Below are 72,089 nucleotides of genomic sequence, written 5' to 3' on the forward strand. Positions count from 1 at the left end.
CAAAATTCAAGTTTTAAAATAGTGAATGATTAGGCATCACTAACGTTGATTTGAAAAAGGCCTAGGGACAGACAGTGGGTGACGTAATACTAGACATGGGTGATTACTTCTCAAAACAGCAGTTTCTTTGGCTACCTGTATGTGATACAGGAAAGCAATGACGGAGGAGAAAGAATAATATCTGCAAGAGGTGGGGCATTGTGCAGGGGTATCTGGATAGTAGGTGCATGAAATACATTTCCACTTGGTCCTGCTAGAGAAAAACAAGTATGCCTTAATTTAGACACGGATGTATGACGTTACAACGCATACTTTTACTCCGCGTACCATTACAACGCGGTATTTACAACGAATACCGTTACAACGCATAGCGCTTTGGGGTGCTGGATAGTGGTAAGTATAATTTACTATTCTAACTCCAGTCCCCGTGGACCCTAGGGAAGGTGTTGGATAGTAAATTAAACTTACCTCTTATCCTAGAGCGCCCCCCAGCGCAATGCGTTGTAATGCCATGCGTTGTAATGCCCGCGTTGTAATGGTAGTGCGGAGTAAAAGTTGCGTCGTAACGGGTGTATACCTTTAGACACTCACATGCCATTCATCTGTGAAGCATTTGGAATATGAGAATGTGCCCTAGCCTTACAACTGTTGCAACAGGGACTTAGCCAAATCTAAAGGTCTCATTGGTTGTTCATGTAGGTGGAAAAATGTGGTAGAAAGCCTGATAGCACATCTGGTGGAGCAAAGCACTCTGGCCACTTCAATTAAAATGGGCAACATCAAAAATAATTTGTGGGATGCGGATTTTTGGTCCATTGCAACATGTAGCCTGGACAACTATAGGAAGCCAGTGCAATTTAATTATTACAATAAAAATACTTTGATGAGGTTTTCCGTGGCACAAGTGCAGTTGCAAGGGATTAACAAGTTTGGTGGGCAATCCTAGTTATCATTTTTCTGTGACCTTGTTGTATAATTCATTGCACTTATTCTAAGGCTATAATTAAGACCATTAGTTATGAAGTGAGGGATACAATGTATTAGAAACGCAAAGAAAGTGTCCAATTGTGCAAATGTAGCAATCTGTGGTTCCATGATTAGGCATTATTAAATGATAATCCATGGGAGTATGCCATTGTTTCAGGTTATGGCAGGATGAGTAGCAGCTAGATTGGCATTATAATAAACCATGTATCCAAGGTTCAACAGAAATGTTTTAGTTCCATTTAATTTAAATGAGCTGTAAATTGTCCATACTTCAACTTCCAAGGTCAAACTGGTCTTTTTTACATTTTGGGGGAAGTTATAATTTGAGAAGCGATATTTTAAGGCATGCGCAAAGTGGGCAATTGCCTGGGGCACCAACTTACCCATGGACCCCCTGGTAAAGAGAGTTGGAAAGTCAACAGTCTTTCCATATACTGTGCACTCCTGTTTGCTGTGTTATCCAGTGTACAGCTGTGAGCTCAAAGGCTTTGCAATTGTTTCAAGCATTTTAAATGCACATTCAGTCTTCCGTACAACCTATTGATCATGATTTTTTTATTTGCAAATGTTTACCAAAACTGCCAACTTTCACGGCCTGTGAAAATTCAAATCTAAATCTGTTAACTTTAAAATAAAAAAATGCAGCAATTCTATATATGACTTCTGAGAGAGCGGAAATCAAGAAAAAATAGAAGTGCACCATATTTACAAGCACGTTGTATTAGTTTAGTAAACATTATATAAGAGTGTCGAATTTATAGAGTAAAAATACATAAGAGTGTTTAATTGAAAATAGAATACTTATATCAAGTGTGAAGAACTAATGTAGATGTTTGTAGAGATGTTAGAATGATGTTGAAATCCCATGTTATGTGGCTGTTGTAGGGGGAAATGTAATTCTGCTAAACGTAGAAATGTGTAGGACACATGGCAGTTCACATAGAGTACAAGATGCTGTTACACTCTTACACAATGGTGGATTTTGATGTTATTGTAATTCAAAGTATTACTGATCATAGAACTGAAAAATATGTTTTATAGAAGTGTTTCATATAATCATTGTGTGTAATAAGTTAGAATACTGTTTAAACTAAGAAATTAAATGTTTTGCAGAGTGCACAGGCCCGTTGATGTATTTTTAATAGGCCTGAATAGACAAAGTCGTTTCTTTTGATCTGTATGTGCTCGTTAGAGAAAGGTCGTGCTAGGCACAATTTGTGGAGCTTGCTCGATAGTTTACGACTCAGAAGATACGGTGGAGGCCGGAATTTGAGCCCCACAGTACAAGTGTCTGTTTGCAGGTGCGAGTAGGTTCCAATCAAGAAAGTGATGAATAGACTTTTGTTCAAGAGAACCAGGCACAGGCCTGGAGGAGGCTTCAGGAATTTCCTGGGGGGTACCGTCTTGCCGGAGAGGAGCCTGGGAAGCAAGGTCAACGCTAACGATGGGCCCAGAGGAGTATCAGCATGGAAAATGCCAGAACCAACACCACGTGAGGGGCGTCTCTAAAGGGCGTTTCTATTGTAAATGTGATTTTGTATTAGGGACAGCACCCCTGGGTGGAGTTAAGGCAGATGGTCTGAGGAACCTAAGAGAGCGGATGGGTTGGCAGATAGGGAACTGCAAGACATCGTTTTTGCAACAAAGACTAAGGGAAGTGGGTGATCTTCTTTGGAAGACACCACTGCTGACACCTTTTTAGGTTAAAATCTTGCTAAGTAGGGATGTCACTTAGTCTAGTGTAGGGACAGTCTAACCTGATTTTCTTCCTTTCTGTAAATGACTCACAGGCTACAGCTTGTATCTATTCTTGCAACTTTGATGATTTTTGAATTGGTTTTGGTAATATTCTTCTGCCGACTAAGAGCATTTAGAAAATGTATGTTTGTATTGATACCCGTATATCTTTTGAACCTCATATTGAGATGTTTGTATCTTCAGTTAAGTTTGGCTTTGTAATAAACTTTTAAACTTTTAAGCTTAAGTGGTTCTTTAGTGTGGACTAAGTCATTAATTGATTGACCTAGTGGTGGATTGCCTTTTACTCTATGACAGGTACCAACGGTTCAGTCGACCGGAGTTGGGATCTAGATCTATAACAATAGACCAGAAATCCCGCGTTAACACTTCCATATTCCTTTTAGTTGATTGATACAGTTTGTTTGTTTTATGTTGGCAATCCAGTTATCTCCACAGATGTCTGTATGAGTTCAGTGCAACTCATTGAGAGATCCTCCCTGATGAAGAGTGATCATCCATCAAAATGCATTTAGACAAGCACTCTAAGGCTCTCATTATGATGTTGGGTAGAAAGCCATCCAATAACAGCTGGTCAGAGGCTTTCCGCCCGATATTATAGGTTTCCGTCCGACCATCGGATTATAATACTGGCAGTTGAAGGGAAGCCTGCGGGGGAATTCCGCTCCGCTTCCGATGGTCTCACAGAGCACGTCGGGGCGGCGGGAGGAATTGTAAGACCAAAATGGCAGCAGGATCTACCTCGGCTACGCCATCAGGATTATGATGTTGTTTTCCGCCTGCCTTTTAATGGTGGTCCCCCTGCCTTGAAAAGGCAGGCAGAAAGAGACTTTGGGGTCCCTAGCACGGCCCCTTGCCCCCTGGCCCTTGTCTATGGGGCCTGCCTCCCTAAACATCCTTGCACCATGTGACAGGCACCAAATGGTGCCTGCCACATGGTGCTTGGATTTTTGAAAATATCAATTATACTATTGCAGCTTTTGCTGCGGCCCTTTTCCAGCCACCGCACAAGCTGCAATAGAAAAATGTATGTTTACAACCACCCACAGATAATAGTCGGGCAGATTCCATCCCGCTACAGGGTCGGTCGGACGCTCGTCTGACCGACATCGTAATAGAGCCCTTAGTGGAATGTGGTAGCCATAATTAGCATTTCCCAGTTTTCTAAGAAACTAACTCTTACAATAACATTTTTAAAGATGGTGAAATTTGGCACTTTGGTAATCATTTACACATTGAAACAAACCATAAATATTCGTCAGTGAATGTTCATTCAAAATGTGTAGAAATAAAATACACAAAGCATTTGATATCACAGCTGAATGTGGGGAATGTAGTTTACACTTTCCCATACCACCAGGGTTTTTCTGGTGGTGACAGGCAGTAGAAATTGTCCTTTAATTACACCCATCTAAATTAGGTGGGTAGAATTAGAAGTCAGCCACCAACAGCCATTAACTCCTTTGGTGTGCATGACGGCACCCAGCCGTCATGCGTCACAGTGGGCGTATGTGGAGGACGGCCGGGAGCCGTCCGAATCCCGCCCACTATTTAAATCACCTGCACAGGGCGAAAATGTGCACAGCACCAAAGGGGATAATCCATCGAGCCGTCAGGAAGGTTTAATCACGGCAGGCACAGAGTAGTCTCCCCTATGAATAAACTAAAGGTCCCCCGCATTTAAATCAGGTCACTGGCGACCACAGTCTTGGCAGTTTGGTAACTCTGCTGCCATCCATAACACCAAGATATACATCAGGCTCTAGGTCTGCAAAACAGAGTTACCTGAGATCCCATGAGACCCTGCTCCCTCATATTATTTGTTTTGAGTTTTATGACATGAGACTAAGGGCCAGCTTTAGGTATTCAAATACCGTACAGTGCCACAGGGCTTTAAGGATTCGTTATTTACCACCAACTATTAGTTGGTGGTAAATAACGAATACCTGTGTATATGCAAATCTGTGCATGTACACCTGTGCCATGTGACAGACATACATGCCCTTAGGGCATGTATGTGTGCCACATGGCACACAAGCACTAATCAGGGGTGCAACAGGGTGTCAAAGTGACACCCTGCCACCCTTGACCATTTCACAATTTTACCGAATCGGTTTCTACCGATTCGGTAATTGTCATTCATTCATATGGGCCTGGAGGCCCGTAGGAATGAATGGCAATTACCGAAGCGGTAAATACCGATTCGGTAATTACCGAATTTTACAGATTTGGTAAAAAATACAGAATTTTTATCTACATCTAATTTACCGATTCTAAAATACCGAATCGGTAAAATTCGGTATTTTAGAATCGGTAAAAAAGATTCACCTACATCTAGCCCCAAGTACCTGAGTCCTGTTATGGCCGCCAGCAACATTTTTCACATGTTGCTGGCACCAATCAGAGCACTCGTTCTTGAGGGAGCCTGAGTCCCGAGGGAGTGAGATCGTCCAAGGGAATAAAAGGTCGCTGGGCCAATCAGAAAACTCAGTTTTTTAAATTTGAGCTCCCACATTACTCTTGGAGACCCAACCGTCCAGATATGCTCATGCCCTAAGGTAACTATAACCTGCGCCCCCACCATGCACAATTTTATCATCAATACGTTTGCTGCAAATGTTATCAATGGTGTCATTGAAGATGTCATGAATAATATAATGTGTGGGATAGTTAGCAGTGTATGGTGATGGCACGAGTTATAGTTACTTGCAATAACTATAACTGATGAATTTCTGTGGTTTGTATAGTTTAAAATGTTATGTTACATTGTTCCTGAACATTTCACCTAACTATAAAGTTACTTTAGTGAATTTCTAGTTTTGGTAATGTAGTCATATTTAATTTCCATAATTAAATCCAACCCCTGACGCACACAGCCTGCTTCCAACCACCCGCATGTAGCTAACCCCATGTGGCATACAGCCACAAGCCTTGGCCTCTGGCCAGGCCATGTGGCCAACCTTGCACTGCGCAGGGCCGCCGGTCATGCATCCCCAGGGCCTTTTATTGAAAAGGGGAGGGGACCATGTGGTATCCCTCCCTAAACCTATTACGGCCCTGGGGACTTCAACATACATGTATTTTAAATGGGAAGGGGCCGTGTGGTCCCCCTCTCTGAGCTTCATTAGGCCCTGGGGACTCCATCCCCCAGGGTCTTTTTTTATTAAAGGGAAGTGGGCCCTGTTGCCCCCTTCCCAAACCTTGTTATGCCCTGGAGATACCATCCCCAGTGCCATTATTTTAATTAGACTGGAGGGGGGGGTGCAAGGCTGAGACTTAAAGATAGATACTAAGCTTCTGCATACATTAAATTTCTATTCTTTCTGTACTACTAAAGAGTGATACTACTTCTATCATATGTGATCTGGGTGCCTGTGTGAGTAACTGTCTTCTTAATCAGTGTGTGAGTGGGTGTATGAGTGGCTGTATGGGTGTGGGAGTGGCTCTATAGTGGCACTATAGGTTTATCAGAGGCTATGTGAGTGGCTGTATGGGTCTGTGAATGGGACTGTGAGTTGTTTTCTGGGTGTGTGAGTGGCTGTGTGAGTGGTTGCATGGGTGTCTGAGTGGTTGTATGGGTATGTGAGTGGGTGTGTGAATGATTGTATAGGTGTGTGAGTATGTACCTGAGTAGCTGTGTGGGTGTGTGAGTGGGAGTGTGAATGGTTCTATGGGTGCGTGAGTGGGTGTGTGAGTGTGTGTGACTAGTTGTATAGGTGTGTAAGTGGGTGTGTGAGTAGCTTTATGGGTGTGTAAATGGGTGTGTGAGTGGGAGTGTGGGTAGGTGGTTGTATGGGTCTGTAAGTGGGTGTGTGAGTGATTATATCGGTGTGTGTGAGAGGTTGTGTGTGTATGTGAGTTGGTGCCTGAGTGGCTGTATGGGTGTGTGTGTGAATGGATGGGTGAATGGTTCTATGGGTATTGAGTGGTTGTGTGGGTGTGTGAGTTTGTGTGACTGGTTGTATAGGTGTGGGAGTGGGAGTGGTTGTATGGGTACTTTTGTGGGTGTGTGAGTGGTTGCATGGATCTGAGTGGGTATGTGAGTGGTTAAGTGGGTGTGTGAGGCTGTATGGGTCTGTGTTTTGTGGGCATGTGAGTGACTATATGGGTGTGCGTGGTTGTATGGGTATGTGAGTGGTTTTGTCAGTATGTCAGTGACTGAATGGGTCTGTGAGTGGGTGTGTGATTGGTTGTGTGGGTGTGTGAGTGTTTGACTGGTTGTATAGGTGTATAAGTGGGAGTGGTTGTATGTGTATGTGAGTGGGTGTGTGTGGCTGTATGGGTCTATGAGCGGGTGTAAGTAGTTTTTATGGGATGTGTGATTGACTATAGGGTGTGTGAGTGAGTGTTTGTGTGGCTGTGTGGGTCTGTCAGTAGATGTGAGCATGGCAGACTGGGTGTGGAATGTCTGTGTGGGTTTGTCAGTAGCTGTGTGAGTGGCTGGGCCAGAACAGAAGTTCACCTGACCCGTTATCCAACAAGAGTCTAAAGTTTTGCACAAACGGTCTACTCAACTGGAGTGTGTTCTGCTGGTAAATTAGTAAGTGCAACCTTGTTGGGTAAATGTCTAGTGCATATTCTACTCTATAGCTGCATAATGGACCATGAGGAAATGTCTCCGGTGACCTTGTGTGCTTTTTGGCAATGTGATTGTTCCTCGTGCATCTTCATCCAGAAATCCGTTATAACATGAATCCTCGTACAGAGAAGACGGCAATAGGGGCGTGGCTTCGGCGCGACGTGGAATGGCTTCCTGGTGAAGGAGCTCTGCTAGCCGATAACTTCATCCTGTACTAACATCCTGTAGCAGAGCCCCCACCCGCAGATAAATCGCGGCGTGACTGCGGCTTCTAAGTTGGGAACCGCGTCGGAGGTATTACAGCGGTCCCAGTGGCGCAACAGCGGAGTTATCGTGATCGGAGACCGGAGTGGGCTCGAGAGAAAAATGGCGGCGAAAGGACAGTGACGGCCGAACTCCGGAGCTGGGATCCCCTGGGGGTGTGCAGCCTGCAGACATACCCAGATGCTGGGCGACGGTGGACTGAGAGGGGCAGAAGCGTCACGCTGTGTGTGCCCAGGCAAGGACGATGTATGCGGGGTCGGGGCCTCCTCCATCCTGTACGCCGGAGCAGAGCCTGTGCTGTGACCGGCAGTGAGGGCTCGCGACTTGGAGCACTGTCGAGGGTGGAGTGCGGCTCCCCTGAAGTGGATGCCCAACGTGGCATCGAGGCACAGTAGGGCGGAGCGGAGACGGGGCTCTTCTGAGGGGTGCGGCTGGAGGAGTCCGGCAGGGGTAAGTGAGGCAACTGTTTGGACTGAGCCTGGGCTGCTGAGTGGCGAGGCTGGTGCCGGGCGCCATTTTACTGGGGCACAGTGCGGCGCGGGCCGCTGAGCGGTGGGGGGTACAGGCTCATAGTTGCGCTCACAGGGACCCAGGGGGGCCGGGGGTTGACCTCCCGAAGTTGGGGGGTTCTGACTGTGGGCACCGGGACCAGCCCTGATTCGTTTTTGGGTCAGGGGGGTCTGGGTGGCCGCAGGGGGCTGCCTGGCAGACGGGGGAAGACACTGGCTTAGCCTGGTGTACCACAGAGCTGAGGGGAACATAGCTTTATGTCTGGGCTCCGAGGCCGGCCTATCGGAGGGTCCTACGTAGCTTAAGCCCTTACGCTGCTGCACAGGAGAGACCGGGGCTGGCAACTGCGAGCCTGTGTAGGATCTGGCATTAAAAAACTTACACTGCAAAGTGGAGACTTGGTCTGCGCTGCCTTGGATAGGGTGCTGCGGAGGGGACATCTTCCCCTGTGACTGGTGGCATTTAGGCTGAGACCTATTTATAGAGGCAATTTGAGGCACGAATCTGCAGAGGTGCCTATCATGGGGAAATCAGAACCTCGGCAGGCCAAGTTACAGTTTTAAAACAAGCGCAACACGCAAACAGCGGATGGCATGGGCGACGGTGGAGCGCTAGGAGGGCATCAGGGCTCGGAAAAAGATGCAGCTGATGACACACGTTCTATATTATTGGAACCCAGAGCTAGTATGAAAACTATTGATGGGAAGATAGACGCTCTAGCTGCTGGGTTGGATGTGGTTAAAAAAAGGTTGAGAAACACGAGCAACGGTTGGATGTTCCCGAAAACTGGGTCTTGGACACTCATGATGCGCAGGCTGAATCCAGAACGCAGATTCTGCAGATGGAAAAGATTCTGGCGGTCATTAGCGCTAAAAATGAGGATTTGGAAGCGCGCTCTAGGTGCAACAACCTGCGCATTGTAGGCCTATCGGAGACCACACCCATATCCAAAATGGAGACATTTGTAGAGGAGCTGCTACGTGAACTGTTTGGCCCTGCACTTTCCGCTGTTATGATAGTAGAGCGGGCGCACAGATCCTTGGGGCCCAGGCCCAAGCCAGGTGCACTGCCTCGTCCTATCATAGCGCGCATTTTGAACTATGCTGACAGGGATGTGGTGTTGCGTGAGGCCAGGGCCGAGGAACCGGTGATGTATAAGGGCGACAGGTTGACGTTCTTCCCTGATTACACCCTAGGAGTGCAAGCGGCGAGGAAGGAGTTTGTGCCGGTGAAAAAACTGTTGCGAGAGGCCTCTGTGCCGTACGCCATGTTTTACCCAGCCAAACTGAAGATCACACCCGAAGAACATGCGCACTTCTTTACTGATGCAAAATCAGCTTTGAAATTTACAAAGCATATCTGCAAGGGTAGAAAGGTGACTCATCTGAATGACAAGACACCCGAAGACTCTGGTCTGAATGATGCGGACTGATGGATAGCGATTTGTAATGATCAAGTTGGCACAGTGCGCTGACAAAAGGGGCATATGGGGGCGTGTCGGATATGGTACAGGCACTACTGCCTGCCCAGAGTGGGGATAGGAGGATTCGCAATTCATTGTCAATATACACTGTTGGTTTGATTGATGTATAACGTTAGCCCCTATACTCAAGACCTGACTGGAAATGGCGGGTGGGGGGGGCATTTTGGTTGAAGGTCGGCAACCACACTACGGTGTGGGTGTTCGCTGCTGGCCCACTTTCCCTAGCGGAAGATCCCCGATTGGTGGTTTGCATGGAGCTTATTGACTTTTGTTGGGAGGGTGAAGGGAATGTATCTCAACCTGATTGGGAGGTTGGAGTGGGTGGTGGGTGGGCGGGATTGACAGGGGGTTCATTGTACATTGTATGTTTTATGATTTATATTTTGTTTCTCCACATGAGTACTTCGATACGCACAGAGAATGGTTGGATGCTTGGAGGGCTGAGCCGGCATGAGAGGCACCCTGACGGAAATAAACGGTGTAGAATCGGATGTCGCTACTTAGCATGGCATGGCGGATGCATGTAGGCTGTTGACTTGGAATGTTAGAGGCTTGAACTCATTGAAAAAAGTCAGGCAGGTGTTGGCTTATTTAGATAGAAAAAAGTGAAAGTAACCGCTGCACTCCAAGGTAATGCCAAAGTTTGGTGGTAACACAAAGTTAGAAATGTTCTAGGTACTCTGAGAGGTCACCTTCTGGTTCCTTAAGGTGCAAAAGAACTATCGACAAATGGAGGTCTTACGAGGGTAAGAACTATCTCAGAGGACTCTTGATGCACAAAAAGTGCGTGGAATCATTAGTTGAAATGACCGTAATAATGTCTCCAAATATATTCAATGGAATTTATTTATCAAAGTACTTCAAAAATATCTCAGAAAAACATATTGACTTCATATGTTGTAGATTTCGACTTTATACAGTGGAAAAGACGTAAAGTCCAAGTAACAACTTCTCAAGGTATTTCACAACCCCAATGCATTTCGTGCTAACTTCTAGCACTTCTTCAGGGGGATAGTATGTCTAAAAGGAAAACATAGGTACATAGGATGTAATTCGCCGAAAAACAGGAAGGGATACAAAGTCTCTAACAAGATAGCTGGTGCAAGGGTGGAAAAGCAATGTAATTATACCGAACTGGAAAAGTGCCTAATTTTTTTTTAAAAAAAAGATGAAAAGTGCTTAAGTGAGAAATGGATTATTAATGTGCTCGAAAAGGAAAAGGAAAGAGAGATGCCTCGTGCTCAAAAAGGAATGCATTCAAGAAATGTGATAAAGATCACCCGGGAGTATTGAGGAAAGACGTGCGAGGATAGGAATTAGTACGAGTCAAAAGTGTAGCCAAAAAATGCTGGGAGTGAAAATCATTAGCGTGGTATCAATGTGAACAAAGGAAACGGGGAAGTGCTCATGCGAAGTACAAGAATACAAGTTAATCTGTAGTGCGAAGTGGCTTACCGAATACCGAGAAAGGTGCCGGGTAAAGTAAGTGAACCGCATCCAGTATTGCCGAGCCGTAACCCGGAAGACGCCACGCATGCGCGGTGGTGCTCAATAAAAAGAAAAAAATTGTAACTAAAGAAATAGGACTGTGCGCGGTGTAAGGGATGGGACCACAAAACGTAATCAGGGAAACCCGCGAGGAAAAACATGGGAAAGAGGCTGAATGAAATTGGGAAAGTAAAAGAATACAACATGGAGAAAAAAGAGGAAACAAAAGTGAACACAAGACGTAAAATAGAAGCATAAAAATGATATAAGTGAAAATAAAGTTATGAGGTCTGTGAGAAGAAATGATGAGGAGGCAATAGGAAGTAAAAAATGAATGGAAACATAAATAAAAAGAAACAGGGGAAGAGAACAGTTTGGAGTTCAAAGAAATAAATGACAGGCAAGAGAGAGAGCAAGAGAATTACTGTAAACACATTATTATAGATGACAACTTAGTTCAATTCTGTCATTGAGCCCCTTCGGTTGTAGGGCTTGTAGGAAATAAATCCAATGAAGTTCACGCTGTAGTAACAGTTTGTTGTTGTCTTTGTTGGGTGATTTCTTAACAACTTCCAAAACAAGAAACCGTATTTGACTTGGATTGTGGGAGTGTGCCACAAAATGCGCCGCAATGCATGACTTTAGATTTTTCGTGCGGATGTTGCTCCGGTGTTCAGTTAGTCGAGTTTTAATCTTGCGTTCAGTTTTGCCCACGTACGGAAGACCGCACGGGCATATGAGCATATATATCAAGTTCATGGAATCGCAAGTTGCATTTACTTGAAGATGAATGGGAGTGCCTTTCGTGGGGTGACATAGGGTATTGCCAGGTATAATACTGTTACAGTGTCCACAGTTCAAACAAGGTATGGTTCCTTTAAAAACAGGCGGAATGGGCGATGTAGGTTGTTTGAGAAGGGTTTGTAAGTTGTTGGAACGTTGGTACGCAAAAATAGGAAAATTTTCAAAGATGTTGTTGAAATCTTGTTCCAATTGAAGCATTGAGCCCGAAGGGGCTCAATGACAGAATTGAACTAAGTTGTCATCTATAATAATGTGTTTACAGTAATTCTCTTGCTCTCTCTCTTGCCTGTCATTTATTTCTTTGAACTCCAAACTGTTCTCTTCCCCTGTTTCTTTTTATTTATGTTTCCATTTATTTTTTACTTCCTATTGCCTCCTCATCATTTCTTCTCACAGACCACATAACTTTATTTTCACTTATATCATTTTTATGCTTCTATTTTACGTCTTGTGTTCACTTTTGTTTCCTCTTTTTTCTCCATGTTGTATTCTTTTACTTTCCCAATTTCATTCAGCTTCTTTCCCTTGTTTTTCCTCGCGGGTTTTATTGGTTACGTTTTGTGGTCCCATCCCTTACACCGCGCACAGTCCTATTTCTTTAGTTACAACTTTTTTCTTTTTATTGAGCACCACCGCGCATGCGTGGCGTCTTCCGGGTTACGGCTCGGCAATACTGGATGCGGTTCACTTACTTTACCCGGCACCTTTCTCGGTATTCGGTAAGCCACTTCGCACTACAGATTAACTTGTATCCTTGTACTTCGCATGAGCACTTCCCCGTTTCCTTTGTTCACATTGATACCACGCTAATGATTTTCACTCCCAGCATTTTTTGGCTACACTTTTGACTCGTACTAATTCCTATCCTCGCACGTCTTTCCTCAATACTCCCGGGTGATCTTTATCACATTTCTTGAATGCGTTCCTTTTTGAGCACGAGGCATCTCTCTTTCCTTTTGCTTTTCGGGCACGTTAATAATCCATTTCTCACTTAAGCACTTTTCATCTTTTTTTTTTTTTAAATTAGGCACTTTTCCAGTTCGGTATAATTACATTGCTTTTCCACCCTTGCACCAGCTATCTTGTTAGAGACTTTGTATCCCTTCCTGTTTTTCGGCGAATTACATCCTATGTACCTATGTTTTCCTTTTAGACATACTATCCCCCTGAAGAAGTGCTAGAAGTTAGCACAAAATGCATTGGGGTTGTGAAATACCTTGAGAAGTTGTTACTTGGACTTTACGTCTTTTCCACTGTATAAAGTCGAAATCTACAACATATGAAGTCAATATGTTTTTCTGAGATATTTTTGAAGTACATTGATAAATAAATTCCATTGAATATATTTGGAGACATTATTACGGTCATTTCAACTAATGATTCCACGCACTTTTTGTGCATCAAGAGTCCTCTGAGATAGTTCTTACCCTCGTAAGACCTCCATTTGGCTTATTTAGATAGACATGCGATTAGCACAGCACTCTTGCAGGAGACGCATCTCACCAAATATACGGATCGGGGAATGGCCAGAAGATGGGCGGGCTTCAGATTATCGGCTCCGTACTCTTCCTATGCCTGGGGGGTCATGATCCTGATAAAAAGGGGGGTGGACTTTCAGCCTCTGCACACATATGCGGATGACGAAGGTAGATGTGTGATGGTCTGTGGCAGACTGCAAGGGAGAGTGGTCACCTTTGTGAATATCTATGGCCCCATTGCAGACGATGTGACCTGTGTACGGAGAATGCGTGGGGTATTGAGAGAGTGGCCGGAGGCCCCAGTGTTGCTGGGTGGTGATCTCAATACCTATTTGGATGCGGAACTGGACAAATCCAATCCTCTGTCACACTGTACCCCCAAGGTGGCCCAGATATTGCAATGTGTAATGGAAGAATTTGGAATGTTGGATGTATGGAGTGTTAGGAACCCACAGGTGAGAGCGGGTACACACGCGACGCCTGCTCATGGTAGCTGGTCGAGGTTAGATTATTGGCTAGTGGGGGAGGAGGTAATGTGTTGGGTACAGGAGATTCATCCACTGGCTCGTACATTGTCAGACCATAATCTCATCAAATTAGAAGTGATCTTCCCCTCAACGCAATGTCCCCTGTTTACGCGGCGCTTGCGTTCTGAAGCTCTGCTAGACCCAGTATATGAGTCGACGGTCAGGGCTGCCATTACACAGTACTTCGGACTAAACAAAGGGTCTGTTGCGGAGGCTGCCACCTTGTGGGAGGCCTTTAAAGTCACTATACGGGGGGTTTGCATAAGCACAGCGGCGGGCATATTAAAATATATACGCACGCAACTGGGGAATACTGAGGCTGCACTGAGCGAGCTGGAGCGTAAATATGAGGCAGACCCTAGAACGGACACGCTGGCAGAGCTGCAGAGGTTACTCAACCAATTTGAGGAACTGGCAGACATGGAAGTAAAATACCTGTCACGTAGGCACACAGCTAGACGATACGGGGAAGGAGGCAGACCGGGGCGGGACTTAGCGCTTAGGATCAAAACACGATTGGAGCAACCGAGAGTGGACAGGATTGTGGATGACCTGGGGAATGACCATATTGAACAAGGAGACATATTGGAACAATTTCGGAGGTTTTATGCAGATTTTTATAGGTCCCACGGGAAAGTGTCGGAGTCAGACATGGATGCATACCTGGATGATGTGGCATGCGCCTGGCTATCTGATGTTCACAGAGAATATCTGTGCTCACGGATAGATGAACAAGATGTGAAAACCGCGATCGCAGCCTTGGCTAACGGGAAGGCGCCTGGTTCAGATGGACTGACGGTTGAATTTTATAAAAAAATATGCAGACCTTTTGGCGCCACAGCTCCTTGAAATGTATGCAGAGGCTCATGAGTCTGGGGAATCGCCCCCCTCACTGCGGGAGGCGATGATGATAACATTACACAAAAAAGATAAACCGACGGACAGATGCGATTCATATCGCCCACTATCTTTGCTTAATATAGATACTAAAATTCTGGCCAAGATCCTAGCGCCTCGCCTACAACCATTGATGCAGAAACTGGTTCGCCTGGGCAATCAGGTTTCATACCCGAGCGATCTACATCATATAATTTACGTATGGTCTTCTCCATGTTCCATGTTCTGGAGCCAGATCTGCAGGCGGCGGCCGTGTTTTTGGACGCGGCCAAGGCATTTGACTCGGTCGAATGGCATTATCTCCACTATATATTGCGTCGTATGGGATTTCCACCACTATTTCTGCAGTGGGTTGCGGTGCTGTACTCCAAACCAAGTGCGAGGGTGCGAATAGGGGGTCTCACGTCGGACTCTTTTCCTATTACAAGGGGCACGCGGCAGGGGTGTCCCCTATCACCATTAATTTTTGCTTTGATATTAGAACCACTGGCGTGTGTGATCAGACAGCGGCACCGTGAGGCAGCACTTAACTTTAACCATCGCCCAGTGGGTATATCACTCTATGTAGACGACATGGTTCTCTTTGTTCGGGAACCATCTAAATACTTAGCACAACTGCTTAGAGAGTATGTCCGGTTTGGCCACCTGTCGGGGCTTACTATAAACTGGGATAAGTCTTATGTAATACCGTTGACCACTTCGACTGCCTGCCCGGACCTGGAGTTTCCGTTGGTATGGACCGCAGATCCGGTTAAATACTTAGGAGTCTGGATACATAGGGACCCGCAGATTGTGGTCAGGGAGAATTATGGCAGAGCATATACGGTGCTGGAAACGCAAGTAGATAATTGGATAACGTTGCCGCTGTCATTGGATGATCGTATTGCATTGATAAAGATGGTGGTGTTGCCGCGGTTCCTTTATTTATTCCTTAACATTCCCATAGTGCTTACACAGCAGTTTTTTAAGACGCTGAGAGGTCAGCTGATTCGGCTGGCGTGGGGAGGTAAACATGCTCGAGTACAGTGGACGATTCTGGCTAAGGGGTACGAGAGAGGCGGATTTGAGGCCTCAGACTTCTATGGGTATTATCTAAGTGCACAAGCTCAATATTTGTATTATTGGTACAGGACGCACGCCTTCACGCCGCATGTTGCGGTGGAGGAGGGAGATGCGTCCCCGGTCCTGCTGCACAGCGTGATCACGCATCGTCGGCGTGGTACTCCAAGGGCGGAAATCAACTTGGTGGATGCTACCATATCTGCCTGGTGGAACATTGGACAATTGGCACAGAAACTGCCACTCTATGCACCGGCTTTATACCTGGAGTATCATGCTGAGTTGTCCGTAACACAGGAGAAGCTGTCACTCCGATTGTTAACTGAGGCAGGACTCAGAACTATGGAAGGTGTTTATGTGAATGGCTCAGTTCTGGCGGAAGAAGATCTGACCTACATCAACAACCAGTCATTGTTGTTTCGGTTTGCTGTACACAGGTTGCGGCATGCACTCAAAGTGCACTACCCCACATACCCACAGGAACCACCTGCACTGACCTCATTACAATACACACTCACTGCCCCCAGCAATAGATGTTTAGTTTCAAAACTATACAAGATGATAAAACTTGAAAGTGTGGAGGGCCAGGATCGTAGTTGGGAGAGATGGTCTGCTTGTCTGCCTGAACCCATTGCGGAGACGGACTGGAAACACATATGTGGTCTAACGGGAACGCTGAGTATGAATGGCAATTTGAGGATAATTCATTTTAAATATATACATCAGGAATACTATACTCCACTGAGACTGCATGGGTACGGACTGCGTGCATCTGCGGAGTGTAAGCGCTGTGGCCGTGACAATGCGGATTTTATGCACCTGGCCTGGGACTGTCAAGCGGTATGGGAATTCTGGGAAAAAGTGGTGAACTGTCTGAACGAAATGGTGAATGTGGGGCTAAATTGTGAGCCACTTGCCTGCTTACTATGCTGTGTGCCACGCATCAAAGGAGTAACCGGCAAGTTTGTGCGCCTTGCATTACTGATGGCGGCTCGGAGGGTGGCTATGACATGGGGGGCAGGAATAGACCAAGAGTGGGTTTATGGATCAAAGACCTGGTATACTGCAGAGACAATTTGGTGGCCTATGCTGAGGAATTGCCTGAGATTTGGAGGCCCAGAGACATGAACATAGTGATGGTGTAATTGCACTTTCATTTCTTTAATAAAAAGTAAAAAAAAAAAAGAGAGAAGACAGCAATACTACAAAGAGGTAAATCTCCACTAAACAACGGTACTTCCTCTTAGCTACTTAAAGCAAGTGCTTCTTTGCTTGATGGAAATGTCCTCATATTCTTCGGCATCAAGAACACCTCACTAAAATCTGTGGGAAATGTACTAGGGGACCTTTCGGTAAGCTGTTCATCTTCCTGGCAAAAGGTGGGAATGTCTTCACATACTACTAAGGTCAATGGGACGGGCCAAAATGATGAGGTTTCCAGGTGATTTTGCACTCATGTATATTCATAGTAATTGAAAGGAAGAACCATGGAATCTGCTAACGCATCACTAAAATCTGCAGGAAAAGCCCTGGGGGGCCTTTTGGTAAGCTGTCATCATCCTAGCAAAAGGTGGGTAGACATTTGCATACTACTCAGATGATTGGGGCGGGACAATATAGGGGAGGATTTTGCATATTTGCATACTGGTAGTAATTTAAAGGGAGAACCAGAGACTCTGGAATCACCAGGAGAGGACAGGAAAGAAACCACTCATCACACTTACTATAGATTGCAATTTGATAGATTAACAAGGCATTCGCCTCCATCCAGGAGGCCCTTCAAAGAAGGGGAAGGGGCCACGCAATACTCCTGCCTGGGCCGATTTTGGCCCCAAGGGATCCCATCCCCGGGGCCCAGCCCCTTAATGCTGGGTGACCTGGAGCCCACAAGGGCACCCAGTGTGCAGTGTTGGAACCGCAGGGGGGCCTTAACGTCCCCACGGTCCCTTCCAGCTCCCTGCTTCCAGCGGGAGTCAGCATTGTTCCCGCATGCAGGAAGCAGCAAAAAATGCTGATCCCTGTGTGTATGAGCAACAGTTTTCCTGCTCGTGCCCACTGGGAGCAGACTTACCGTTTGCTGTCATTTGATGGGGGCTGTCAAAGCTCCCTCCAAGTGACAGCAAACTACTATGTCCCGAGGGTGGGCAACTCAGGACATACGGAGCCTGCCCTGGGGGATGGTGGGCCCCAAGGCCATTATGGCTCCAGGAGGGGGGCCGCGCAGCCCCCTCCTTTGGTTATGTAGGACCAGGCTTGGGGAAGTGGTGGTCCCAAGGGCCAAAAACAGCCCAGGAGTGGGGCTGTGCAGCCCCCTCCCAGTACAATGTGGCCATGTCCTAGAGAGAGAGTGGTCCCAGGCGCTGTGAAGGGCCCAACAGCCCAGGAGTGGCGCTGTGCAGCCCCCTCCCAGTAAAATGTGCCATGTCCTAGAGAGAGAGTGGTCCCAGGCGCTGTGAAGGGCCTAGGAGTATTTTTTGAATTTGAATTTTAAAATATTTGTAGAGCGCTCTTTTACCGAAACGGTTTCATGGCGCTAGGAGTGGAGATTTGTGTGGCCCCTTCACTACTATTTAATTTATTGGCTTTGCCCCGAGAAGGTGACAGTCCCTGGGGCTGCAAACGGCCTGCAGAGGGGGGGAATACATGACCCCCCTCCTCCATTTTATAATATTGGCCTGGCCCCGGGGTCGTTGCAGTCCCTGGGGATGATTTCAGCCATGGGAGAGGGGCTGCATGCGCCCCCTCCTCAAAATTGATATCAAAATAAGCCCTGGGGCTGGCCCTAGCAGGGTGCTCATCTGTAAACAAGCACGGGAGACTGCGATTGTTTTTTTTTTTTTTTTTGCAGCAAATTTGCAGATCCATCCACGATTCTGTGGCAAAATTGAGGAAAAAAGGCTTTTTGTCCGTGGCCTAGGGGATCAGGGTATTCTTATCCTGCCCTGTTCTGTTTGTTTTACTTTTTTGGGGGACTCAGCTGAGTCTGAGTTCCAAAATAGCAGCCAGCACTTCCTGGTTTAAGTGTTGGCAGCACCATATCTCCTGAATCCATGGAAGGTTTGCATCCCTAGATATCTATATTTCTTTTTTCTTTAATAACTCCATGACTACTGAATCATTTTACACCACATCACAAAAAGCACTATTTCTGGATTAATATCTAACTTTCTGCAAAATCTGTTCAGCAGTTGGGGCTGTAGGGGTGTCTAAAATCTCGATGGGGAATTGCATGGGAAAAACGCCTTTTGGGACCCCCCCCTTTTTCTTCAAACAGCGTCAACTTTATTAGCAGAACAAAAAATGCTTTTCCTATGTTAAGTAGGTCCTAACTATAACTACCTGCTGATTTACTAGTAGGTGATAGATAGATAGATAGATAGATAGATAGATAGATAGATAGATAGATAGATAGATAGATAGATAGATAGATAGATAGATAACTAACCCAGGAAGTCTAATGTACAGTGCACCTCATTTAGAAGTTAGATACATGCATATTGCATAATTTACTAAATCTCTATAACACACTCACTTGCACAATCCTAACTGTTTAAGTAAAATTAGAAAACAGAAGTACTGTTTAAAAATAGTCCTCATTTTCTTCCATTATATTGCCTGACAGATCTTATTTTTTTTTTTACACTGTGGGCCTACAGAGATCAACCAAGGAAGCTTTTTGCTGGTTGTAGAGAACAGTGGATGCATAACATGCATGATTATGAAAATTCGGGGAGTTATCTCAACCTTCTGCTTCCAGTTGTAGACTGCTGTGGCTGAAATAGGTTGCACTGGTGTGGCACAATTCCATCTTCTTATTTGCAACACCTCACTACAATGCTTGCGCTGACTTGTACAAAACAATTACTTTTGCTCCGGTTGACCTGGTGCAAATGACAATAAGAAATTGCTCTGCCATTGGGGCAAAATGTCCTGCATTGAATGGTGTCAATTAAATGTAACCCTCTTTGTAGGGATTCTGAAAACTTTGCTAAGTTCACCCCAAGAATTTCTGTTTTCAGAGGATGCTAATATGTGTGTTACAAATCCTCTGTTGTCAAATGTGACTTGTGACACTGATTGTAATTGAAATGTAATATTGGAAAGGGCCCTGATGATGGACTAGTGCCTTGATTCATTTTTGACAGATTAATAATTGTTGTCTCCCATTAGAGAACACTACTTGGACATTAGAATTTTCATCAGTCATGTTCACGTAGTCATGATTATGAATGATTTCCAAATTTCAACAGGTGCTGAAGAAAACTGCAATGTTTAAAGCCACTATAGATGACGGACCAAGCCTTTTTTTAATCAGTAATGACAAAAGAAACCCATCAGATGAATATACAATGCACCTGTATGTGTTATAGTGATAGTGTGTGTGAGTGAGTGTTGTACTTCATGTATTTATTTAAATTTTAGAGCGTCAACATGTCACCCAACAAGATTGTTATGCAGATAAAAGCAATTCTGTTATAAAGAGTTTCTCTGGAATTGGGATTCTTTTGAGATGTTTTTAGAGGAGGTCACCGCGTGACCAGTGGTTTAGCCAGTTTTTCATAGGCTCTAGTGCAGTGAAGGAATTGGGTCCCTTGGCAGCTGTTTGAGCTGTGAACTACAGCAACAGTCATGGTTCAGAAGGATTCTCGGGGCACTGGTGCCACTGCACCTGCTGGACCAGTTGAAGCTACGCACCTGTGGTCCCAAGTGACTGACCATTAATTTAGATAAATAGAGGTACTTCTGGTGGGTGGCCCCTTCGCTATGTTGTCTTCAGCTCGATGGCCTTTAAATCTGTCCCAGCTAGCGCCCACTGTGACTCTATTGAGAATGAGGGTGTTTTCTTCAACTCTGTTGTCTCTCTTTCTCTGTTCAAATGACAAACAGTTGCATCACGTTGTTTATAATATATTTGATTTCTCTGATTTTCATAACTCCTTGGTCCAAGCACTTACTCTATCATGCCAGGACGTTGGTAATTCTCTTTATTTGGGTGTTTCATCTTCTGTTGTGAAACAGCTCCAGGTTGTTTAGAATGCGGTGGTCCTCCTTCTGCCTATGCCTTTTCTCTCTTGTTCATCTTGTATTATAGTGTATTTAAAACACCCTCCCTCTGTCACCATTTTGTTTATGACTCTGGTCCAGATTACTAATAAGCTATTGTCCATGCCCAAGATCCAGAAGACTAGGGCGGGAAGCAAATCGAAATGATAACCTTTTTATTCCTTAGGCCCCCCCCATCCGGCATTCACAAGGAGAACATCTTTTCCGTGTTTTGTAATAAGTTGAAAACTAACCTGTTCCCCCAGGGAACTGTTTATACATTTCTTGTTTGAGTTCTCTTTGTCCTTTTACAGCCAGGACACCCTCTAGGCAGTCACACACTTTTGAAACGCTCTCAGCCAGCCAAGCACTCAGCGCTCTGCAGTCCATTTACGAAATAAACACCCCGCGGAGTGTATGCTCTGTGGACTTTTTCACAATCAGGGATGTGCAGGGCTTTTTGTTTCCTCCTTTGCACCTGGGTTACTTTGACCCGGGCACACTGTCAATATTTTGAACCCTGGGCGGAGTTTGCATAGCCGCACTACTCAAAACTCCAAAAACTGGTTAAAAAAAACTCTGTCGTGCTACGTGAAGTTCGGCGAGTGGGCAGAGTTGCATGTCCCGCCTGTTCGCGTGATGTCTCTGCCACACAGCAACGTGAATTGCTTGTTCAGGGGAAATATCGCACGAACTGTACCACGCGGTCACGCATGGGCAGGGTCATCTTGTTTTCTTGTCTGTTATGGTGCTGGGGCCTACTTTTCAATCCTGCCTAAATATTTTCAATCCTTTTTTCCCAAAAGTTTTTTCTGATCTATTTTATTTATTATTTTTCGTTCGGTCTTGTTAAGTCTATAGTTTGTGTTTTTTTCAACTTTTTGTGTGTTTTTTAGTGTGTTTGTACTGTTTTTCTCTATTACTTGCTTCGTAATTTTTTTTACTCCTTCTTTCTTCTCCCTTATACTTTCTACATTTTCTTTTCCACCCCACCCCTCCAGCATCATGGAAGAGAGAGAGACCTGTGCCAAAAAGGCAGCAAAGAAGAGTGGTCATCCTTGCGGAAGGTGGCACCCAGCAGGGTGCAGCCCCGGGCCTTGTTTTCAGAGGTGGAGGTGGCAGTGCTGTCTTTTTATGTGCAGCTACCTAATTCACACAAAAAGTATCCAGGAGTCAAAAACACACTCTAATCACAGACAACCGTTGGCATGAAAAAAAGGGGGAGAGATTCTGAACTAAATGTAGTTAGATTGAAATAAGACAACACGTGATACCATGTAAACAAATGCACGTGCAACATATATCCAAGGTGAACATTTTCCCATCAGTTGTCGAACTGTACCACCATATTTACATCATTTGGGTTCTCCTTACCCAGGAGTTGGTGCACACGCAGTCCCTGTGAGACTGTGGGAGTAAGAAGACTCTACGCTTTATCTAATGAGTGGTGTCAGTATGATATTACAACTGAAAAGCAGTGCAAGTGAAATAATTAGTGAAGTGAGTAAAATTAGGTGAGACTGAATAGAAGTGGAAGGTTTAATGTTTTCTTTCAGCTCCCTAAACATAAAAACAATAGTGAGATAGCAGATGTGACTAAATATCCGCTCAGCGAGTGGTCAACATGTTTCTGCATACGAGGTAAAGTGCCTCCGCATTCATCAGGACCTAGGTTTTGCTACTGCTGTTAAAAATAGTGAAAAAAAGGAATCATATCACCTGTCCGTCAGGTACAGATCCTCCACCACAATCTAAAAACAGTCATGTCAACGAGAAAAGAAAGTGAGAAGAAACAAACATAACACTCAACAGTAGTGTTATTTTTGGTGATCATGTCATTGCATTTGATTAGCATGATATCACTCACCCAATTTCTGTGGGGATAGCGCCTCACCTCACCTGGCTGCAGCTCAGGTAATTGAGGAGCACCGCTCTGTTATGAAAAGACACACAATTGTCAAAGCATTCCACCGTTTCTCCCATAGGGAAAAACAATCCACATTCATAGCTAGAATAGTGAGACACCTAAAATGGTATATAATGTCAAATATACACGTCTGTTTTGCCTCAATGTTCCTAAATTCACTGTGTTCTACCCGAGACAGTTTTTGTATTCGGTCTCAACACATGCATAAACTCCGTCATTGAGAGAATACTCTCGTAATCACAAACTGATGTTACACTGCCTGTGCCCCAAATTAACTAACTCCTAAGTAATTCCAAAAGCGAAAAGGGGCCACATCAAGAGCACGCACTTAAACAAATATTAACTTGCTTATCGGCAAATTGTGACTCCTTCGATATCAGACAAACATCATCTGAAAAAACTGTATCGGCGTCGGTCGCATGCTTACACACAGACAAGCTGCTTTACGGCAATTAATGACTCCTACGGAATCAAGCAAAAAAGCATTTGAAAAAGCAATGGTAGTTTTAAGAGAACGGGACCATTAACGGACCCGCCATGCTGCTGCCGCGACCAATACTCTGCAACTTCCCGATTGGGAGGAGCACACTCTGAATATGTACGCATCGTGTATCTAACAAATAAACACATGCGATTGAACAGACTGCTTCCTTACTCACCTATCCATCGGTGTCTCCGGGCGTTCCTCTGCGCTAAACTGGGGAGGCACCGAACGGATAGGGCGCGGTCCATTTGAACAGTCGTTTCCTCTTTGCGTGTGCGTAATTACACACGGAATTCTGGGATTTGTAGTGTGAATGTTCCAAAAATGACAAAAATGAGAAGACGTAAATAAATTGCCATGTGTCGATAATGTTAGTGTGTGCAAGATGTGAAATGCACCGGAAGTGTTGTGCAATATTGTAAATATTGTAATGCGAATGAAAAGTACTGCGAAGTACAGATATATTCTTGTTTGATGTAAACAAAAATACCAAAGGCAACAAAATACTTGGTCTAATGGTGCAAAAGTATCAGAATTTTTGGAATGTAGCTACATCTCTATTAGGCCAAGTACTAGCGGATTCACCAGGTTTAAAAACCTCTGCTAGTAACAAAATGCAAATTACTAATAAAAAATTACAGTGAACCCAACCCTTTTCAGCTCATCTATGCATTATTTGTCGCACTTTTAGTATTGCGGATAAACTGAAATACCACAAACTGGAGCCATTTCTAGTATTTTTGTATAATCATGGCTAGTGCATACATTAGTGCTGGAGACCGAGAGCCACTGTGTTTCGACTTTTGTTAATATTACAAGAGTGTCAAACCAGGGCTAGAGTGTTTAATTCAATTGCCATTATAGTAAATGATGATTAAAACTCTTCTGGTCAGATGTTATAAGTCAGAAGGTTTTGCTTAAGTGATAATAGAGTTCCATTATAGTGACATCCAGGGTATCGGCTCATTCAGGCCCTCCTTGTAGGTGTTAAGCTTATAGACCCATTTTTGTTCTATTTTAAACAAAAATGTGCTTACATCCGGGCAATGGTCTGGGATGGTTGGCTGTTCTAACACAGTCCATGTAAAATCATTCGGAGCGTGTCCCACTTCTAAGAAGTGGGCTGTTAGACGCGTCGCCTGTTTGCGACATCGAACTGTGCTTTTATGTTCACATATGCGGGTTCTTGTTTTCCTTGTCGTCATGCCCACATATCTCTTTGGGCATGGACAAGTAATGAGATAGATGGTATTCTCACTCTTGCAATTTGTGAATTTTCGCTGTTGCCATGGACGGGCTGTCCCTATATCAATCACAGTAGACTTGGTTGTTTGTGGACACACAGAGCAGTTTCCACAGGGATGGTGTCCTTGTACAGGTGGGAGATCCCATAAGGTCCCAACCTGTCTTGTCAGTCTGTTTCTAGGTCTAGTATGTACCAGCTGATCTTTTATATTTTGTCCCCTCTTAAAGGCAAAGAGTGGTAAGGGTAAAGTGTCCTCGCTGGTATTTAGAATAGACCAATTTTTTTATAATCTTCTGGACTTGATTAGATTTTGTGTGGAAAGTGTTCACAGAAGTCATCCTGTCTGATTTTTCTTTGGGGACAGTTATGTCTAACAAGGCGTCCCGGTTATTATTGGACGCCCTTTTCTTTGATTGGCGTATGATTTTGTTCGGGTAATTTTTCTCCCGCAGTTGTTCAGACAGTTTCGCCGAGTGGGTCTCAAACGCCTCTTTGGTAGAACAATTCCTTTTAAGCCTAAGGAACTGGCCAAAGGGTAAATTGTTCCTGAGCGCTCTTGGGTGACAGCTCTCATAATTGAGGAGCGCATTCCTTGCCATGGGCTTTTTATACAGTTCTGTGGTAAGGCCTTCTGGTGTGGCTGTTATCATCAGATCTAAGAATGGTAACTGAGTCTTACTGTATTCGACCGTAAATCTTAAATAGATGTTACATGAATTCAACCATTTATGAAAATCCATGAGGTCCGTCTCCGAGCCTCTCCAGACCACAAAAATGTATCGCTTCCAGACTCGAAGCGATACATAGTGGGGGTTGTCATGGTTGAGCACCTTGGTCTGTTCAAATACATGAACATAAAGGTTAGCTAAACTAGGAGCGAAGACACTACCCATGCTCGCACCAGATGTTTGGAGGTAGGTAGTGTCTTCGAATTTAAAATAATTCTACATCGAATGAGACGAGTAGATCAGTTGCGATGTCAAAGTCAATATCCGGAAGGAGCCGTAGCATGTCCTTAGTATCCTTCAGCTACGTGGGCATTCCTTCCGGATATTGACTTTGACATCGCAACTGATCTACTCATCTCATTCGATGTAGAATCCCTCTATACATCGATTCCCCAGACAGAGACTTTGGAGGTGATTGGCACCATATCACAAGAGAGGGACCTGCAATCTATAACACCAGTCCCCTTCATCATGAACTTAGCTGAACTAGCAATGAAAGAGAATTATTTTAAATTCGAAGACACTACCTACCTCCAAACATCTGGTACGAGCATGGGTAGTGTCTTCGCTCCTAGTTTAGCTAACCTTTATGTTCATGTATTTGAACAGACCAAGGTGCTCAACCATGACAACCCCCACTATGTATCGCTTCGAGTCTGGAAGCGATACATTTTTGTGGTCTGGAGAGGCTCGGAGACGGACCTCAGGGATTTTCATAAATGGTTGAATTCATGTAACATATATTTAAGATTTACGGTCGAATATCAGTAAGACTCAGTTACCATTCTTAGATCTGATGATAACAGCCACACCAGAAGGCCTTACCACAGAACTGTATAAAAAGCCCATGGCAAGGAATGCGCTCCTCAATTATGAGAGCTGTCACCCAAGAGCGCTCAGGAACAATTTACCCTTTGGCCAGTTTCTTAGGCTTAAAAGGAATTGTTCTACCAAAGAGGTGTTTGAGACCCACTCGGGGAAACTGTCTGAACAACTGCGGGAGAAAAATTACCCGAACAAAATCATACGCCAATCAAAGAAAAGGGCGTCCAATAATAACCGGGATGCCTTGTTAGACATAACTGTCCCCAAAGAAAAATCAGACAGGATGACTTTTGTGAACACTTTCCACACAAAATCTAATCAAGTCCAGAAGATTATAAAAAAACATTGGTCTATTCTAAATACCAGAGGGGACACTTTACCCTTACCACTCTTTGCCTTTAAGAGGGGACAAAATATAAAAGATCAGCTGGTACATACTAGACCTAGAAACAGACTGACAAGACAGGTTGGGACCTTATGGGATCTCCCACCTGTACAAGGACACCATCTCTGTGGAAACTGCTCTGTGTGTCCACAAACAACCAAGTCTACTGTGGTTGATATAGGGAGAGCCCGTTCATGACAACAGCGAAAATTCACAAATTGCAACAGTGAGAATACCATCTATCTCATTACTTGTCCATGCCCAAAGAGATATGTGGGCATGACGACAAGGAAAACAATAACCCGCATATGTGAACATAAAAGCACAGTTCGATGTCGCAAACAGGCGACGCGTCTAACAGCCCACTTCTTAGAAGTGGGACACGGTCCGAATGATTTTACATGGACTGTGTTAGAACAGCCAACCATCCCAGACCATTGCCCGGATGTAAGCAAATATTTGTTTAAAATAGAACAAAAATGGGTCTATAAGCTTAACAGCGACAAGGAGGGCCTGAATGAGCCGATACCCTGGATGTCGCTATAATGGAACTCTATTATCACTTAAGCAAAACCTTCTGACTTATAACATCTGACCAGAAGAGTTTTAATCATCATTTACTATAATGGCAATTGAATTAAACACTCTAGCCCTGGTTTGACACTCTTGTAATATTAACACAAGTCGAAACACAGTGGCTCTCGGTCTCCAGCACTAATGTATGCACTAGCCATGATTATACAAAAATACTAGAAATGGCTCCAGTTTGTGGTATTTCAGTTTATCCGCAATACTAAAAGTGTGACAAATAATGCATAAATGAGCTGAAAAGGGTTGGGTTCACTGTAATTTTTTATTAGTCATTTGCATTTTGTTACTAGCAGAGGTTTTTAAACCTGGTGAATCCGCTAGTTCTTGGCCTAATAGAGATGTAGCTACATTCCAAAAATTCTGATACATTTGCACCATTAGACCAAGTATTTTGTTGCCTTTGGTATTTTTGTTTACATCAAACAAGAATATATCTGTACTTCGCAGTACTTTTCATTCGCATTACAATATTTACAATATTGCACAACACTTCTGGTGCATTTCACATCTTGCACACACTAACATTATCGACACATGGCAATTTATTTACGTCTTCTAATTTTTGTCATTTTTGGAACATTCACACTACAAATCCCAGAATTCCGTGTGTGATTACGCACACGCAAAGAGGAAACGACTGTTCAAATGGACCACGCCCTATCCGTTTGGTGCCTCCCCAGTTTAGCGCAGAGGAACGCCCGGAGACACCGACGGATAGGTGAGTAAGGAAGCAGTCTGTTCAATCGCGTGTGTTTATTTGTTAGATACACGATGCGTACATATTCAGAGTGTGCTCCTCCCAATCGGGAAGTTGCAGAGTATTGGTCGCGGCAGCAGCATGGCGGGTCCGTTAATGGTCCCGTTCTCTTAAAACTACCATTGCTTTTTCAAATGCTTTTTTGCTTGATTCCGTAGAAGTCATTAATTGCCGTAAAGCAGCTTGTCTGTGTGTAAGCATGCGACCGACGCCGATACAGGTTTTTCAGATGATGTTTGTCTGATATCGAAGGAGTCACAATTTGCCGATAAGCAAGTTAATATTTGTTTAAGTGCGTGCTATTGATGTGGCCCCTTTTCGCTTTTGGAATTACTTAGGAGTTAGTCGATTTGGGGCACAGGCAGTGTAACATCAGTTTGTGATTACGAGAGTATTCTCTCAATGACGGAGTTTATGCATGTGTTGAGACCGAATACAAAAACTGTCTCGGGTAGAAACACAGTGAATTTAGGAACATTGAGGCAAAACAGACGTGTATATTTGACATTATATACCATTCTAGGTGTCTCACTATTCTAGCTATGAATGTGGATTGTGTTTCCCTATGGGAGAAACGGTGGAATGCTTTGACAATTGTGTGTCTTTTCATAACAGAGCGGTGCTCCTCAATTACCTGAGCTGCAGCCAGGTGAGGTGAGGCGCTATCCCCACTGAAATTGGGTGAGTGATATCATGCTAATCAAATGCAATGACATGATCACAAAAAATAACACTACTGTTGAGTGTATTTTTCAAAATATGTTTGTTTCTTCTCACTTTCTTTTCTCGTTGACATGACTGTTTTTAGATTGTGGTGGAGGATCTGTACCTGACGGACAGGTGATATGATTCCTTTTTTTCACTATTTTCAACAGCAGTAGCAAAACCTAGGTCCTGATGAATGCGGAGGCACTTTACCTCGTATGCAGAAACATGTTGACCACTCGCTGAGCGGATATTTAGTCAAATCTGCTATCTCACTATTGTTTTTATGTTTAGGGAGCTGAAAGAAAACATTAAACCTTCCACTTCTATTCAGTCTCACCTAATTTTACTTATTTCACTAATTATTTCACTTGCACTGCTTTTCAGTTGTAACATCATACTGACACCACTCATTAGATAAAGCGTAGAATCTTCTTACTCTCACAGTCTCACAGGGACTGCGTGTGCACCAACTCCTGGGTAAGGAGAACCCAAATGATGTAAATATGGTGGTACAGTTCGACAACTGATGGGAACATTTTCTTTTTTTATTTATTTTTTTTTTTTATTGAGAGTTCATACAAAATATATTCCAGATACATAGTAAAAGCCAGTTCTTTCCCATCATAAATACATAAATACAAAAACATACCATCCATAAAAAGATAATAGGCAGATTGAATAGCTACTATACCACTGTAACATTTTAGACTCTTGCTGCTCTCCAGGCAGCTACTGGAGCCCAGAGTCTCATGCCCATTTCCCTTGTCCTGGCTCCCTTTAGTTCATAAAGTGCTTCCTCAATGTTATGTATACCCAACATTCTACACATCCACATTTGAAACGTAGGTGCTTCTGTATCCTTCCAAGCTGCACTGATTAAAATCCTAAGAATTGCTACAAAGATAAAAACTAAAGCCTCAATCTCAATACGCATATTTAGTTTCACATCACATCCAGTTATTATCAGGGTTGGGGATAGATTAATTTTAACATCTAGCAGCCCCTCTAAAAACCTCTCTATTTCAGTTTTAATAGTTTTTAATTTTTCACAGCCATAGAACATGTGTATAATATCAGCTGGACCATTTTCACACCTGGGACAATTGCTATCAGCCACTTTCCCCCAAGAGAATAATTTTGCCGGCGTGTAGTATAGATTGAATAAAGTTTTATAATGTTGGGCCCTAAGATTCGAGGAGCGCAGAAATCGTTTATCCATCGCTAGGGCCTTGTCAAGATCCACTTCCGGATCCCCCAATTTTATGGACCAGGCTGATTCCATTTTACCCATATCATCCATTGATGCTTCAATAAATATTTTATATATATCCTTAATTCTATGACCTCCCGACTTCAAATACTCCAATAGTTCACATCTCCTTGTCAAAATGATCCGTGGCCTTATTGATTTGATTCTGTTGACAAGCTGCAGGTATTTAAACTCTTGATAACCTTGTAGCGAATAAAGCTGCGTAAGTTCTTCTAGTGATCTACAATCGTCCCTGAGCATTATTTGCCCTAGCGTGACAATGCCCTGGCTCTCCCAGTGGCGCCATGATCCATCCCTGCTAAGATTTGGAAATAGTGTTGAATTCCAGAGAGGTGTGATATGATGAAAACTGGGTATAGCTAGGATTTTTTTAACAATTACCCACATATGCCATATATCTTCAAGCATCTTATACCCAAATTTCTTATAATAACTCCTCTGGGTTCTCCTCAATAACACCCCTACCGCTTCACTACCCAGTAGTAGCTGAAAAATTGATGGTATCCCTGCCTGTCTGAGGGTTGGGCCCCCTGGATGAAATAGGATTGCCATATCTGTGAGAAGACATGCAAGATGATAACTCTTTAAATCAGGGAGTCCTAACCCTCCTCTATCTTGTGGCATTGACATGTATCTATTTGATTGCCTTATTTTGCCATTCTGCCACAGGAATTTCATAAATATGGCCTCAATCTGCTTAATAACCTGCTCATCAATTTTAAATGGAATTGACCTAACCTTATAAAGAACCTTGGGGAACATTGTCATTTTTATGACGTTAGCCCTCCCAATCAACGACAGCTGAAGTGAATCCATTCTTTTTAAATCTGTTTCCATTGTGTGCATAAGTGGTGTGAAATTATCATTGATTATTTTCCCAGGTTCTGCATTTATTATTATACCCAAATAGACTACAGAGTCCACATATCTAACATCCTGTTTAGCAATTTTTTTGGAACATAATACTAGAGTTTTGTCCACATTTAATCGGTAGCCCGACACACCTCCAAACCGCCCGGTTATATTAACTACTTCCCTCATAGCTGACTCCGGGTCTTTGGTGATAACTGTAAGATCATCCGCATATGCGAGAAGTTTGGTCTGATATCCATTAGTTACTACTGGTTTAATGGCCACACTATTCATTATTTGTATAATTAAAGGATCTATATAAAGCGCAAACAGGATTGGTGAACATGGACAGCCCTCTCTCGTACCCCTTGTTATGTTGATCTTGCCAGATCGTACCCCCATTAGTTGGATTCTTGCCATAGGTGATGAGTACATAGCCCGGATAGCTTGGCAGAATCTAGGACCAAACCCCCTTGCCTCCAGGACCTTCCAAAGAAAGCCCCATCTGACGCGATCAAATGCCTTCTCCGCATCGAGGAGGATCATTGCGACCTCCTCCCCCGTAGCAGCGCCGATGTCAAATAGGGTAATAGCTCTCCTAATGTGGTCGGTGGTACCCCTACCTGGGATGAACCCATGCTGCCAGGGGGAAACCAAGGACGCAATGATCCTCCCCATGCGTACGGCCATAATTTTTGCATACAGCTTGTTATCACTATTGATCAAGGATATCGGTCTATAGGAGCCAGGGTTAGTCTTTGGTTTTCCTTTTTTGTGGAAGATCACTATATTGGTTTCTTGCCAGGACTTGGGTATTATGCCTGTATTCATGACGCCCTTGAACAAATCTAAAAGCAATGGTGTTGTTTCATCTCTTAAACTTTTGTACACCTCTAGCGGTATAGCATCCGGGCCCGCAGCCTTCCCGCTTGCCAGATCCTGCAGGGCTTCTAATACCTCAGACATAGTGATATCTTGTTCCAAAGAATCGGTATGGGCCTGTTTTAACTTGCTACCCATGTCTAGCCAGCTTGTATTTGGAACCTCTGCACCCACCTCCTCCTGATACAGTTCTTGATAAAATTTCCTGAAGGCCTCCAAAATTTCACCTGATTTATCATATGTTTGGCCCTCGTATTCAATTTGTGTCACTATGTTTTTAGAAGCCACCTGCCTGACTCGTAATGCCAGTGCTCTTCCTGCTTGCTCCCCTGTTTCATAGAGCCTTGATCTATGCGACTGGTAATTAGCTGCCGCCTTTATAGCTAGCTGTTTCTGGATCTCTGCTTTTAAGGAATTAACTCTTTATAGACTCTCAACAGATTGAACCCCTAGAATTATATCTTGTCTGTGTTGTGTCTCGGCCACATTCAGCTTTCCCATCAATACTTCCTTTTCCCGGTTGATCTTTTTCCAAACCCGAGTAGTATAGCTTATGGTCTCACCTCTTAGTCCTGCCTTAAAGCTGTCCCAAACCACTCCCCTAGCTGCGCTGTACCTATTAGCGTCAAAAAAGGCCTAGGACCATGTTTTCATATGTTTAATATAATCCATATCTGCTAATAGTTTTTTATCATAGGTCCAAGGCCTAGGGGCTTTATATGGTTTATTAACATCCATGGTTAAGACTAGAGGATTGTGATCTGACAGAACTTTAGGAAGCTTAATTATTTGGACACTATTTAACTGGGTAGTCGAGATCATGAAGTAATCCAGTTTCGAGTATTTATTGAAGGGATTTGAAAAGTAAGTAAACCCTGGGTCGTCTATCACTACATTTCCCCAGACATCCGCTAAACCATGTGACTGCATCATTGATGTTATTGCTCTGAACACCCTCGGCTTCCTACCTACGTAGGGGCTATCATCCGAGAAATTAGCTGAGATGTTAAAATCCCCACATAATACTATGGGAGTTGGCCAATCAATTAATTCATTTTCAATCCGCCTAAAGACCTCAGGCTCATCTGTATTAGACCCGTATGCAGAGCAGATAGTAATTCCCAAATTCATTTCACATATGGCCCACCTGCCCAATGGATCTGCCTTAAACCTTTTGGCCCCCCCTAGCCCGACTTTACCAATGATGGCCACCCCTCTTATCATGGAGGTCTGGGATGAGCATGACAGCAGTTCATAACCTTTAAAATGTAACCAATGTTTTTTCTTCCAGGAAAGATGGGTCTCTTGTAGACATATTATCTCTAAACTCAGCAGATTAAGATATTGTTCAAACTTCCCCCTCTTTTTCCAATCATTTAATCCTCCTATATTAAGAGATCCAATCCTTAACTTAGACATACCTGGATTTCAAACATTGCCAACTCATCAACCTATCCAAATTACTAATACATACATAATGGAACCATATCCTTTGTTTCAAATTTACTTTTACATTTAAGAACGCTTTACCAGTACGAACTCTCTTCAATTTTTTGTTTTCTCCCCCCTCACCCTCCACCAACCCACCCTTCTTCCCCCCCTTCCCTGCCCCACCCACCTTCTTGCCCCCCCCCTGCCCTCTCCCCGGCAAGGCGCGCAGACAAAGTCTGTGCATGTGATGGGTGCAGCACAGCAATTAGACTCAATAAACCAGCTTACTTGTGTATAACACAGAAACCCACGGAAGCCCATAGAACAAAAACCTAAGTATTTACGTGATTTATATCGGTTTTCTACTTATTTTAACATAACTAAACTTAACACTCCACTCAGACCCATACTTAACCTGAGATTTCTACCACGAAAGCACTTCCTCCACCACACAACACCCAAATTACAAAGCCATATAGTTGGAATGCCTCTCTTTCACTTATGGCCCCTTAGTAATACAGGTATACAGAATCAAGGAACTCCTGGGCTTTAACCTCTGAGGAAAAGTACATTGTTTTTCCCAAATAAATTACTTTGAGCTGAGCCGGATTTATAAGGTAAATCTGGATTTTTTTCTCCCTGGAAGGGTCTAATTAATTGTCGTAGCCTCCATCGTCGCTCCACCGTGGAGTGACAGAAGTCAGGTCTAACAAAAAAAGTAACCCCCTCTCCTGTTCTCCTGGCATCCGGTCTTGCTTTGACAATTGTGTGTCTTTTCATAACAGAGCGGTGCTCCTCAATTACCTGAGCTGCAGCCAGGTGAGGTGAGGCGCTATCCCCACTGAAATTGGGTGAGTGATATCATGCTAATCAAATGCAATGACATGATCACAAAAAATAACACTACTGTTGAGTGTATTTTTCAAAATATGTTTGTTTCTTCTCACTTTCTTTTCTCGTTGACATGACTGTTTTTAGATTGTGGTGGAGGATCTGTACCTGACGGACAGGTGATATGATTCCTTTTTTTCACTATTTTCAACAGCAGTAGCAAAACCTAGGTCCTGATGAATGCGGAGGCACTTTACCTCGTATGCAGAAACATGTTGACCACTCGCTGAGTGGATATTTAGTCAAATCTGCTATCTCACTATTGTTTTTATGTTTAGGGAGCTGAAAGAAAACATTAAACCTTCCACTTCTATTCAGTCTCACCTAATTTTACTTACTTCACTAATTATTTCACTTGCACTGCTTTTCAGTTGTAACATCATACTGACACCACTCATTAGATAAAGCGTAGAGTCTTCTTACTCTCACAGTCTCACAGGGACTGCGTGTGCACCAACTCCTGGGTAAGGAGAACCCAAATGATGTAAATATGGTGGTACAGTTCGACAACTGATGGGAAAATTTTCACCTTGGATATATGTTGCACGTGCATTTGTTCACATGGTATCACGTGTTGTCTTATTTCAATCTAACTACATCTAGTTCACAATCTCTCCCCCTTTTTTTCATGCTAACGGTTGTCTGTGATTAGAGTGTGTTTTTGACTCCTGGATACTTTTTGTGTGAATTAGGTTATTGTGAGGGGCATGTATCCAGTGTGGAGTCTTTAAACTAGCCCTTGGACCCACTTCTAAGTAGTGTGTGTTATAGTTTTTATGTGCAGCACCACCTCCCCACCACCCTGGCAGAAGGTGGCAGGCCTTGGCCCGGGTACAGTCTCTGGGAGTGCTAGCAGCCGTGGGAGAGGGTGCACTGGGCAGTGTATTGCTGCTCTGGGGTGCAGCGCACCCACAACCAGCTGACGCACCAGTGGTCCGACATCCTTGACCGAGAGCAGGAACTGCTGGAAATGCTAGTGGTTGAGGTCGCAGGGCTTGGTGAGTAGCTAAATATTATTACCGTACTGTTGTGTATTCTATGTTTTTGCTAATTTATTTTCCTAATTAGCAAGCATGCTACTCACATGCAGGTAAGTTAAGTTTATTAATCTTATATTATGAGAACGCTATTCTAGACAGGTGCTCGGCGCTACCTAATTGTACTTGTTTGCAACTTTGCGCTCACTATGGGTGATTATGTAAGAAAGTTAAGTAATGCAGACTAGAGAGAGAATCCTTTCCTTTGTCCTGTCACTACAAAGATAGTTGTAGTTAGTTAGAATTAGCAATTTAGCAGCATGCGTCCTCTCACTTTAGTACTTAGAACCTTGTAGCGCGTACAGCGACAAGCAAGCAACCAATTTGGTGTGTGCATGCATCGGTCTATGCATTTAAAGACAAAATGCAGACTTAGAGAATTGGCCCTACAAATGGGATTGAGACAGACTGCGAATTACATTGTAATTTAGAAGCAAATATCATTTGTTGCAATTTTTTCCAAAGTCTTTGGCATAGGCGGGCAGGTAGGTTAAGGAAATGTGGAATTGATAGGACGGTCCGTGATACTAGTCTACTACTAGTCAATATGATTTGCCTTTTCCTGTTCACAAATTGTTTAGGAGAGATTATTTATTTATATTTACCACCAATTATTTATTTCTTGTCACTTTAATTACGGCTTACATGGATCAGCATCCAGGGGCAAGAGGTCATTGGAGGCAAGTGAGGGAGATGAAGGTGCCTCCTAGCAGGAAGAAGACTCCTCTGCTGATGGCTCTGCTGATGGCTCTACTGGCCCCAGTAAGTCCTCCTGTTTTTATTATTAATATATATTTCCCTAACTTTTACTGCTCCTTAATTTGAACTATTTTCTACCTTTTCCCAAATCCTCTTCAATCTATCCATTTAGAAAGTCTTGCTATCCCTGCAATATCCTCTTACTTACTAAGCCATTAAATATTTCTAGTGTCTGTATTTCACCTCAAACTGCCTCTGTTTTTAGCTCCTTTCTTCCGGTTTTTCAGTCAGCTTTCCTCTCCTCATATATATCTTGTGGTCTGCCTAGTGGGGGTATTGTAAGACTCAGAGATCACATTAGTCCTTACTACTCTACTAAAACTACTTCTCATCCATGCAGAATGCATGCCCAAGTGAGGTAGCCTATGCGTGTTTGCTGAGATGAGAAGTAGGCTTTTCCTTTTACTTTCTCAGGCTCAATCAGTAAAACGCGGGAGTGGCCATGGTCACGTTGGACACCCCAAAGTTGTGTCTTCTTCTTATCTAGGCCTAGTATTATTAGTAGCAGTTGATGGTGAACTGATTACCGTGCACAATGGCTAGAAGGAAGTATGAGGAGGAGGAGGACAACATCATTACATTTGCCTACCAAGAAGACTTTACGTCCGATTGTTCGGCCAGTTGGCCACTCTTATTTCTTTTCAAAAACTCATATTCACCATTAGCTCTAACAATTGCCACCAGCAAAAACAAAATGCCCACCCAGATATTTTATCATTTTTGATAGGACATACTTTGACTGTACCTGAACTGCTAGTGATGTGTGTGGTGTATGTATTTTCAATTTTGCTATGAAAAAAATAAATAGGAGGAGGCACATATGGCATCTAAAAAATGGCTCACCCCCTGCAGCTGCCGGTGCCAGCAGGGACGGCAATGCCATCCCAGAGCAGTCACAGCAGCTGCAGGGGGTGAGCCAGCGGCAATGGGGGGCAGTGATGAGTTGCAAATCATCATCAAAGCTTTATTTCGATATAGATATATCATAAAAGCGTTTTCCTTTTTTTTTTTTTTAAAGAAACATTTTTTAAAACAAAGGTAAAAGCATAACAGGATAAAACGTATTACCCTCTTATACAATCAGCAAATATCAGTTCATCCAGAAAAGGGAGAATACATGATTATAAAATCAATTACCATCAGGTCATTGAAGGAAAAAATACACAGTACATATGGTTTAAGATTGAATTAAATAATCACAGCTTTGAAACCAAATGAAAACGCAGTTTGGGAGAGAGCTTCATCCAACACATAACTTTTTCGAGCGAATCACCCATGACCACCTGAGGAATTTGATCACCCCACACACCAGAGTAGTGTTAGTATCTGTGCGTAATATTCTCAGGTCTTCACAATGGTTCCTGGTTCCTAATTGGCAGCAAACCGGATTCAACCATTTTTTCCTCGGTTTTACGTAGGCATTACAGGCGAACATAAGGTGCGGGACGCTTTCCACTACTTCATCACAGTGGGGTCAGAATGATTGGGTCTGGTACGGGGGATTCCAACTGCTAGTGAATTCTCGGACAGGAAGTGTGCTTAACCTAAACTGGATATAAAGAGCCCTGTCTTTAGGTTTCTGAATGAAGTCAAGATAGGGTTCTAAGCTTGGGACCTGTTTGTGTAGACGAAAATCATCAGTCGGCCTACCTAATCTACTGTTTCTGGTCTCCTGACTATCAACCCAGGCCCAGCAGGCACGCTTGATGTCTAACTAGGGTCTCTGAGTCCCAAGCTTCTCTAAAACCCAATTCTATAAGAAATTTCTTTATATTCGAGCGCCAACTAATTTTGTGGGAACCCTCAAGGTGTATCACTTCTCTTAGGCCATCGGCGTATTTAGATAACTGTACGCCACAGACGAGCCCAATAGAGAAGAGGACGTAATGTGGCAAGGTCTTTCAATGAGCGACGCCCCATGTCGCTTAACAAAGGCTTAATTGGGGTTCCTTGCGGCAAAGAGACCAGCTCTCTAAGAAATTTATTTTCTGCCTTAACCATGTCGTCAACTTTCTCAAAGCCCCAGAGCTCAGCACCATATAGTGCTGAGCCTACGGCCTTAGCAGCATAGATTACAAGCGCAGGAGGTGATGAGTTGCTTTGCATGCTTATTGACAATTTATATACTCGCTGCAAGGGTGTACATTGTACTGTTGAGATTAAGAATATGTTGTGAACAGTTGAAGACACCCCTCTTTACTTAGCTTAGCATATACAGCAGGAGTTCAGTAATTATTAACTAATGGTGGCCTCTTCTACCTTCAACTCAGCAGAGAAAGTTTCATGAAGAAGAATCAGATCTTGATAAGAAAGAACGATGGAAGGAGGAAGTATGGGTGAAATAAAATGTAATATCAATCAATCAATCAATCAATCAAAGCATTTGTATAGCGCGCTACTCACCCGGAGGGTCTCAAGGTGCTTGGGGGGGGGGGGTCAGCTACTGCTCGAACAGCCAGGTCTTGAGTTGTTTCCTGAAGGAGAGGTGGTCTTGGGTCAGGCGGAGGTGGATGGAGAGGGAGTTCCATGTCTTGGCCGCCAGGTAGGAGAAGCATCTTCCTCCCGTTGTGGCTCTTCGGATGCGGGGGACGGCGGCGAGGGCGTGGCTGGTTGATCGAAGCTGGCGGGTGGGAGTGTAGAAGGACAGGCGGTCATTGAGGTATCTGGGGCCTTGGTTGTGGAGAGCTTTGTGTGCGTGGGTGAGGTGTCGGAACATGATTCTCTTGCTGATGGGGAGCCAGTGCAGGTCTCTCAGGTGTCCGGAGATGTGGCTGTGTCGGGGGATGTCCAGGACGAGTCGTGCTGAGGCGTTCTGAATGCGCTGGAGTCTTTTCTGAAGTTTGGTTGTGGTTCCGGCATAGAGGGAGTTACCGTAGTCCAGTCGGCTGGTGACGAGCGCCTGGGTGACCGTCTTCCTGGTTTCGGTGGGGATCCACCGGAAGATCTTCCGTAGCATGCGTAGGATGTTGAAGCATGACGAGGAGACGGCGTTGACTTGTCTGGTCATCAAGAGGGAGGAGTCCAGGATGAAGCCCAGGTTCCGTGCGTGGTCCGTTGGTTTGGGTGCGCTGCCCAGGGCAGGGGGCCACCAGGAGTCGTCCCAGGCGGAGGGTGATGATCCCAGGATGAGGACTTCTGTCTTATCCGAGTTCAGTTTCAGGTGGCTGTTCATCATCCACTCGGCTACGTCTTTCATCCCTTCGTGTAGGTTGGTTCTGACGGTTGTGGGGTCGTTGGTGAGGGAGAGGATCAGCTGGGTGTCGTCGGCGTAGGAGATGATGTTGAGGTTGTGTTGGTGTGCGATGGCCGCGGTGGGGCTCATGTAGACGTTGAACAGCGTGGGGCTGAGCGATGATCCTTGTGGTACGCTGCAGATGACTTCGTGGCCTCTGATCTGAACGGGGGGAAGTGGACTCTCTGGGTTCTTCCGGCGAGGAAGGAGATGATCCACTCCAGTGCTTTCTCCTGGATACAGATGTTGCTGAGGCGCTGCACAAGGGTGTGGTGGCAGACCGTGTCGATCGCTGCCGAGAGGTCCAGGAGGATGAGTGCCGCTGTTTCCCCGTTGTCGGGCAGGGCTCGGATGTCGTCGGTGGCTGCGATGAGGGCGGTCTCGGTGATGTGGTTGGCTCTGAAACCGGACTGCGAGTGGTCGAGGGATCCATTCGTCTTGAGGAAGGTGGCCAGCTGTCTGTTGACGGTCTTCTCGATGACTTTGGCAGGAAAAGGAAGGAGCGAGATGGGGCGGTAGTTTTTGAGGTCGGTGGGGTCCGCTGATGGTTTCTTCAGTAGGGCACTGAGTTTGGCGTGCTTCCAGCTCTCTGGGAAGGTGGCGGTGTCGAAGGAAGCGTTGATGATGTCCCGGAGATGGGGTGCGATGATGGAGTCGGCCTTGTTGAAGACGTGGTGAGGGCAGGGGTCAGTTGGTGATCCGGAGTTGATGGAGTTCATCGTGCGGATGGTGTCTTCGGTGTTGATCGGGGTCCAGGCGCGGAGGGTGGTGGTGGGGGGCATTGGTGCGGTCGTTGGTTGTGTGCTGAAACTGTTGTGTATATCTGCGATCTTGCTGTGGAAGAACGAGGCGAGCGAGTCGCAGAGGTCTTGCAATGGGGTGATGTCGTTGTTTCCGGCGCTGGGGTTCGAGAGCTCTTTGACGATGTTGAAGAGTTCCTTGCTGTTGTGGGCGTTGTTGTCTAGTCGTTCCTTGAATGCGGTTTTCTTGGTGGTGTTGATCAGCTGGTGGTGTTTTCGGGTGGCGTATTTGAGGGTGGTCATGTTGTCTGTTGTCGGGTCTCTGCGCCAGGCTTTCTCGAGGGCTCGGCAGTTCTACTTAGAGTTCTTGAGTTCGTCGGTGAACAAGGATGCTTTTTTTTGCCGGGTCTGCTGGGGGGGGGTCTTCAGTGGAGCGAGGTTGTCTGCGCAGTTGCTTATCCACCTTTGTGAGGTTGTTGGCGGCTTGGTTGGGGTTTGTTGAGCTGGCGGGAGGGTTCTGGCTCAGGGATGTGGCGAGCTGGTCGATGGTGATCTTGTTCCAGCTTCTGCGGGGGACCTGTTGTGGGTGGTGGTGGAGCGTGGTACTTCTGAAGCTGAAGTGGACGCAGCTGTGGTCTGTCCAGTGGAGTCCGGTGGCGTGGCTGAAGGAGATGTCCTTGCTGGAGGAGAAGACTGGGTCAAGCGTGTGGCCGGCGTAGTGGGTGGGGTGGTCACCAGTTGCTTGAGTCCGAGGTTGGCGAGGTTGTCCAGCAGGGTGGTGGTGTTGCAGTCCTTGTTGTTCTCCAGGTGGAAGTTGAGCATGGTGGATGTAGTCAGCGGAGGGGAGGGCGTGCGGGCTGATGAAGTCGGCGATGTCTTCGCTGAATTGTGTGCGTGGTCCCGGTGGTCTGTAGATGAGGGTGCCTCTGAGGGTGGTCTTGGAGTCAGTGTGTATCTAAAAGTGCAGGTGTTCGGCGGTTGTGAGGGTGTCGTCGGTGTTGGTCGTGATGCGGATGGTGTTCTTGTGGACGATGGCGATGCCTCCTCCTGTCTGGTTGATGCGGTCCCTCCGGGTGATCTTGTATCCGTCCGGGATGGCGATGGGGATGTCGGGCGCTGAGGAGGCGTTCATCTAGGTTTCCGTGAAGAAGGCGACGTCTGGAGATGTGGAGTCGAGGAGGTTCTAGAGTTCAACGGCTTGTCTGTGGACGGAGCGGGTGTTGAGCAGGATGCACTTGAGGTGGTTGCTGCTGGTGCTCGGCTTGGCGGGTGCGGTGCAGGTCCTGATGCAGGAAAACTTGCAGGATTGGCAGGTGAAGGGTCCGTGGGTGCGTCCAGGGGTGGCTCGGTGGCAGTCGGGGATCCGGCCGTTGTTGAGTGCGTTGAGGGATGCTGCGTCGTAGGTCCGGCGGGTGGGCTGGCATCTGCGGGGGCCAGGGGTTCTGGCACTGGGCGCAGTCCAGGCGCGGACGGGCGCAGACAGGCTTGCCTTTGGCGTGCCTTCGGCACACCATCGGCGCGCCCGCTGCGCGTGCACGCTGCGCGTACGCGTCGACTCTGCCATAAATGGAGAGTGGGGGAGCGGAGCGAGGGAGGAGCAGCTGGGAGGTGGGAGCGGGGTGGCGAATGGGAGAGGGTCGACGGAAAACCAGCAGGAGTGGGGGCGGGGCCGCGGGGGAGCAGCGGCAGGGAGCGGGGTGGACCAGCGGGGCCAGAAGCGCTAGGGCGAACGGCGGCAACAGGAGGCAAGGCACAAAAGGGCAACAGATCAAAACAGTACAATTAGGGCAGTACTATGGCAACAAAACAAACAGTACTATTGGGGCAATACTACGGCGAGCACAAGTGGGCAACAGGACAAACAGTACAATTAGGACAGTGCTAAGGCAACAGAACAAAACAGTACAATAATGGCAGTACTACGGCGATACTACCAACCACAAAGGGGGCACAATCAGGGCAGTGGTACAGCGATTCGAGCGGCGGCGGCAGCAGGGGACCGGGTGACTTCCTGGAGGGGCCACGTGGCGGGTAGAGCGACCGGCACTGACGAGGTCAGGCGGGTCAATATGGGTAATATGATTGGCAGAGAAGGATGCATGGGTGAAAGGATGCATAGGTGGCTGATAGGATGCATGCATGGGTGGGTGGGTGAAGGATGGGTGAAAGGTGAATGAAGTGATGCCTTACTGCGTGGGTGAAAGTGTATTGGTGAAAGGAATCCTCCAGGCCGTTTGATGGGTTAAAGGTCAAAGCAAGGATGAATGGGTGGTTAAAATGACGAATGTCTGTTGGTGAAAGGTTTGTTTAGAATGATAGCCGTGGTTGAATGGATGGTTCTAGTATCTATTCACAGTGTAGACTGGATGAAGATAATGTAAAACTTAAATGGTGATTGATTAGCAAAGCCAAGGGTGAAGAAAAAAAATGCTAGAACAAAAATGCATGGAAAAAATTTAAAATCTTTGGGAAGTATAGTAAATAAGGAATGTTTTATTTTTCAAGATTTTTTATTTAAAGTTTTGAGCAAGGTTGTATTTCAGACTACTCCCTTGACTCTCAGTTTTCAAACACACCATATATTATCTACCCCTACCCACCCATCATCATCAATCGCCTCCCTCTGAGGCCCACTTCCTACCTATGGAATTTCGCCAGTGTCAGCCATAGGTGGCCTATTGGCTGCAGGGTTACAATAGTAGTACCCCACGTTGTGCCGTATATCATTCATATATTAATAACTATTCTTCTACCTTGTTGTAGTCAGGGTAAAAGTGAGCATTTGATTTAACAGAGCATAGCCATGAAAGGAAAAGCAATAGTGTATGGTACAGCTGCCCTACCAGCAGACAGTAGCAGTGTATAACACTACACAAGTATGTCTGTCTTGGGCGCAAGCTGAGCTGGCATGCTTACATTAATTTAGCTAAACGAGAGAGAAGAAGAATTCTTGTATACTCCGTAGTGCTTAATGCCTGGAAATGTAATCACAAATCGAATAGGCGGAGGAATCGAGAATACCAAAAAATTTTATGTACTGCTAGTGCTACTGTGCCACTATATCAATTCATGTGTTACTGTTTTGCTAAGAGTATTGGTTACAATTTGTCTTTTTAGGTCGAGTGTGAGCGTGCATGCGCTGTCTGCAGGACCTCTTGGAGTTGGTATACGGTGTGTAATCCCGTCTGCTGCTACTAAAAGCGGACTCCAGCGTCAGTCTTCTTTGCTGACTTCTTATTATTTACATCACTATCGCAAGGAGCACCGACCAACTACAGCTTAGTTACGCGGTAAGTCTTAATTTGTTCTGTTTTAGGACTACTTTTATTTTGTTTTGTGCCACCAAGGCACCTAGAGAAATGCCCGGTTTTGTGTTTTTTTTTACTCCCATGGTGCCCGTTTCACGAGCCGCATGCACATAAATATGCATAGGTGCTACGATTTATATTTTAGCACCAAGCCTGCTTATTTTATTTAAATTGTTTCCTCTTTTGTGTTTTGTGTTTTTTTTTTTTTTTACATCACCATGGCATAGGCACTGCACTTTATATATGAGCGCGGTGCCCACTTTAATTGTTTCCTGCCTCAGCTCCATATGCAGGTTCAGAACAGTGTCCTGTAGATGACTCTGCAGCAGATCTCGAAACTTCAGCAAATGCGAGACCTACTGCATTTTTTTTTCCCACAACCAGACTTCAGAGTGGTTAAGGCCAGTCGGTGCTTCCCACGAACACAATAATATCACACTATCACAAAAAACACGTGGGAAGAGCATGGAGCCTCGAGCACATCAGATGCTCACTCAACCATAATAACAGCACCCTTTGAAAGCGCTCAGAGCGTCCGGGGGGTACTGCGGCACAGACTGCGAGGAAGGAAGGCTTTGAACCAGGGCCTCCTTGAGCATGTCATAGCACTGGACACAGGAGGCTGTGATGCTATCAACAAAGAGGCCACGGGATGTTGAAAAGGAAATATTTTTAAAGGCAGCAGCTGAAACGGTAATATTCAATCAGATTTAATCAAGGACTCTACAAGTTGCTTTTCCAGATGTCATTCTGCATTCCTCTGGGTTAATTCAGGGCCTTTTGCACCGAGAGGCAGGTTATTAGATGTCTCTCTGTCATGGAAAGCGAGTTCCACTCCAGGGCTTTCTAATTAAAAATCATTCTCAGATGTGTTATTCTGACTGGCTCTGTTGAAATGAATCAGGACATCATCTCCCAGAACTGTCCGGTTAAGGGACCTATTAGGACCGGAATATGGCATATGAGTCATTTTGTGACTTTACAGCACAAGTTGCAGCTCAGATTTTGGGATTTAAAACTGCGAAAGATACTTGAAACAACTCAGCTGAGATCGGTTTGAATGCATCTTCAACTTCTAAATGTGACATCTGAAAGATGTTACATATATCCATTACTTTGAATCACCAAATTCGACAAAATAATTTAAAAATGCTGTAAGTCTGGGGGTGTGAGACCCAAAGATCAATACCTAGCCACCAGCCCAGCCTGGAAAGAAGGTGCAAAGAATATAAGGCCTTCACTTTGGTATCAAGGTGTCCTGTGTGATTTGCTTCTTTATCAGTGGTTTTCACTATATTGTTTGTCACCCATAGCTAGGAAGGGCACTGTGCTGAGTTCCTTATCCGATTGTGAGCACATTTACCTCCTGTTAACACAAGTCTATGACATTTATGATATTGCAGTACAGGCTGCTGTCAAGGGCTGTACCACTGTTAAAACCCCTGAACTCCAGTTATTGGCTTAAGCTGTAGGCAAGGGCCTTGACAAAGCAGAGGGGTTTAGCAGCTGGAATAGCCCAAGCCAGGTCTGTGCATCTATTAAAACATCCCAGCCACTGCGGGTAGAATATTCTAGAATTAAACAAGGAGAAACAAAAAATCAAAGATTGCACTGTTGGAGGATAAGTCCTAAGCCTCTCCAATCTCCTCAAAGGAGCTTCTAATATTCTAATATGGTATCCAATTGTGCCCACTATTCGTTTCTCCTGCTACTTTCCAGGATTTCCACCATTGGAAGACTGCAACATCAAGACTGCTTATCTTTCATGCTCGCATATCTTCTTACGCTATAATCCAATGCATGGGGATAAACCCTGCAATGCAGCAGGTAATTGGACCGAGTGGTCCACAGGTGGCTTCCCATTATAGCGCTCCCATGGTTCCATATGGGACTTTTTTGTGTTGCCTAGAGCCTCCATGTGAAATGGTATATAGTATTACCTTTACCATAGAGAACAGATAGCATCTCATCTCTAAATTCTGGTTCTTTGTGCAGTTCACATGACCTGTTCTGCTACTTTGATGGGTCACATGCTCTGTATTTGATCCTATTGAGTATGCTGGTGGTCATGCAAGCTAAACTGCTGGTGACAACCAGTCTACACAACCAACTAACCCTTATTGGATGTAGCTTACTTTAATAATCAGCAACGTGTTGGAAATGGTGTTCTGTGGTACTTTATGGGTGCTTGGCAGTCGCTCTCAACTTGTGTGCAGACCAAGACAACACTCTTCCTCTAATGGGATGTCTGGCTCCTACCGAATGCCAACAGAGGATTGGTGGTGCTGAAGCTCTTGAGAACTTGGGCCTGTTTGGGGCACTGGGGCTAAAGAACATTTTGAGATGTCGGCGCAATGCATCAAGCATAACCAATTATAAAATGGTAGCACCTTATATAACTTACAGTATGTAGTTTCAGGGTATTTGAGGAGCAGAGAAGGTTGGTTGTACATGTCTGTTCATATCTGCTTTCATTTACAGAGGAAGAAAACCTATCATTTAAAGTGGTAGTGTGCTACATTATCATACATCTAAAACATAAAAGAATGGCGTACTCTTGATTTGACCTAAATATATCAAGAGGAATATCAACGTGAATAATGGGCAAAGAGTTTAAAAGATATATGTACAGGTTGTTGGAAGCGTATAAAAAAGAGCACACCGCAACATTTGACATCAAGCAAATAAAAGGCAGGTTTTTTTTATTATAACACAATGAAGGCCTTACCTTATTTCATCTCAAACAGGCTCTTCCTGCCACATAATCACACAATGAAAATTGCAAGCTTAAGAAGTCAGATGTGGGTGTGCATGAAAGCATGTCATCTCACACTTTTTGCAACACTTCATGCTTATGTGAATAGTAACATAACCCACATCATGCTTGAAGAATGTCTTTAAAACTTGCACACCGCAACCATCATCTTCTAAGTAGGACATTCCGCATCCAACATTCTTTGTACTTAGTCGTTGCTTATGAGAAGAAATACTGGCAGTAACTGCGCCTCTTTTACTGCCAGCCTTGCTTCTCGTAAGCAAGGACTAAAAGGATTTACGCACTGCTAGCAGGTTTTCAAAACTCATAAATAAAAGGCACTGTCATTTACAATGCCGAAAGCTCAAACTTTCGCAAATGTGAGACCTATCACTTTGCAAATAAATACTTGTTTCTTTCTTGGTATAGCTACTCCTGCCAATCCACCATCATCCTCAGGCTCACAACCCAACAGGCAGAAGATAGCAAAGGAAGCTGGAGGCCATCAGGGCTGAATACCAGTGACTGGTGGCCGAGGAGGAGGAGGAGGTGGAGGCAGCAGCTGCAGCAGCCTCTAATACCCTGGGCCTCAGCCATGCCCCTATACCATCAGTTGTACAGCGCCGTCTTCAGGCAGCTGCTCGCCGCCATTCAACCAATACTGCTCCCCCCATAGACTCTATAGAGTATTTCAGCGCTGCATGCTCCAAAGAATGGCACGCCTGGAAGCCAGGCTGGAGGAGCATTTCGACAGGCTGGAGAGGAAGCTCCTAGCTCACTATTAGGCCTCTCTTGCTCCTTTTTTATTTTTTTGATTGGTGGTTGGGACTTGTTGGGGAGAGTGTGGGGAAAGTCGGAGTTGGGGAAATCTTGGGGTTTTTGGAATTTTTATTTATGGACATGTGTTTGGACAAATATTTGGACTTTTTACTTTGGACATGGGTTGGGGTAAGGGAGGGGGTGGGCTAGGTGTTGTGGGTTTCTACTAAAATGTATTTGTTAGTGATATACATTTTTTATGGTTGTACGTATGATTTACATCTTTTTGGGCGGCTACTCTTTTACTTCACACTCTTTCCTTTGCAGCGCAGGCCCACAGCCAGGTTTCAAATCTGCACAAAGTGTAACACACCAACAGATAGTTATGCGGTACCATTACTTGTCCTACTACGCTCTCTGCTATTAACCCCTAAAGACTCGGAGGAGGTGTGGGTGTATGAATTTCCCCAGCATATAGATTATTATAGCTCAATAATCCCCCACAGTTCTTCTCTTCCGATTAGGCGAAGTGATGGCTGCATGGTTTGCCAAGGTGCCATGGTGGCGATAGTCTGGTAGTAGAGGGTAGTAGCATGCTTGCGGACTGGTCATCGAATACTAGTCATAGCACCAGATCCAGAAGTGAGGTCCCACTCCTTCCTAGCCAAACTCAAACTGTCAGATGAGGAATATTCTTCACAGGTAACTAATTAAATTGAAATAAAAAACGGAGTTAATGCTGTCTTATATGCAAGCTTTGTAAAAAGAATTGAGACCGTGATCAGAGGGAGACTAGAGTACGACTAGTAGTAGTACACAAGAAGAAGACTGTCAAACGAGAAAACATGATAAGCAATGCTAAAGTAAAATAAATAATCAGAATGGTGAACTAGTCAAAGTTACAAACTGAAGTCAACTCTAACTATGAAGTGGACAAGTATAACCTATAGTGCTGGAAGGATGATGATGCAGGCAATTATGAATTACGTTCCTCTGAAAAAAATGAAAATTTCGAATACTGTGCATGGGTGTGTAATCTAATCTATATATAATATTGCCAGTGTGGGCTATACTTAGAGCAGAAGAAAATTCTTGCCCTGCCTTGAATTGGTGTTGCTTCACCACATCCACCACTCCAAGTGTATGATACATTAATGGTGTAGATGTAATTTAGTCACACCTCAATAAATCACGCAGACTAGGGGAAGAGAGTTAGGGATTCGATGAATGGAGGGGACGGGGGATTTGAGGGAAAGGCTTGACAAAGACAAACACTACACAAGGACAACACATTCATCTTGGCAACCGACCAACATAAATCTGTAAGGGGAGGAAAAGGAAATGAATGCATGATGATGAGCACTGGTACAGGTAAACCTAAACAAATTGTCTGCCCCTATAGAGACCCCGGTTACATTATGGTCTGTAACTCTTGTACTGAGCTTTGAAAGATATCAAATAAAATTAAAATATCTGCAGGAGTCAAAGTACCAAACATAAACAACACACAAATTATAATGCTTAAAGAAGAAAAAGATACTGTATTGCCGAATTGGGAGTCGCAACTGCTTTCCTCTAGGACTGCCCATCAATCTTGGGTGCCTGGCAGATGCGGTTCGGTAAGGTAAGTGTGAGTATGTTACATAGTTTTTCCAGTATGGCACAGGGTAAATGCCAGGGCCTGTAGATTGAAAAGAAAAAAATATATTGAAGAGTCAGGGAGACAAGGTAAACTGCATAAGGAGGAGTGTAACAAGAAGAGAAGCCTCAGAGGCATCATGGCTAAATGTCTGTTACCTCAACAACAGGCCCCCACCCAACCATCACTTAGCTTCAGATTCCCACTCAATTAGAAAATCAATGCAGCACTGTCAGTCACACCACTCACCACTCACCACTCACCACCACCACTACACAGACTTGTGTAGGCCTGGTGCTGTTGTTTACCTTTAGGCCACATCAGAGTCATCATCATCCAAATAATCGGTTGGTTTCAGTGAATTTGAATACTTCCATCTTCTGCTGGTGGCAGTTCTCACAGTAGTCATGCGCATACCCACGCCCTGAGTCATTCCATCATCTCTGATCCTCCTGAGTCTGACTGAGTATGGTTTCCAACTCCGTACCAACAGTGTACCGAGTCCCGACTCAAAAAGAAATAAATCATCCTGTACTTGTACAAATTTGGTATTGAACAACAAGAATGAAAATATTGTCACTTTTTGTGTAGACTAGATTTGTGTTGGCAAACTTTGCATTATCTAAGGGACTGGTCGGTCTGAATCCATGAGGAGTATACATATAAAGCATAAACAAAGCAGTGTGGAGTGTGGACTATGTGGAGTGAGGTTGGACCCGGTGAAGGACTCTCGCTATCTTATGTTTCAAAGGGGAAGAAAACAAATAACCTTCAGGGGAAAAATTTTAATTTTTGATCAGCCGCCGGTAAGCCAGGCCACCAACATTTTGTGAATCTCAAATTCATCACTTACACATTAAGCGTAACAAACAAACACCCAGTCTCACACTGCCTGCCAGCACACAAATCATCTCTTCTCAATCTATTATCAACACATTGATGATGACATATCACAACTTTGTTCCAACAAGTTCACATATCACAACAAACAACAATCACTCTGTGTGCAATGCATGCCAGCATTTACCTTTTCTTCCGGTTTGCTCACCGTGTTCGATTGGTGGTACATTGATCATCCATTTGTTCATCATGAAGCAGAGAATTACCACTGTAAATCAAATTATAAATGTCACATGTGGTGGGGCAGTCTCTCTAGGGTAGGAAAGCATTGATAGACACGGCCCAGAGTTGGAGGCAGGCACATATTTGTTTGCATTCTCTGTCCAATGTGTGACTTTATTTATTTATTTATTTGCGAGTTTGTAACGCGCTAGGATCACCTCCCGAAGGAGTATCTCCGCGCCTTTGGCAACCTAGAAGCAAATAAACAACCTGTCGCTGTGTCTCCATGATTTAAAATAAGAACGTTTTCAGCTGTCGCCTAAATGCGAGGTGCTCATTGCAGAGTCTCAGGGAAAGTGGAAGGGTATTCCACAACATGGGACCCGCAATGGAAAGTGCTCTGTCCCCTTGTCTCACCTTTTTTGCTCTAGGTATCTGCAGCAAGGCCTGTTCACTTGATCTCAAGGACCGTGGAGGCACGTAGGGAGAGAATTTGCTAAGCAAATATAGAGGGCCTTTTCTCAAAAGACACTTGTGCATAATGCAGCATACCTTAAACTTCACCCTTTGTTTCACAGAGAGCCAATGCAACGCAGTCAGAAGGGGTTTAGAGGGTGTTCGAGGGGGTTTATTAAGGACAAGGCGGGCCGCTGTATTTTGGACAACCTGCAATCTAGAGGTAACCCCCTCATTTGCTGAGAGGAGCAACCCGTTGCAGTAGTCCAGCCGACTCAATATCAGGGCTTGTACCAGGGTCTTCCTTGTTGAGTCCGGCAGTAGGGGAAATACCTTCCGCAACATCCCAATTATGTGGAAACAGGACCCTACCACTTGGGCAGTATGGTTTTTAAAAGAGAGGTCCTGGTCTAGACGAACCCCGAGATCCTTGACCACCTGTTTAGGCTCAGGGACTGGGCCAAGGTCTTGTGGCCACCAGTCCGGGGACCAAAGGATTTTGGCTTCCCCGAACAGCATCACCTCCGTTTTCGCAACATTGCATTGCAGGAGGTTAGATGCCATCCAGTGGGCCACTGCCTTCATCCCCTGGGAGAAGGAGTTCCTGATCTCATCCGTAAGGATTTTAAAAGGGAAGAGGAGTTGGGTATCATCCGCGTATGACGCAGGGATGAACCCATGGGATCTCATGATGTTAGCGAGGGGGGCCACGTAGATATTAAATAAGGTAGGGCTCAAGCAGGAGCCCTGTGGCACCCCCTTTGAGATTCCCGACTCCTCTGACCGATAAGCACCCAAGATGACTGTTTGACTTGAGGGAAATGACTTTGGAGGGCGAGACGGGAGTGGGACTTCTTCACTGGCTGCACGCAGTTGCAATTCTAATCCAGCAATAAAAGAAAGTGTCTAAGAGTAAGTTTGTGGGGATGAATTGGTCAACCAGACAGTCAGACACAGACAAATACAAAAGTAAATACTGTTCCATAGCTACAATTTTAAATGTTTGTTTTTGGCATCAAAGAAAGAAAGCCTAGTGGTCAGGGAAAAAGAGCTTGTCCTCAAATTCTGGTGGTTTGCCCAGAAGTAGGTCATCTAACACACTACTTCCATGACCTGAGTCTCCGTCATCTTCCTCCTCTGGTACTTCACATATGGTGTAATCCAGTGGTATACAATGCTGATTAATTTTGATCATGGTTAATCTCTCCACGTTTTGGAATGAGAGACTGGTCCTTCTCACTGTGACAACGGCAGCAGCAGCACCGAAAACATGCTCAGCCAAGACACTGGCTACAGGGAAAGCCAGATAGTTTACTGCCAGACTGCTGAGCACAGGCCATTGGCGCCTCGTCCTATACCAATACAGCAATGGGTTTTGATCATGTTAGACCTCTGTTGTGTCATCTAGATAGGACGCGACCATTCGCTCAATGTTCATTGATGGTGCTCCACTTTGCTCAACCACTTTAGCCTTCACCTCTGTGCTGAACTTAAGCCTTGCCACCAGAAACCACTCAGTTGCAGATTTGAGGGATGATGCTCCTGGTCTTGGTGGTGTTTATTGTGTTCTTGTCATTGGTTTGGCTGCTGTGAGCCAACAGCACTGCCCTCAGGCTCCGATCCTGAAGGCTGCACTACAGGACGTGTGCCCTTGACTAGGGGGCCTCTAATTCCCTGCTGTTCTTTTTCTAGCTCACTGCCTTGCTCAGTGTAGTAGGGTGAATGCTCCTGTTCTTTCTGGGCTCTCTCTTTGCCCTTGCTGTTCAGCCTGAGTATGTGTGGAATATTGATTAGGTCATGGAATGTTGGGTGCCTGATGTGAGTCAGTTGGTATCAGCAGGCTGAGCAGCTAGGAGGCTGCTCCTGGTGGGGCGTACATATTGGCCTACTTACCATCTAGGCTACAACCTAAAGCTTCTATAACCTGATCTTAAATATAGTTACTTCTTGGAACTAATTCCTGGCGTCCTGTGAACCTTCATACTACAACACTCAGCTATGCATGTTTTGTATTTTCTAACATCCCATCTAAAAAAAGGAATGAAAGTGGACAGTAACGGTTTCTACTGTGGATCAATAATTGTGGCACAGGTGTAATGTTTGGAGGACACAATGTCTCTTTGCACCCTTGTATTAGCAGACATGCGAAGGATTAAGCTCTCCGCCATGTATTACTAATATTTTTTCCTCCACACCTGCGTACTTTGCAGACACCTCCTACAGCTGTAGCTGTAGCATGTGCAACAATGGGATAGCTTGGCCCATGGTAGGACTCTCTATCAGGTATTTGACTAGTCCTCATTAGTCCATCCCAATGATCATGCCTTTTACAGTGGCATATCCTCTTTCCATGACATATTCATTGATAGATCTGTACTGCTCAAACTGGCGTTCAAACATGTAATAAGTGGAGTTCCAGCGTGTTGGCATCTCCTGTATGGGTGCTTTAACAGGCATTCTATTATCTCACTGAAAGACCCTCAGCTGTTTTCGGGCTTTAAATGAATGGCTGAAGTGAGTGCAGATTCTTCTGCGGGTGGTCAGTAAGTTGTTTAGTTGGCCTTCTTCTTTGAGAAAGTCCTGTATAATGATGTTGATGCAGTGAGCCAAATAGAGGACCCTGAAATAACCACAAGCAGCCATGACCTTAACTATAATACTGCCACTGTCGGTGGCAATAAATCCAATCTTAAGCCCTATTGGTCACAGACATTCAAAGACCTTGTTGTTAAAGTCTTCTAAAATGTTTGCAGCCGTATGGAATTTCTCCATTGTGAACATCACTACTTTGGCATGTTTCTGAGCAGCACTGAAAATATGAGCAGTGTCAACACCTGCAGATATTTTTTCTCTAGCCCCCACAAAAGAGATCCAGTGTGTAGTGATGCACATGTAACCAGTCACTTGGTAACTGGTTCACATATCTGTTGTCTGGTGGACAGTGTGGACAGCACTATGCCTCAAAGCTTGGCCAAGCAATTCAAGCACATTGTGATGTAGCGCTGGAACTAGAAAAATAGGACCGGCTGGGAACCTTCCATTTTGGGCAGATGGCTGCCACAAATTCAAGAAAGCCCACCCCTTCAACAAAATAAAAAGAAGGAGGTCCATTTTAGCCAGCTTTGCGTTGTACAAACGTACTGTTGGGTGGGTGCGTTCATACTGCCCCTCTGGCCTACAAATTGAGTTTTTTTCTTTCCTGATGCCACTGATGCAGGTTACTTCTTGAGAGCAGGTGGTGGTAGACTCAATGTGCTTTTCAGCGGGACAGTCACTGTCCTCTGTTGCCATGGTGTCTCGACCTGAGTGTTGTGCCATTGCGATGTTGCTGAAATGGGCAATATTACTGCACTACTGAGGAGAGGGCTGCTTTGCGTAATGAAGATGTCTTCCTCTTCTTCTTCTTCCACCATGATCAGATTAGATTCCCTGCTCCGCCGGCTTTCACCCCCTTCTCCAACAACACTTGCCGTTTTTGGGCCATTATTGTGCGCCACCCAACAGATCGCATGGTGCTTTCTCAAATGGGTAATTTGGCCAACAGTGCTATAGTTTGTACCAAGCTTACCCCGACTAAAACTTGCTCTGCAAAGGGAACATACAGCAATATTTGTCTCCTTCTGGCTAACCCAAAAGAAATCCCAAACTGGGGCGCTCAACTTTCTGATGCTGCCGGTGCCACTGCCAATGTCGGATAAACTGGCGGTAGGGGGGGCTTTTTTATGTTTGACTCTCTGGCTCTGCAGTACCTACTTCTACTGAGGTAGTTGTGGATGTAGGTCACTGCCGGGACTGTGAAAACATGCCAGCTGGCAGTGGTTGGATCAGTGGTGCCACTACCACATCCCCCCGGAAAGGTGGGATTGGGTAACGTCAGTCTCCACTAGGGCTGGGCTAACAGCCATGATGACTGGCTCATCATCATCCTCCCCTAACTCTAAGGCTTTCTGGAACCTTCCTTTTCCCTAGTATCATCTGAGTCATCTTATGGCATGTCTCACTCTCAGACTGGTGCGGGATCCAAGTGGAGTCTAGATCATCAGAAGGGGGCTTGAAGAAGATGATGCACCACTAACCCTCCTTTTTCTGGCTGGAGATCTGGAAGACAATGGATCTTCTAGAGCAGATTGCTCTACTTCCTCAGCATGAACCTCAATCTCTTGAACTGCTCCTACCTCTAGAGGAACTACTTTTGGCGGTTATGGCTTTCGTTCTTGTAATTGTCCACTTCTCTGAGTTTCCTGCAACAATTGGGTCTACTTTGCAATTGAGATAAGTCGATGTCAACATCACTGTTCTTCAGCGTTACCATGATTAGACTGGCTGCCTCTGTGACAGACATTTCCCTGGGCCTAGATTGGGGTGGGTCCACTGATTTGGGAGTGCTGCTCCCAGCTTGCTCCCCAGTGGCCGGTGCACCAGGCACAGTTTTCTGTTTTCCCAAAAAACATCTGTGGCAACATAACAGTGGTGTCGGTGGTAAGCTCTTTCTTCTTCTCACTGGCTAATTTATTTTCTTGGTAGCAATTTTTGGCTTAGCAATGGCACCTTTCTTTGCGGCCTTCTTGAAGCTGGTAGTTAGCAGTGGCACACTGAGCTTCATAAGTTGAAGAGATGTCTGATGTGTGGGCCTCTCACGCATCACGCCATGCACAGGCCTTCTTTCTAGCAGTATTGTGAGTGATGTGTTGTTGTGTCTTGTTCTCGTCTCCTTGTCGTGCACCAAAATTAAAAGAAACGAGGACAACAGTGAAATGTGGCATTGTTGCTGTTCAATTAGTAGCACTGATGTGCTGTTACAACATTAATTAACAATATAGTGTAAAAATATCTACTCATTTGTAAAATGGGAAACCAGACCAACATATACTTTCATGGTGACTGATCACTCAGGAAGAATAAGAGAGAGCAAAGCAATTACAACAACATACAGATGAAACTCTTTGCTTTCTGTGCGGCATGTGAAGTCACGTCACTCACGACATGTGATGTGGCACGGACTCTCTGACGGAGGTGCACATGACAAGTGAAAATGGAAGGAATAATCCTTGGACAGAGAATGCTGCTGTACACCTATAACAGACATGTGATTGATTTGATTGAAGCAAGATGTTGTGGAAAATGGTATAAACAAAAAAAAATGTAATTATGAAAAACAAATAGATTGTATTTTTACCAATTTGTTACTTTAAAAAAATGAAACATGTAAATAATTAAGCATAAGTAAAGTTATCCTCAAAGATAGTTATTAATAAACTGCTATCTCATTGTTCAACCATCCATGTAGCCTATGCCAAAAAGGCCTGAATTTGTTTGGAGCACAAAACCACTGCCAACCAGTTCCACATTGTCATCAACGACAACACTGAACAGGAAGACATTCATTGGGAACAAGAAGAAGGGCCAAGAAGACATTCAGCCCTATAGGGAAAGCACACTGGCTGGATCCACAAAATGGCCAAAAGCCACATGGTCACAACAAGAAGCTGGAGGCCTAGAACAAAGAACACATGCAAGTCTATGGCAAAAGCACACTGGCTGCCTACACAAATTGTCCGCAAGCCACATTGTCACTCACAAGCCACAACAAGAGGCAGGAGGCCTGCAAAACAATGACACACAAAAAGATACTTGAGGGGATTTAAGTAAATGCTTTACCTATTGATTAACTTCTTCTCGAAGTGGGACATCAAAAGATTTTTCAGAGGTCGTCTCACCCTCAACTTATCGAGGAATGCTTCATCATTTGACGACCCCTCACACCTGGGTAAGGATAGTACTAGCCGGGCGGACTCAAACGACAGAAGCTAGTCTATACCTAGGAGTTCTTATAAATTTGTATTGACGATAATTAGTCTTGGTCCTCTTTTTTTGGGGGGGGACAGAATCAAATAAAAAATATGTCTAGTGGTATACTCTAAACAATGCTTTATTCAATAAGTATCACTGCCTACACAAAATGGCCACAAGCCACATGGTCAATCACAAGCCACTACACAACAGGCAGGAGGCCAGTAATACGATCAAACAACACATGCAGGCCTAGGCCAGGACAGTGCACTGACTATATAAAATGGCCACTGGCCACATGGCGTCTGGAACAAAGGCAAATGTTAGCCTATGGCAAACACATAAAAAGACACTGGTTACACAAAGGAGGCATGGTAAAACAGAGAAAACATCATTAATTCAGCACTGTCAAAAATGAAAATATTTGGTCTAAAAAATTGCTTACAACAAGACATATCCTTCAAAGGCATTACCCCACCTAGTCCTGACTCCTATACACTGTTTGTATGAAAAAAACATGAAATACCACAAAAAGCACATTTTGAATTTCAATCCAAAGCCATACATGGCCCACATGCTGTAAACATCACAGAAACTGTTGTTTCATACACCATTGACTAGAACTGAGCATGCTGCTTGGAAGGCCATTTGGCACAGTGGGCCACATAGTGAATTCAATCAAAATTTCAAATGTATTAAAAGACATGTAGAACATGTAGTAGACTGTGAAACATTTTCCTTTACAAAAGAAACAATTCAAATGCATAGAAATCACTAGGCCTCTACTGAAACAACAGGCCACCCCCTCCAATACATTTTTTAAATTGATTATTCGTACGAATAAATCCAGGTGCATGGCCCCAATCAAACAAAGAGCCCCAGCTTTTCAACCTACTTGTGAAATCTCAAATTCAAAGTCCTTAAATCTAATGGGATATGCAGCAGACACAAAGAGTGATCCTTCCAGCTACAAATCCAAATGAAAAGTGATTAGAGATGGACAAAGCACTGGGAGGAGCCTGCTGGACACGAACAGGAAGTTGGAAACTCTGGGGCACTTCCTTCAAGTTGAAAAAAAAGTAAAAAAACACTAAAAAATACTCCTTGCACCACAAATCCACCGCCAAATGTCAATTTGAGGAGGTTTTTAACTCCAAATCATCAGTTCTGGAAGATTTTGATGCTGCTGGAGGAGAGAATCTTCCCCAGATTGCAGCCACAGTAGATCATGTGCGTTTGGGATCAAGTGTGGCAGAAAATATCAGCTATAAGTCGCTGGCAAGCCCAAATGACATGTTGGGGAATGCACAATCTCTCAAAAGCATGTGGCCAGCTAGCAAATCTTGTGGCACCCGTGAACGGTCCTTAAAATCTCATAGGCGATCTCGAGCGCCTGGCAAGACGCTCTCTTGCATGCAAAATTGCATTTCAAGCATGCACACCAGAAAGAAAGTCAGCTCCAACGCGGAGTTGCCAAATCCCGCAAACTCTGCGAACGGAGAAGAGTTCTTCACAGAACGCGCAGTTGCCAAATCCCACAAACTCTGCGAACGGAAAAGAGTTTTAGGCCTGGGGTTAAATATTTCCTTGTGAGTGCTGTAGACAGTGCTGGAAACGGATGCACTGGAGTTATGTTCACAATGTTTTGGCCTGACTTTAAATACACATACAGGCAAACCCCTACCCACGATGTAAGCGTTGAGGAGTGGAGAATATATGGCATTGTGCAACTACCTTAGATTTCCATATGTAGGTATGGACATTTCTGTGAAACTGCATAAAGTCAGAAACCTACACAGAAAATGGGTGTGAACCTGCTATTCACCAGTTTGTGATTTTCCAAAAATAATTTGTCACATGTTTTTACATGCCAGGTGCACTCCAGGGCTGTAGTGACTGCTGGAGTGCACTCTGCACAAACACAGAGTGTGCTTTTCATTGTTCTAGGGTTCAGCCTAGGGCAGTCAGGGGAGGGAGGGGTGCAGTCCTTCCTCAGGCACCCTCATCTCTACCCTAACAAGAGATAAGGTAGGTCTGAGAGAGTCTGTAGAAGGGAGTTACTATTAATTGTTTTTGCACTTTTTATATAGCGCGACCTGAAGGTGTTGGAGCGCTTTACATGAGCACCAATTGCATTACAGAAGGACACAGATCATTTTTCTTAGGCACGGGGAGATTAAGTGATTTGCCCAGAATCACAGGATGCTGAGTGAGGCCAAGACTGGAACCTGATTCCTCAGTGTCAAAGCCGGCTGCATCCTCCCCCCTCTTACTGCAATGCTGGAGTTGTATGGCATGGAACAAGCAGTCCCACATATAAAGACACATTGGGAGTTGAAAGCTCATTTGCGGTTTAATGGGCAATTGCTGTAGCTGGATCCTTGGGGTAGCAGTGTCATATTGCTACAGACAACTCTGGGGTTTTTGGACCCATAATTTCCAGGTTTGGAACACCAATCCTGATTTTACCAGTTGCAGTCACCACCCTGAAAAACTCCCATCCCGTAGATGCCCTACCCACACTCCAGATGTACACACACCCACTCCCGCCCCATGCAATGTTCGCCACTTGCTTATCTCACGTAGAAACGATTAGCTTTAATCTAAAACAAGAGAAATGTGGTGCAAAAGGACCTGCTACCTCAAGATCCTGGAGGCTATGCCCACTCCAGGGGAACTTTACTGGTCATACCTGCTGAAAGTGTTAATAACAGTCTCTGTACCTCACTGCGGAGGTCATAAAAGGGGAGAAGGATGTGTACCTTCCTGTCTTAAGTCTGTGTGCAGTGGACTCTCTGGGAGGAAGTCCTTGGAGGTGACATATCACAGATGCAGCACTCCTTCCTAGCTGTATATGTGCTGCTATATGATGCAAAGGATGCAGGGTTTACAGTTTCTGTGCAGGCCTGCATGGCGCTTCTGATACACATGTGACATATGTGCTATGCCAGTGTGACATGCAATAGCCTCACACTCCCTTCTTTCTTCTCTCTAAGTTCTCTTTCCTTCTTTCATTTCCCTCTGACTCCCCCTTGCTGGTTTTCATCTCTCTTGCTTGTCCCACCTTCCGTCTTCTGTCCACCCTAGTGCCTTATTTGGCCTTTGGTCAGTGCAAGCGCTATATAAGCAAGTTACATAACATGTATTTTTCACTTGTTTTCATGCGCCCCTCCTTTCATCCCCTGCCTCCTTCCCTTCATTTTCAGTGCCTTGGCGCAATGTCGGAGTGGGCATGAGGGCGGGGTGACCACCTCACTCCTTGACAGCAGACCACCTTGTTTCCAAACCTAGGCTTTTCTAGCGGAAATTACAGTTATCAGCTCTGGTGGTCCAACTGGTGCAAAGAAGTGAAGCACACTACAGCACCCAGAATTCATTGGCTCCTTTCAATCTCACTCTCATACACACAAACATATAAACACACGTGCACACACATTCACGTCTGCTGCTCAAATTGTCACTATTATTTACTATTCGTATTTGTATTCAAATCTAGTATACTGTTCTGACTCAGAATTCACTTGGAACATTATGAAAGTTACATTAGAGCAAGTTAAAAGTTCCTGCATTAAGTTTGATTGATAAAAGAATGTTAGGGCCTCGCCCTCATTAGGAGCGCCCCGAATCGCAGGTGGGGCCGGTCATAAGGTCATCAGCCGCATTTAAAGAATTCAAGGTGTGCCTGCCTTGCTGTGCGGGGTGGTATGCTCTACAGTCGACCCCTTTCAACCCCTCCCCCCCCCTCAAGTGGGAAAAGTAAACGCTGAAGTCGGGCTGGGCAGGAGCTTAAAAATAGAACTTAATCGCATTGCAAACAAGTGACTCTGCCTGTGCAGGGTAGATGGGGCCTCCTCGCCCCCTGGGCTGCACCACTGGTGGCTATTAAATAATTAATTGCAGATTTGTAAAGTGCGACTTATTACCATTAAGGGTATCTCAGAAAGAAGAATGCATTTTGGGTGTGGGGGTAACCAATCTTTTCTGGATGAGGTGGGCATCCTGCCGCAGTCTGGCAGACTGCAAAATCTTCTCTAAAACTAGTGCCATGAGGTCCTCTCTGGAGCGCTTGAGGCTTTGTTGAGCGCTCGGTGACGTGCCAACAATAGAATACTAAACTTGAGACTCCCTCTTGGCAATTCAAACAGGATCCTGTGTCCTGTTAAAATAAACATGCACAATTTTGTGTGAATTTAAAGTAGGGTGTTGGTTCGCTACTTAAGCATGACTCCGCTGGGCCATTTGCTGACACAGGGATTGGGTTGTTGAAATATAAAAAGGATGTCTAGGAGACATATCGAACTTAGGAGAAGAAAGACTCTATTTGAATGGAAACCTATGTGGTTAAGAACGATGGAACGCTCGGGGAGAGGTACTTTATGTGCAAAACAATCAAATATGGAAATTAACGACATTACTAAAGTGCACGCTGAGAGGACCAAAACCACAGGAATGCGGCAAAAATGGAAACTTAATAAAAAGTACAAGTCTGTTGCGGTTGTTAATAAATGATGTAACAATGATATCTCATGAACAGGAGAAAATTAATTCAAACTCTCTGCAATGAGAGATATTAAATCGTAGAAAATGTTCTGAAATTATTATGGACAGAAAGAAAGTATCTGCAGCTAGAGGGATGGGACTTTTCAAAAAGAAAAAATTGATTGAGGATGGCTGTTAATGTTTACGGTCACACCTGTCCTGGCAATGGTAAAATAGGTCATTGCAACTGTGATGGAGCTGGGAGAAACAAAAAAAAGCAAATTATAATGCTGTTACTTCGTGTACTGAGAGAGAAAAAAGACCATCCAAGTTACCAGGATTAAAATAAAAAAACTCACAGGGGAATGGTCAAACTAGAATTGAGGCCTTAAGGAATCGGATCCCCCATTGCCAAAAACATTATGAAGAAGACTAAATGCTTGTAAGTGAGTAGAAACAGCACAATAATCCAGAAATAAGGTGCCGGTTAACAAGAGGACATAATTTGTAATGTATAGAAAGAAGAGATCACCCCACCATTATTAAGAAGCCATTTATAGAGTGTACGCAAGAAAACGGAACAAGTCGGTTCAGTACATAGTAATGCTCACAATCTGGTGGCATCAGTGTCATCTTAAGGACATATTTTGCAGGTCCCTGTACAGAGCAACTTCGAATTTTATAACTCATACCCTACACCTCGCATGACATGACTCCTAGCAAATTTTTGGAAACAGTCACACAAAAGCCCCAAAAATCTTAAAATGAGACCAGGCAAATAGAAGCACTGTCAGAGGTAGTGGTAGGCACAGAGAAGAATGGAGTTTGACATATAGAAATAGATAGAAGTCAGAGAGAGAAAGTTCACTTTCCCAGTGGGTGGGGACCACGAAGGTGGGAGCCTGGGCAATTGCCCACTCTGCCCTTTCTTAAAGATGTCTCTTGGTGACAAAATCATGCATCTCAGGCTTATAAAGAAGAGACGTACGTGGCAAAAGTTGTCTCCTGTAGGCCCTCCTGGGACACCTTTTCCTTCTCCTGTCGCAGGTCACGGTCTCCTGAAAAAGAGGAAATAATGAGGGGCTGATTATTTGTATGGTTTTTTTGGCACCAACCACGGTAATACATTTAAAATAGTCACTCATAGCAGCGGACTAATAACCATACCCAAATTACACCATCTTCCCCCCATTGTTACTCTCCCACTAAGTCATCCCCTTCCTCTTACATTTACTCATTATACAACATGAATGTATCCTAAGTTGCAAACCTTAGTCTTCAAAGTGGTGCACAGCAACCTGAATTCCAGTCCCCTACTCTGGTACATGTGGGGCATGGGCTGGGGAAATCGTTTTTCCAGCTGTCATTCAAGGATGTCAGTAGTCCACTGAGGGGCAATAGAGAGACACATCAGCCACCACCACCAGAGCAGTTTGACCAGTATGCTTCTCATCCACTCCCACCTGCTGCTGAAATTACACCAGAACCAGGGTCATCACACCTGCATTGCAGGGCCCCAAACCCTTTAGGGGCCCTCAAAGCCTTCAGTTGGAGCCCCGTTCGCCCTCAGCCAATGAATATTTGTGAGATATGGGAGATCCAGGGGCCCCTCTCTTCACATTCTGCCAGATAAAGCCCATCATTATTACTTACACAACTCACCAGTATCAAGGGAATTGGAAGTGGGAGGTGCATCAGGTGGGCGGCCCCACACAGGGAGGCTGTGACCTGTAGCTGACGATGACAGGCAAGCAGTATTCTTGTGGCTCTGAGTGGCAGAAAGACCACAGACACAGTGACACAGTCACGTTATGATACCTCATTTTAATGACCTTTTACCGGTCACCAGCTCCACACATTGAAAGCTAAATGACATGGTAAAGCACACGTTAACAACTTCACACACTCCTATTCTTAAATCTTTTTTTTAAGTTTTAAAAAAGAATATATATTTAGTGTAAGATAACATACAATGGACTAATACAAAGCAATTAATCAAGAGACACAGAAAAGGAAAAAGAAAAGTAAGAAAAAAAAGAAGAGGCATACAATGCATAACAATTACAGTCTGATTAGTTATCAACTATACATATTAGAGGAAATATAAGGGAATATTTGATTTAGACAAATCTTATATTCTTGAATGGGAAGTCATGGAGGTTGCAGAACTTCCTAGAGATTAGGTGAGGGGTGCAAAAGTTGCGATAGCGGAATAATCAAGAAATTGAGTAACAGGTGTCCAAAGGGCCTTTCATTTTAAAACAAGAGATAAAGGGTGCATATATGTAGTATCTAATTGATGATTGCGACAAACTGCACATCACCAAGCCTTAAAAGAAAAATGTGTAAAATCCTTCTAATTACGGGTTATTTGTTGAAAAGCAACTGCTAATAACAAATCTAGTATCTGCTTGTTAAAAGGAGCATTGACCCAAACCATGGACACACTGCCCAAAAATACACTGGAAACAGAGAAAGAGACATTACTCTGGAAAATAAGATTAATTTGATGCCAAACTTGTAACCAGAATGCAGAGACGAGGAGACAAGTGAAAAGTAAATGTTTCAAGTCAGCTTGCGGTATAGAACAAGTCCAACAAGTGTCTGGAATATCTTGGTTAATCCTATGATGTGTTTCTGGTGTCATAAAAAGTATATTGTAAATGAGAAAAAGTGTTTGTGTAGTGCTAGCTGCATGAGAGAACTTTCTGATTTTAGTCCAGATTTGTTTCCAGGTGGGTATAGGTAAAGTTATGGAAAGATATTCCTCCCATGTAAGTTTAGTCTTAGACTTGGATCTCAAAGTGGGAGCTTTACATAAATGGAAATAAATAAGGGAAATTTAGGATACGTAGGAAGAATAACAGCTAATTGCATGGATGATGAAGTATCAGAGGATGAAATAGATTTGAAATAACTATATGCTTGAACTATAGCCCCCTGCAAAAGAAGAAATTTGGCTAGGAAGGTAGACAGAAGACTAAAGATATCTTGAACAAGCGGAAAAGTAAGGAATGAATTTCAATCAAATAATTCATTAACCCAAATCAACCCTTTAGTTCTCCAGGAATGCCAATCAATAGGATGTTCCTTCACCTGAATAAATTAGTTATTCAATGTAGTAGAGTAGGAGCAAAGATCAGTGGGAGAATAATGAACTAGAGAGGATAATAATTTGCAAGTATTTTTGATAATAGGGTTGGGCATTTTTTGAGGTTTTCGCATGAAGGACAGGAATTCTGAAAAAGAATAAGGGGACAAAAAAGCTTGTTCCAAATCATCCCATAATGGACTATATAGCTAGGAGGGTGCAATCCAATGAGAAGATTGTCACAAAAGGAAAGACTTATGGTATTTCTGGAAATCAGGAACACTCAACTTTAGGCCATTTTAGCTTAGCTAAAGACATACAAGGCTTCTTATTATTCCAAAGGAAAGTAGACAGTACTGAGTTTAGTTTCTTGTAATGCTTGAGAGGAACATGTAGGGGGATATTAGAAAGAGTAAAAAGACCAATAGGATCCAGCATCATCTTAAAGGTGTTGAGACAGCCCCACGAAGACAAGTAAAGAGGTTGCCATTTACTAGTTAGAGAAGAGATAGTGTGAGTACAGTTGTCCATATTCATTGAAATAGAAAATGAAAGGGACAAAGAGAATTGAAGACCGAGATATTTAAGTTGTATATATTGCCACGTAAAATGGGAGGAAGAGAAATCACAACTAAAAGGAAATTCATTAAGGGGTAGAAATTTGCATTTGTCAGTATTCAGCTTATAGCCCAAGACAGATGAGTAAGAAGCAAATTCTGACGCAAAAGCCAGATTGTTCCTTGCTTAAGAGATCGGGAAGAAGCACTACTAGCCGTAAAACCAATGCTTTAGAGAACATTTTATAATCTAAGTTAACTAAAGAGACAGGACAATACTTTTTACAAAAGTGTTGATCTTGACCCACTTTCGGAATTAAATAGATGAAGGCATCCAAAACCGAGCCAGAAGAGGAAGCTGAATTAATAAAAGAATGAATTAACTGACAAAGTTTAGGAAGATGTAATTGGAAAAGTGTGTATAGAACTCAGCTGTAAAACCATACGGCCCTGGAGCTTTGTCTTTTTTTAAGGGAAAACAATGCAAGCTGAAGTTCTGTCTGAGTAATAGATGTTTCTAGGGAAGAGAAATCAACTTGAGAATAAGCCGATTTCGGAATAGAGGATAGATAACTTAAAATTGCAGTATCTGAGGGTATACACTCCGGCGTGTACAGATTTGTATAAAATTATTGGAATTGAGCTAGAATATCCAGGTATTGATGATGAGGAGAGCCACTGTCAGCAATAATTGATTGAATGAATAATTTATTTTGTTTAATTTTAAGATAGTTATCTAGTAACCTTCCATATTTATTATGACCTCCATAATACTTAACACTAGATCTGAGAAGATAGGAATCAGCGTTATCAGTGGATACTTTATTAAAATTAAGTTTGGCATTAATTAGCAAATTCAGAGCTTGTTGAGAATGGTATAGTAAGAATGCTCTAAAAGGTTGATTTCATGAAGAATTAGTTTAGACTGTGATTGAGATAGTTGCCTCTTTTTAGAAACACAATTAATTATAAAATCTCGAGCTGAGGCTTTAAATGCATCCCATATAGTATGAAATAGAACGTCTATCATCTGATTAAAGAGGAAAAAGTCTTGGGCAAAAGCAGTCAACGAAGAGGTGAAAGAGGAATCCAATAGTACGGAATTATTAACTCTCCATCACTTAGGAAGAGTAGAATTGGGTAAGAAGTCTAAATACACAGAAACTGGGGCATGATCAGAGATAAAAAGGGAACCAATATCTGCTGAATGTAGTTCTTGAGTTAGGTGATGTTGAACAAAAACATAATCAATTTGAGATTGTGTATGGTGTACTGGGTAGAAAAATGTGTTCTCCCTTAAGGTTGGATTGCATAATCACCAGGCATCAGTAAGGTGGCGTCTCTGAATAACATAGTTGAAAGCTTTTGGATATTTGTTTGGGATATGGTGCCATGAAGAGTGTCTGTCTAAAAAAGGATCAACAGGTAAGTTACAATCATCAGACAGAACCAGATTATCTTCCGGATATTGCAAAACTGACAATCAGGTGCATTAGGCCCATATATGTTTAACAGAACAATTGGAATCTTATCACAGTACACTTTAAGTATTAGCCATCTCCCCTCTTCATCCTTTTTGTGAGAAATCAACAGAACTGTCAAAGACTTGTGACATAATATTGTAACTCCGTGTTTTTTCCACAAAGCAGGTGAAAAGTGAACTTCACCCACCCATCCCTTCCTCAATTTCATATATATTCTGTGGGATGAGTTTCCTACGAAAAAAGCTATAAGAGCATTAAGTTTTGATAAATACGAGAGAACACGTTGTCTTTTAATTGGAATATTCAGACCCCTGACATGCCAGGAAACCATTGTTAAAACAATTATAGATAGACAGAATAAAGAAAACAATCAGACCTTAATTGGGAGAAAATACAGCAAAGCAATAGAAGTTGTAGAGGAAGGAATATTCTGCAAGAAATAAGACAAGGTAAAACTTGTAAAGTAAGAGAGAAAAGTAAAAACTAAAAGGAGGAGAAAAAAGAAAAGAGAAAGAAACCCGTAGCAGGAAAAAATACATCGAATAGTAATGTAGCATGGTATAATAAAGGGTGATCCCAGTAAACTATTATCAAAAAGCATTAATAGAGCATAAGTTACATTACTAGAGAAATCAAACAAAAAATAAAGCTTGTAACTGTGTTATTAAATCACACTGTACATATATCTTAGTCATGGAATACATTTGAAATAACATTTTGAGTGCCCGATCGTGGTGTGATGCAAGGGATAAGGAAAAGTGAGTGGTTTGAGTGAAGGTAGTGATATACGTGTAAGTCAAAATAGTTGTGCGTTATACAATTTTACTATTCATTCGGCATATTATTTCACAGCCAAATAGTACAACAAATTGAGTAATTCATATAGTCTTATTACATAGCCATGTAATACAACAAATCACAGTAGATCAATCAATCAATCAATCAGTGGCACTTATAGAGCGCGCTACATACCCGTAGGGTCTCAAGGCGCTGGGGGGGGGGGGGTGCCGCTACTGCTCGAACAGCCAGGTCTTCAGCTTCTTCCTGAAGGAGAGGTGGTCTTGGGTCAGGCGCAGGTCGGGAGGGAGGGAGTTCCAGGTCTTGGCGGCCAGGTAGGAGAAGGACCTTCCTCCTGTCGTCGCTCTTCGGATGCGGGGGACGGCGGCGAGGGCGTGGTTGGCTGATCGGAGGTGGCGTTTCGGAGCGTAGAAGTTGACTCGACTGTTGAGGTAGCTCGGGCCTTGGTCGTGTAGGGCTTTGTGTGCGTGGGTGAGGAGGCGGAAGGTGATTCTTTTGTTGACGGGGAGCCAGTGGAGGTCTCTCAGATGTCCGGAGATGTGGCTGGTTCGTGGGATGTCGAGGATGAGTCTGGCTGAGGCGTTCTGGATCCGCTGGAGTCTCTTCTGGAGCTTGGCGGTGGTACCGGCGTAGAGGGCGTTGCCGTAGTCCAGTCGGCTGGTGACGAGGGCCTGGGTGACGGTCTTCCTGGTCTCGGTGGGGATCCACCAGAAGATCTTCCGTAGCATGCGTAGGATGTTGAAGCACGCCGAGGAGACTTGCCTGGTCATGGAGAGGGAGGAGTCCAGGATGAAGCCCAGGTTTCGTGCATGGTCTGTCGGTTTGGGTGCGGTGCCCAGGGCGGGAGGCCACCAGGAGTCGTCCCAGGCGGAGGGTGAGGAGCCCAGGATGAGGACCTCCGTCTTGTCCGAGTTCAGCTTCAGGCGGCTGGTCGTCATCCACTCGGCTACCTCTTTCATCCCTTCGTGCAGGTTGGCTCTGGCGGCGGCGGGGTCGTGGGTCAGGGAGAGGATCAGCTGGGTGTCGTCGGCGTAGGAGATTATGCTGAGGTTGTGTTTGCGTACGATGGCCGCGAGGGGGCTCATGTAGACGTTGAAGAGGGTGGGGCTCAGAGATGATCCTTGGGGGACGCCGCAGATGACGTCGGAGGCCTCTGACTTGTACGGTGGTAGGCGGACTCTCTGTGTTCTTCCGTCGAGGAAGGAGATGATCCATTCCAGCGCCTTGTCCTGGATTCCGATGTTGCTGAGGCGCCGTACTAGGGTGCGGTGGCAGACCGTGTCGAATGCCGCGGAGAGGTCTAGGAGGATGAGGGCCGCTGTTTCTCCATTGTCCATCAGGGCTCGGATGTCATCGGTGGCGGCGATGAGGGCGGTCTCGGTGCTGTGGTTGGCTCGGAAGCCGGACTGTGAGGGGTCGAGGGATCCGTTCGTCTCGAGGAAGGCGGCCATCTGTTTGTTGACGGTCTTCTCGATGACTTTGGCTGGAAACGGGAGGAGCGAGATGGGGCGGTAATTCTTGAGGTCGGTGGGGTCCGCTGTTGGTTTCTTGAGTAGAGCGCTGAGTTCGGCGTGTTTCCAGCTCTCCGGGAAGATGGTGGTGTCGAAGGATGTGTTGATGATGTCTCGCAGGTGGGGTGCGATGACGGCGTCGGCCTTGTTGAAGACGTGGTGAGGGCAGGGGTCGGTCGGTGAACCGGAGTGGATGGAGTTCATCGTGCGGATGGTGTCTTCGGTGCTGATCGGGGTCCAGGCGTGGAGGGTGGTGGTGGGGGGTGGTTGATCGGTCATGGTGTGCGTTGGTTGGTTGTTGAAGCTGTTGTGTATGTCCGTGATCTTGTTGTGGAAGTATGAAGCGAGGGAGTTGCAGAGGTCTTGCGATGGGGTGATGTCGTTGTTTCCTGCGCTGGGGTTGGAAAGCTCTTTCACGATGTTGAAGAGTTCCTTGCAGTTGTGTGCGTGGTTGTCCAACCGGTCCTTGAATGCTGTTTTCTTGGCGGCGCGGATCAGCTGGTGGTGTTTCCGGGTGGCAATTTTGAAGGAGGTCCTGTTGTCCGGTGTCGGTTCCCTTCTCCAGACTTTCTCGAGGGCTCGGCAGTTCTTCTTGGAGCTCTTGAGTTCATCGGTGAACCATGGGGCCTTCTTGCTGCCGGGTCTGCTAGGCGAGGTCCTCAGTGGGGCGAGTTCGTCCGCGCAGTTGCTGATCCACGTCGTGAGGTTGTCGGCGGCCTGGCTGGGGTTCGCTGAGCTGGCAGGAGGGTGCTGGCCCAGGGAGGTGGCGAGCTGGTGTGCTGTGATCTTGTTCCAGCTTCTGCGGGCCGCCTGTTGCTGGTGGTGGTGAGTCGTCGTTCTCTTGAAGGTGAAGTGGACGCAGCTGTGGTCCGTCCATTGAAGCTCAGTGGCGTGGCTGAAGTCGATGTCTGTGCTGGACGAGAAGACTGCGTCGAGTGTGTGTCCGGCGAGATGGGTGGGGGTGGACACCAGTTGCTTGAGTCCCAGGTTGGCGAGGTTGTCGAGCAGGGTGCTGGTGTTGCGGTCGTTGTTGTTCTCCAGGTGGAAGTTGAGGTCCCCCAGGAGGATGTAGTCGGCGGAGGGGAGGGCGTGCGGGCTGACGAAGTCGGCGATGTCCTCGCTGAATTGTGTGCGTGGTCCAGGGGGTCGGTAGATCAGGGTGCCTCTGAGGGTGGTGTTCGGGTTGGTGTGGATCAGGTACTGTTGATGGTATTGGCGTCAAAGTAGTGTCGACGTTTCGACCCCTGTGTGTGTGTAGGTTCCTAAGACCCTTATTAGAGAGGTCTTCCTCAGGACTGACGTGTGCTTGAAAGGGAAGGGGTACCTAGGGATATAACATACAAGTGTTAAACTAGTATCTCTTACTATCAAGAAAGACATTAAAAATAATGGAATGGTACAAAATGCCGTATTTACCGTGGTTGGTAATAAGTAGTCCTCACAAAAAGTTCAAATGAGTATGGGTGGGCCCATTGGCTCCAAAGGCTTAGGTACGGGAGAGAATGAAAGACACCTGAAATAACAAGGTGTCGGTCAACCAATCTATCTGCATGGTATCAGTTAATATACATGTAATCCATGGTTCTCTTCCTTTAGGGTTAAGGGTGGTCCCAAAGATCCAAGTTTAATTAATTTTATTTCTCCATCTACTAGGCAATAATTTATAGCCCGGTAGCCTCATGTGGCTGTTACCTAAAAATCAAGAACAGAGTGAAAGAGGATTTTTAAAAAAAACAAAAGGTACAGGACCACTGCTGTGTTTTACATCGATGCAACAGTCTTAAAGAGCGGCATAGAAAGTTAATTTGAGCCCGAAACATCAGGCTGCTAAACTCCCCTTGAAAAGCGAAAATTCTACACAAGGAATTAACGGACTATCCCTATCAAGCATGACTCACCGCACTCGCCGGTAAAAATCACGCCGAGATATTGAAGGGCTGTCACTGTGCTGGATCTGCAAAACCAAAGCAGACAGCAGCAGTCCCATGATTAATGACAAAAACGAAATGAGAAATTGTCAAGAAAGAGGAACCCTAAAAGCAATGGTGATGATCTCACCACTATTCGTGTGTCATCCTTCTCTGCAATGGAAACCCGGAAAGTCGTACGGGGGTTCTAGCTCGATTTAAAAGGCCCGGGGTCAGCTGGAGAAAGGCGTGTGACGTCTGGCGTATGATAGACGCTAGATGCCTCCTCCTGACTAAGCAGGATGGAAGAAAGACTCCGCTGCCTCGGGCTCTCTAATGTGTAGGTGTATCCTAAACATGCACACATATTTTTAATAACAACGTGAGTAATTACAATACATGGTCTTACATTATGACATCACATCCCATTGAAGCACGGATTTCTTTTTTAGCACACATTGCATCGTCTTCCAATGAGGATCGTAAGAGTATGATAACATTTCAGAACGTTTGGATAAAAAGACGGATCAAAAATCAAGCCATTGTTGATACATCATTATTGACAGACAAAGACCATAGTAACTGAATATATCTCATGCCATTATGGGAATATCATTGTTGACAGACCAAGATACAGTTTTTTCATATTTCTCACAGTATCGTCCAGAACGGATACAGTCATGGTGTGTTTTGTAAGGATATTTCTAAATAGCCACGAAACCCTTGTCAAACCACTAACGGAACCTAATTGGTAGATCAAAAGCATATGTTAATATTCCTATTACATGATGGCCATAGTATCATTCCCGATATGAGGTTCTCAAGTGTATTAGTGGTTATATAGAACAACAATCGCCATGATTGGGTATGATACTGGTAGTGGTTATCAATCAGTTCAAATTCAAAAGATGGATGCATCCGAATTGTCAGCAATATGTGTGTCATTACTCCGGGGTGAGGCATGATAATTGTGCATAGCTCTAATCCAGTTTGTTAAGCTCATTGGTAATGGTATCTAACTGGACCATCTATTTTGATTCATGTATGTTTAGAATTAATGCCATGTTTCCCCCTCTTGGTCCAAGTGTGGCTTTTTCTATTGCCAACTATTGCAGTTGGTCAGGAGTATGTCCATTAGTATTGAAATGTTCTACTAAAGGCGCCCCCTGTACAGAAGAACGGATTCTGCTCTGATGCTGCAGAATCTGGGCTTTGATCTTTTGTTGCGTTTGGCCCACATAGAGGAGTCCGCAGGGGCAGATGATTCCATAGATTAGGTCCCTCGTGTTACAGTTGGTGAAGGGATCCAAGACAATCGTATGTTGATTAAGTTCTTTGTGACCATTGCTGCCTGACATGCTTTGCAAAGTCAACATTTGTAATGCCCCTTCACGGGGTTAGATTCCAAAGTGATTGAATCGTCAGATCCGTCGCTGTTTCAAGAAATGAGCGGACCACATGGTCCTTTACACTTTTGGCTTTCTTGAATGAATGCATGGGCACGTCTGGTTGGTCAATGTCGTCTGAGACAAGGCTCCAATGTTGGTTGATTGCCTTTTTCATTGCATTACATCTTGTTGTTGAGAGAATAGATCACATGTCTGATAATGCCAGGGTCTATAAATAGTAAAAACCCTTAATCACTCTATCTATAGGGGCGATATATCTTGATTCTCTGCCTTTTTGGTTATGTGAATAGTGTCAGCATTGGGTTTCTACCGCCTGAATTTCCAGTTCTCCAGGCAGTCTCCTATCCTCCAACCGGAGGTAGACCGTCTGGTTTTTGACAGTTGTGGAAAGGTGAAAAAGAGTGATGTTTAAAAATACCTCCTTACCTCTATGCTGAGTTTAATAGTGCAGGCAGGGGTAAGTCTTAAAAACGAAGTCGGTGCTGAGGTGGATAGGTTAATGATCCACCGCACCTGGTGTCTTATTCGTGAGAGGTCAACATGTTTCGGTCCTTTATTCCCTCTAAAAGTCTATGGGCCTTCTTCAGGACTGCAGAGGGAGCGATACTTTTTATTTATCGCTCATACAAGGTAAGTTGATTCACTTACCCATCTTCTTAATTGAGTATATTGGATCAATACCTGCCGGAGTTACGGGTGTGCATTGTACCTATAACTAATGGCGAAAAAGGTGTAGAATCAAGATATACCGTCCCTATAGTTAGAGTGATTGTGGGCTTTTCACAACTTATAGACCATGGCATCACCAGACATGTGATCCATTCTCTCTTGATTGTTGTCATTACCATGGAAGCTTCTATCTCTCTCTACATGATATATGGATAGGGGTACGTGTAAATCCAATGCACTAAAGAGTGCAAGAAACCTGTTCCTGTATCTGGTTGAGTTGTGATGGGTATGTGCAGGTCCTGTCAGAGTATATGTGGTGTGAGATTAACAAGTAGTTGTGTTCAAGTTTCGGCTTATCTCCAGTGTGGCACTGTTTATTTGTGGGTCGTTTTTATGATCTCTGTAATTTACCATCTTTCACACTTTAGAACTTTGGAGCTTTGGATTTAATGCAGAGAGTATCGTTTGATCTTCTGTTTGTTTCAGTGGGGTGGTATTATGTGGTTGTTGGACATTTTTTGCTTCGATGTTTTGAAGTATCTGTTGCTTCTTAGGGGTGGAGATGTGTTGTGTGTCATTTCCAATTGTGGCCCCTTGCCATCTTATGCATTACACAAAAATGTGATGCTAAAGCCAATGGAATGCCTTCTTTTACAAACCTGTTGACTCTCTCAACCAGACCATTAGACGAGGGACTATACAATGGTGTTTGTTTTATGCCCACTTTCTTGAGCTACTCCATCGTTGTCTGAAACAATTATGTTAGGAAATCCCTCAAGAGCAAACATTCTCC

This window comes from Lissotriton helveticus, chromosome 1_2 (assembly GCF_964261635.1).
Source record: "Lissotriton helveticus chromosome 1_2, aLisHel1.1, whole genome shotgun sequence".
Lineage (NCBI taxonomy): Eukaryota > Metazoa > Chordata > Amphibia > Caudata > Salamandridae > Lissotriton > Lissotriton helveticus.